Source organism: Populus trichocarpa, chromosome 1 (genome assembly GCF_000002775.5).
Source record: "Populus trichocarpa isolate Nisqually-1 chromosome 1, P.trichocarpa_v4.1, whole genome shotgun sequence".
NCBI lineage: Eukaryota > Viridiplantae > Streptophyta > Magnoliopsida > Malpighiales > Salicaceae > Populus > Populus trichocarpa.
This window is the reverse complement of record NC_037285.2, coordinates 11,753,042-11,817,187: the sequence shown is the minus strand read 5'-3', so window position 1 is coordinate 11,817,187 and position 64,146 is coordinate 11,753,042. Positions and strand designations below refer to the sequence as shown.

At 32.4% G+C, this 64,146-nt stretch overlaps 4 protein-coding genes across 5 annotated transcripts; 2 read left to right on the top strand and 2 right to left on the bottom strand.

Moving 5' to 3' along the window:
• Positions 1-3,432: 3,432 nt before the first annotated feature.
• LOC18094179 (AT-hook motif nuclear-localized protein 8) lies at positions 3,433-8,651 on the top strand. Its single transcript, XM_006368353.3, has 5 exons — positions 3,433-4,217; positions 4,299-4,354; positions 5,093-5,224; positions 7,673-7,834; positions 8,023-8,651. The coding sequence occupies exons 1-5, from the start codon at positions 3,704-3,706 to the stop codon at positions 8,290-8,292; spliced, it is 1,134 nt and encodes a 377-aa protein (XP_006368415.2). The 5' UTR covers positions 3,433-3,703; the 3' UTR covers positions 8,293-8,651.
• A 3,114-nt stretch (positions 8,652-11,765) lies between these two features.
• Positions 11,766-15,533, top strand: LOC18094177 (uncharacterized). Of its 2 annotated transcripts, XM_006368350.3 has the most exons (9): positions 11,767-12,282; positions 12,374-12,525; positions 12,769-12,864; positions 13,716-13,778; positions 14,024-14,092; positions 14,173-14,275; positions 14,356-14,427; positions 14,955-15,043; positions 15,143-15,533. In XM_006368350.3, exons 1-9 carry the CDS (start codon positions 11,931-11,933, stop codon positions 15,293-15,295), a joined length of 1,149 nt encoding a protein of 382 aa, XP_006368412.1. In that variant the 5' UTR covers positions 11,767-11,930; the 3' UTR covers positions 15,296-15,533. The 2 variants fall into 2 exon arrangements, with proteins under 2 accessions (XP_006368413.2, XP_006368412.1); XM_006368351.3 differs by lacking the exon at positions 15,143-15,533 and having other exon boundaries at positions 11,766-12,282; positions 14,830-15,043.
• A 1,151-nt stretch (positions 15,534-16,684) lies between these two features.
• Positions 16,685-24,323, bottom strand: LOC18094176 (acetylornithine deacetylase). The gene is made up of 10 exons (XM_006368349.3): positions 23,926-24,323; positions 23,160-23,404; positions 22,874-22,982; positions 21,453-21,591; positions 21,315-21,372; positions 21,211-21,228; positions 20,927-21,049; positions 20,619-20,772; positions 20,504-20,537; positions 16,685-17,132 (listed from the first exon to the last, which is right to left on the bottom strand). The coding sequence occupies exons 1-10, from the start codon at positions 24,247-24,249 to the stop codon at positions 17,029-17,031; spliced, it is 1,308 nt and encodes a 435-aa protein (XP_006368411.1). The 5' UTR covers positions 24,250-24,323; the 3' UTR covers positions 16,685-17,028.
• Positions 24,324-36,023: 11,700 nt separating this feature from the next.
• On the bottom strand, positions 36,024-37,061 carry LOC18094173 (transcriptional regulator SUPERMAN). The gene has a single exon (XM_006368346.3). The coding sequence runs from the start codon at positions 37,011-37,013 to the stop codon at positions 36,276-36,278; it is 738 nt and encodes a 245-aa protein (XP_006368408.1). The 5' UTR covers positions 37,014-37,061; the 3' UTR covers positions 36,024-36,275.
• Positions 37,062-64,146: the final 27,085 nt, after the last annotated feature.

Genomic DNA, 64,146 nt, shown 5'->3' with positions numbered 1-64,146 from the left:
ATGCTTTACAAGCCTAACAATACATAAATACTGATAACCAAAAGGAAACCTGTATACTGAAATAAAAGAAACACAACATCATAATGAATATATATATAAAAAAGTAGACAATAAAAAAACATATGAAAAAACATAACAATTAAAAAGAAGAAGAATGAAATAAAAGGCACACTAGCCGTTATAGTTGAAAATAAATAAACCAAGAAAAAACATAGCAAAAGGAGTGAAGAGAAAGAGAGACAAATAAAACCCATGAGAGAAGTCCAAAAACAAATCTACCATATACCCTCCTATAAAAACCAATATGAAATAGATAAAAAGTCCAAGGCTAAAATTGACCAAACCCACCCAAACCAAATCGAGTTTGAAATGACATGAAAGAAGAAGAAGTGACCCCACTAAAGATATAAACAAAAAGCAAATAAAATCAGAATAACTACAAAGAATTATTTAGTTCCATGCAAATGAAAACAAAACAGGATCAAGATAGACACAACAAGAGGTAATAAAAAAAGATTGTCACAAACCAATTCCATATTGAATCCCACTTAAAACCCAATATCTCTCCCAACACAAAGAATTGATTGAAGACCTGCCAAGTAGATTATGCATTTAATGAATAATGATGGCATTGCACCAATTTTACAAAGACATAATCCAACCATATCGGCAAATAGAAAGGAAGATAAAACTTAGGAAATCTTAATGAAGCCACCTACCAGCTACCATAAACCAAATAAAATTGGAACAAAAAAATCCAAGCTAAACCACTGATTAGGGATGCCAAATGAATTGATAAGTAAGGTATGAAATAGAATAAAATAACTTCATTCCATAACTCCCTCTCTCTAGGATCAACAATGACTACAACAACAGAAATAATATTTTCAACTTTTTATCAAACTCTCATGTAGCTAAATAGCAATGATAAAAAAATCATCAAACAAATAAGCCTGGTTGAACAAAGAGAAGTCGGTTTGTCAAGAAAACGAGCTTCACGCTCAAGATCAAGCACCTTTTGTTATGAGGTAAGTCTAAGTTGGCTTCCATCGTATTGTTGAACTTCTTTTCTTGTTAATGCCTTTTAAGACATAACAACTTCTTATTTTGCGAAGAGCCCCAACAATACATAGCAGATGAGAATTTTCTAAGACTAACTTGTTTTTCTTGATTTGCCTTACTATTTTGTCTGATAAAGCAACTTGAACAAATAAAGTGAGAAGAGCAAAAGTTAGGCTACTTGATATGGTTACTTGTGATCAAGTTTGGTGATGAAGTTATGTTTGGCATAATTACTCTTATTAGAGAAAAAACAAATTTATCCCTTGTATGCCCTTCGCTCTTCTATTTTATGATGTCCCCCCCTTTAATGTTGTCACATTCTTTATATATATATGATCCTTTCATTCAGGAATTCCTTATGCATTAATGGTTTTAAAGTTTCCAATAAGCTAGTGCTATATTTATTTTCATTAGGAATTAATGATCTTTTAACAATACCTTTGAATTGATGGCTAGTTGATGCAGACACCTTTTAAGATATGATAAAATCAGATTTGAATGGTTTGCAACTTGACCCAACAAGAATTTACCTTGAAGAACCAAAGTTATATATAATGATCACTCTCACCCTACGTCTATAAAGAGATGTGAACGAGTAGTATAAAATCACAAAGAAATTTATCAATCATTCAGAGAGCTTGTAAGTTCAATCAAGAACTTGGTATGGAAATTTACCTTGGAGAACTAAAGTTATATACAATGATCACTCTTACCCTACGCCTATAAAAAGATGTGAACGAGTAGTATAAAATCACAAAGAAATTTATCAATCATTCAAAGAGCTTGTAAGTTCAATCAAGAACTTGGTATGGAAATCACTCAACTACACAAAAATAGTAAGAATATTGATTTTTTTTATTAAAAAATAGTCTTCTCTAAAAAAATCTCTACAAAAGAATATATATACTAAAATAAATCCTAAGTCTATAGGATATCCTTAATGAATACGGATAAACCTAAATAATAATAATAATAATAATAATAATAATCCAATTAATCCAAATTTAAATAAAGACCCTAATATCTCTAATGCCTAATAATAACTAAAAAATAAATAAAAGAATATTTCAACTAATTTAAATAAGACTAATGTCCTTGTCGTAATTTATTGGTAAAATCGAAGTCTAACTTCAAACATAAGGTTGTCTCTTGTATTAATGAATTAGAAGACATGCCATGTATTATTTGAAAGCTATAGATGTATACTTTTCATTACAATTGGATCACATTAAAATCATTTTTGTAGCTTTATTTATGACCAAAACAATAATGAAATGTTAAAATTAGAAGATTTGAATCTTTTTATTCTAATCTTTTTGTAATGTCTAAATGCCCACCTATAAGCTCTTCTTGAACATATTTAATATCTTCTTGGAGTCTATCTTAGTATATGTATCTTAAAAAAATCAATTGAAAGCCTCTTTGAATCTCTTAACGCCCCAAGTCTTGTCACTAATTCATCTAGAACTTTAACGGATCTCTTAGTATTGATTGGATCGCAATACTTTTCCAAGATGCTGAACAATTAGCTTATACATGTAGAGAAATCACACAAACAACAAAACTAGCTCGTGAGATAAATAGACAATAAACATTGCTCCAATCTACATTGTATTCTCCGATTGCATAATGTTTTTACCAACTTTTTTTAGATTTCTTTGTAATATATGAATCTTGTTGTTGAACAAAAAGAAAAACATTTCATTTACCAAAATGACGTGTTAGTATCACATTCATAATCTACTAGAAAACCAAAACTTAGGCAGACTCCGTTTGGTATTGCGGCGTGGATGAGCATTTAAAAAAAATAATTTTTTTCCAGATTATTTTTCTTTGGTATTTTTTGATTATTTTGATTTGCTGATGTCAAAAATAAATTTTTTAAAATAAAAAATATATTATTTTGATGTATTTTCAAGTCAAAAAGCACTTTAAAAAACAACCGTTATCACAATGTCAAACACTACCTAAGGATAGGTTCTCGTGGAGACATTTCAAGTGATTTTTAGGTTTTAAGGTGTTTAAGGTAGTGTTTGACATTGTAATAATGATTGCTTTTCAAAGTGCTTTTCGCTTGAAAATACATTAGAATAATATTTTTTTATTTTTTAAAATTTATTTTTATCATCATCATATTAAAACAATTTAAAAATATAAAAAAATTAATTTTTAAAAAATATATATATTTTTAAAATACGATAGCACCAAAAAAAAAAAAAAACTTTCTTTTAATATCTATGCATGTACTTTGAAATTTGAAAAAAAAGACATAAAGAAAGATAGAAAGAAAAAAATGTCCTTTGAAAATTTGAAAAAACATAAAGAAAGAAAGAAAGAAATGTACCGATGGGCATCAAGTGAAGAGAGAAAGCACTTTAAAACCCTAAAATCCAAAACCCTACTTTTCCGCTTCACTCTAGTTTTTATTTCATCTCCATCTGTACACTCTGCGCACTCTCTCTCTCTCTCAACAAAGTGTGAGGTTCCATTTTCTAACTAGTACTTGGTTTGTGGTCGCTGCAGTAGATATCTCACACCCACCAGACCACCACACCTCTCTCAATTCCCTATTTTTTGTTCACATTTCCCACTGTCCAAGAAGAAAGAGAGAACCCACATTTTTTTCCAAAAAAAAAAAAATATGGACTCGAGAGAACCGCCACCGCCACAGCCACCACCACAACAACTACAGCCACCGCATGCACCACCACCACCACAATCACAATCAAACATGATTCCGGGCCCTATCTCCTATCCAGCAACCGCTTCTCCTCACCTGATCAACAACCGCAGTATATCTCCTCGGAATGCTGCTATTGGTGGTGGCTTCCCCTTCAATCAGATGTCAGCCCAGCGGCTGCAATCCAAGCCTGAAGGTGCTTTTGATGGATCGTCGCCCACATCTTCTTCAGGGATGAGGTTTAGTATAGAGCCCGCCAAGAAGAAGCGCGGGAGGCCCAGGAAGTACACACCTGACGGTAACATTGCCTTGGGTTTGTCACCCACCCCCATTCATTCAGGAATGTCGGCTGGTCAAGCCGATTCTAGTGGTGGAGCCGGAAGCGGTGTCATGCCTGATGTGGCATCTGAGCATCCCTCTAAAAAGCATAGAGGAAGGCCGCCAGGTTCTGGGAAGAAGCAGCTTGATGCCTTAGGTAATCGTGTGCAAATTTGTTGAATATTTGTTGAAATGTATGCTTGTGTTTTGAAAGAATTTTTGTTTTCTTGTTGGACAGGTGGGACTGGAGGCGTAGGGTTTACACCGCATGTCATTACGGTGAAAGCAGGAGAGGTATGTATCTGTGCAGCTTTTTAATTTATGTTTTGGATGCAATGCTTTTTTATCTTGTTTGTTAGAATAAAAATGCAGCAAGTGTGAAAAATATAGTCTTTTGTGTCTTGTCCTTGATTAGTTAGATTATATTTTATAGCTCAGGATCAAAGCATTTTAGTTTGGGGACAGTTCAAGACTCCCGTGCTTTTAAATTCAACTGTGTTTAAAACTATCAATCAACAGATAAGGTTACTTTATTCTCTGGTGCCTATTTTTGGTTATCACACCACATCCAAAGTACTTGCCTTCTGCTGAAAGGAGAGCTTTGAACAGCATATTTTAAATTACTTGCAAGCAAGATAAAGCACTGGACGTGGGTTTATTTCCCATGGGAGTTGCTCAAATTTCAGTATGTTCATCCTCAAATTTTCATTGTCATTCTGGTTCTTTTTTTTTTGGTGAAAATAAGTGCACCTTAATGTAGTTTGATGACTTGCAATTACAATTCCTGTAGCTAAATGAAATATTGTTTAAATTAGCACCACATTATCTTTTTTTTATTCAATTGTTGACATGCTTCATAGATCTCAATGAATAACTGTTTTCCCCACCTTTCTTATTCTTTTTTTTTCCTGAAAATAAAAGTGAGGATGTGTTGGTGGAGAGGTGGTTATGAAGGTTCTGTTATCCCTCTTCAAATGGGAACCTATTGAAAGTATGTTGAGTCATCAAATAGTGTCCCCTTCATTGTTACAGGACATTGCATCAAAGATTATGGCTTTTTCACAGCAAGGGCCACGGACAGTTTGTATTCTCTCTGCAAATGGTGCCATCTGCAATGTTACACTTCGCCAACCAGCAATGTCTGGTGGTTCTGTGACATATGAGGTACTTTTGATGTCTGTAAAATCTCCTTTACTCTTGAGAAGAATTTGTTTCTAACAATATAGATAATTCAGGTATAATACGGCTGTCAAGTGCCCCTTTCCCTTGCTATAATTTAATCTCAAATACCCCTGACATCTTGTTCCTTATTAGAACCAGCTGTGTGCAGTATTGCTGTGTTATACTTTAGATGTCCTTGGCAGCCTTACTTGCACACCACCACACATCATTCATGTGGGACTAGCTACTGAGCTTGTTAGAGTTCATACAATGCCTCTTGTGTGCCTATGTGTGTGTGTTTGTCCTAAATAGATAGTATAATTAGGAGCTGGAAACCAAGGTTTGGACAGTCTTTTGGTCAAAGTTTGCAGGGGCTCCTCGATTGCAAATTTATTTACGAAATAGTACACAAGTATTAGTCTCAGTGAAGTTGAACTTGGGCTATGAATAGCGTTGCTCTTAATTTATGGGAAATATCAAAAATCTTTTCTTGCAAAAAAAAAGTGTAAGCATTGAACTTGTATAAACATCCTGCTTCATTTTTGCCATGGGTCATGTTCTTAAAATATGTCAAGGTTATAGCCATTTCTAGGTTACCTTTCATGGATCCATTTTTGCCAAGGCAGTAATGGGCATACCATATTTTTGAAATGAGCTTCCCCAAGAAATCTTCCAAAAATGACATCTTTGAACTTGGACTTTTGAATGGTGCTGTTCTTGTTTTATGGGAAATACTAAAAGTCTTTTCATGCAGGAAAGAGTGTATGCCTTGAACTTGTGTAATCGTTCTACTTCATATTTTGGCACAGGTCATTTTGTGAAATATGTCAAGGTTATGGCCTTTTCTCAGTCATCATTCTACATCTGTTTATATTATTGAGCTTGACTTCCCCAAGAAATCTTCCGAGAACGAAATCGATTCTGTAGCTTTGAGACCATATGTCCCATTCCTACCACATTTTAGCCAAACAGATTATTTCCTCATTCACCAGCATCAAGGAGTAGAATCAGAACTAGGAAAATCTGTAACCTGGGTCTTGAATTGAATTTTTTTTCAAGAAATTCTAGTGTTTTAAAAATACTGTTGTTGATGATGGGGGAATACACCAAACATTTGCATTGGGCTAATGTTGTGCTTTCTAGACATGCAATAACTTTGCATTTTATATGCTTCAGTAAGATGCAAATCATTTTCTCCATGTAAATGTGTCATTCCCCTCCTTGTGGAATGCTTGGAGGGTGTGGCTGCAACAGATAAAGTCTACCTCAAAATAAATCAAAACTTAGCTGAAGGGAAGCTGAATCAGTTAGGGCATGGATACTTTCCACCCTTAGATGTGCTTGTTATTCTGAGAATTAGAATTCTGTGGCTGTGTTTACGGATGCCTTTTCTTTTCTCAAGTTAATAAAAACTGTGGTATTAAGTCAAGAAGCAAGAAGATGGTGTTGATCCAAATTCTTGAGAAGTACATGCTTACTAATCGTGGTTGTGCATGTGAATGACATTTGTTAGGCTAGATGAGCGTGCCTAGTTGCTAGTTGATTTACATAATATTGATGTGCCAAAAGTTACTTTCATCATCTATGGAATTTAAGCAACTTAGCTGCATTCTTCATGGAAACTAGGTAGAAATTGGAAGCTATTACCAGGTCAACAGGTTTAGGGTTTTCGAGTTTTTTAATATGACATGATTCCTCATCTAAGAGGTTACTGCCACTACCTATTTGGTTTACTTGTAAATTTCTTTTGTGGTAACACGCTGAAATCATTTTACCTTTGTATACCAAATGGTTCGTTGAACTAAAAGTTGATTGCATAAGTCCTTCACCATAAATTCAAGGAGGTCAAGGACCTTTGGTAAATATGCACTTCTGGCATGTGTTTAGAAAGATCTAATGACAAATATTGCATCCTCAAAGTTATGAACTGCAAGAAAACTTCTCCTTATTAAATCTATGCTCCTAAATGATTATTTTTTTGACCTCATCTTCTGTTTTTCTGACTATTAGCTCCTGATGAGTCATAGTAAAGGACATACGTCAAAGACCATTCTTTAGCATGAAAAATTGAGCGATGCGCCATTTTTCAGAAGTACATGCTCGAAACCCTGATTTGAAGTTTCATCTTATAAGCAGTCTATATTGTGAAAACACGAGATTCTGAGATTTAATTGACTGCTCAATCCCTTTACTACTTCACCACCTAGTTAATTGGGAATTCTGGATCTGATTTAGATGTCAAATCCTGTCTTTTTACTGCTATTATCAGTAATTGCATCTTCTTTCTAGATTTGTGTTTGTCTGAATATGCAATTGGAGGTGGGTGGGGGTGTGGACGTTTTATGCTTTTAATCAATTTCTCCTTCCCCCAAATTTATTTTTTCATGATTTCAATATTTCCCTCTTGTGGTAATGCTGACTTTTCTGTGCCTTGTGACATTTTCTTTTCAGGGCCGCTTTGAAATCATTTCTCTATCAGGCTCCTTCTTGCTTTCTGAAAGTAATGGTAGTCGGAGCAGAACTGGTGGTTTGAGTGTGTCGCTGGCTGGATCAGATGGTCGGGTTTTGGGCGGGGGAGTTGCTGGAATGCTAACGGCAGCTTCTGCTGTACAGGTATTCACCCTGCCAACATCTGTCTTTATTCACACTGCCATCATTTGTCTTTTCAGGTGGCTGTAATACACTGTTAGATGGTCATCAGTTACCATTTGAGCATCAGGGAACCTTTGATATGCTAAAGCTTGACAGAAATATTGTTGTGTTTGATCTATAATTCAACTGGATTCCTTGTTTCTTGCTAGGTAATTTTGGGCAGCTTCATTGCAGATGGGAAAAAATCAAATTCAAAATCATTAAAATCTGGACCTTCCTCAACACCCCCACCCCAGATGTTGAATTTTGGTGCTCCATTAACCACAGCTAGCCCTCCCTCTCGAGGGGGCTCTAGCGAGTCTTCGGATGAGAATGGTGGCAGTCCTGTTAATCGGACTCCTGGAATTTATGGTAACCCTAGTCAACCCATTCATAATATGCAGATGTACCAACTATGGGGTGGCCAAAATCCAGAGTGAAAATGCTTCCCACTCAACAATACTGTGCTTAGGACCACTGACCTGGCAGTCCTTGCATGGTATATTCAAGTCAAATCCTAATCCTAACACGTGCGATTGAATACAAAGCATGGATGAGCTCCTCTTTAGTGTAGTTCAGATTATTTTTTTCTTGAGTAGTTTTTATTAATTTCTTCCCAGTTTCTCACTGATTTAGACACAGCCATGGCTGCCCTAGGAACGTCTTAGTTCCGCTTGTTGTCTAGTTGTGTTACTTTTGCTGTATTTCTCTAGTTGTAAAAGTTATGATTATAACGGATGTCTTCAAAAAGATTTGATTGGGAATTTTGTTGTCTATGTTCATTTTGATGGTTTACGCATGCGGACCACCTCACATTTATCTTTCTTTTTTACACTCTAACAAGGCGAAGGCGAAGGCGGCGGCGGCGTATGTATATGTAGAGCTGCTAGATCGGCCTGAAAGGCCAGAGTGTAATGGATGATCATTTACACCTTACTCGTAATTAACTATGTAATACAACAGGCTACATTCAGCACCTGTTTGTTTACTTCATCTAGATAAAATAATATACATAAAACAACTTAAGTAAAACAACTTAAGTTTAGTGTCAGGAATGAACTGGGATCTGAATTTTGAGGATGAAATTTTTCAAGGAGAGAATGTAAACCCTCACGTAAAGAATGTAAACCATCTTGTAAATGTTGGATCAAAGGTAGAAATAACCCTGCTAGTAATAGAAATTTGGGATGAAAAGAAAAAATGAGTAAATGATATAAATAATAGAGAATATGATGTAAAATAAAAAAATTAATAAGTCATATAAATAATAGAGAATATGATGTAAAATGGAGAGAATGGTTTCCATGATAAAATATAAAAGTATGGATGAGGTTTTTACATGAATTATAATTTTAGTTTAAAATTTATGACGATGACGAAACTAGTAATGTGTTTCGATGAATAAAAAAAAAATAAAAAAAAATCTCAAAGAATTAGTGAGATAATAATAATAATAAAAACTATAATAAAGGACAAAACAACAAAAAGTCAAGAGTGAAGTTAAAGTATCAGTTAAAAAATCAGTAACGTTACTATAAAATAATAATAAATCGATAAATAAATAAAAATAAAAAACAAGATACAAGATAAATATATTTGAAGTAAAAAAAAAAATGATCTGAACGGTTTAGAGGAACAATTAACATGATTTACATAAGGATTGAACAATAAAATGTGTTTTTTTTTTTTATAAAAAATCACAAACCGATCAATTTTACGCTATTGTATATAATTTTCAATACGATTGTTGGATCAGACTGAAATTTTATACGAAATCTCCTGAAATATTAACCTATATTGGTTAGAATTTCAAGTGAATTAAAATTTAAAAAGGTTTCACAACTTTGTCCGCAACTAATAATTTACATGAAAAATACATAAAAAGCACAAGCAGGTGACAAAACTATAAATAAGTATAAAATGAACTTTTAGCGCTCCAAAGAGTAAGGAAAACTTTGTACCATGAACATAGTTCCGACCTTGTAAACAATAACCTCACTACTATTCTCATAAGACTTCATCTCAGAAACCACCAAACCAAACAACAACAACAACAACAATAACAAAAATAATAATCAAAACCCATCACACAACTTTCTTAAAAACAGATAAGAAAAACACGTAATTGTACTGGAGGCCTCGGTTATATGGTTCTGGTATAAAAGATATTTTTTTTTTCTTAAGAACAAACATAAGATATACGCCCGTGCGTGGTAGAGGAAGATCTCAAGTTCTTTTGTTAGTTTTTCACATGTTGAGTCTTTAAAAAAAAAAAACAGTCCATCTTCTCATATCATGATATATTTTCTTTTGAACAAATCACGACAATCAATGTTAAGTTAAACATAACTATCTTTTTTTAGATTAATATGGATGTCCAGGCCAGCTTGCGTACATTTCGATTAATCCCACGGGCATTAAAGTTAACGACCATGTAAGTTTTTAGTGATTTCGAGGTTAGTGAAACTTGAACTGGTGACCTCTAGAGAGTAAATCTAGGACCTAATCACTCCTCAGAATTCACATAACCAAATCTTAATCGATTTTTTGGTTGTGTATTTCAATTTCAATGCTATTGTTCGTCCACTCTCATGAAAAAAAAAAAAAAGTTTTGTGCTCTAGCTGTTTCGTTTACTTGAAGACTTGAATTCGATTTCCTTTGCAATATTTTCTTAAAAAGAGAAAACTTAATCGTGAGCACGATGCAAAAGGTGTAACCTCAAAAACTTATAGTATTAAGAAAGCGGTAGACATAAAAATAAAAAGGAGAAAGAATTAATTACTAGATTATTTATCTGCACTATCCTGCTACTTAGATTAATTTTTATTTAAATATTAAAAAAATATAAAAGAACCCTAATAACTATGTTAACTACTGTTCATGAATTTTAAAACAATCACTAATTTTAATAACAATTGTGTTTAAATTCTATTATTTTTTAATTTTTTTAACATATATTATTTTTTTTTAATTTTTTATTAAATTGTGTTGGAATGAAAAAAGATGGACCTAGCGGCAAAAGTTTCTCTTCTCATTGTTAATTCTCTCATACACCAAATGAAAAAAAAAAGTATTACAAATCCTAGTTTTAAAATCCGGTCCGGCCCGGCAGGTCAATCCGGGATCTAGAACTAGAACCGGGCCGGGTTGAAAAAAAAATAAAAAAAGGAAAAACCTTGTGTGACCTGGCAAACCAGGTCAAAAACTCGGTTGCAACCTGTTGAATTTTTTTTTTACTAAAACAACATCGTTTTGATTTTTTTTTAAAAATTGACTTGAACAACCTGGTTAAAACTCAAAACCCGGATCTTGAACCAAACCGGGTCTAAAAACTATGCTACAAACAGTTTTGTATATAAAATTCCTAATTCTGAAGAAGGCCGAACTAATACGAAGGAATTGAATTTCTCTTTCAGCAAAGTCAACAGGGTGAGGCTGTTCCACGAGGAATCCGATTTTATGATATGCATAGATGTATATTGTTTTAGATTTTCCATCAAATATATTCTTAAAATAAATTTCTTATTAATTATATATAGAAGTCATCTTAAAATATAATAGCTGTATGGAATTAATCTTTATTTTTGCATTATATATCAACTGATAAAAAAGAGACGAAGGTAGCATTGCCATTAATATCTAAGGTCACTAAGGTAAATTCCCTATAAAGCATGCGTGGTACATAAACAAACACCACCACCACAAATATAGAAATAATAATACTAATGGTTCACATTAATCAACAGAAATTTGATAAATCCGGCGTAACATTATCTCCATGTGGCGTTCTTTCATTGGCAGGTTCGATATTCACGAACATCCTCTCACTCCTTCGACCAATCAAAATCCAAGGATCACAAAAATATCAAAATCATAAATAATAGGAATAAGAATACAGAGAACTTCCCCATCACGAAATCCAACGCCCCAAAACCACCCATTGACCTCTCAAATCCTTTAAACACAAATATCACAGCAGCCTGTGCGTGTCAGAGAGAGAGAGAGAGAGAGAGAGAGATGGGGGGAGAGACAGACCGCCATGCTTCGTGACGGAAACGGAGACCGAAATACCGGCTAATGGAGCTGCCGTTACTTTTCCGAACACCGAGCCACTCATCAACTGCAACTGCAACTGCAACCACGTCGTTTAGAGTCGGTGCTTGGTTTTCTAAAACCAGTGACCTTCCGGCTAGTAGAAGGAGATTGAACTTGAGAGAAAATGGAGTCAATAGGATTCAAATACGGTGCAGCAAAGCATCTACAGAGAGAACGGGTGCTGGTAGTGAAGGAATCGAGGAGAGAGAAAGGAGGAGATTCACTGGAAGTGCTATGGAAGTGACTACATTTGATCAGAGCTTTGGCGATGCTGCTTCTGACTTTCCTTTGTGGGAGAAAATCGGTGCTGTTGTTAGACTCTGTTATGGGATCGGTCAGTTTTATTTATTTATATTCACCTGTTTTTCAATTTTTTTATGACCCGTTGCGCCTGTTTTTAGTTTAATTCGAATTGGGAATTGCAGGTATATATGGAGGAATGGCGTTGGCAGGACGGTTTATATGTTCAATAACTGGAATTGATAGCCTGGGAGGTTTTAATCCATCTTTGGATGCATTTCTTGAAGGGCTTGGATATGCAGCTCCACCAGTCATGGCCCTTCTTTTTATACTAGATGTATGCTTTTACTACTCCAATTAATTTCTTCCTCAAAAATAAATATACTATTTAGTTTGTTCATCATTCTTTCTTGTTTTTGCTGAACTTGAGCTGGTAATTGAATAAACTTTTGAATGTTTTTATTTGACGGGCAGAAAATTGACAAGTGGAATCCTGTTATTTGTTGGTTTTAGTTAAGTAATGAACCCTTTTGTAGTTTTCGAATGTTGTTTGTTTGTTTATTTTTTGAAATGGCTACAGGATGAAGTCGTGAAGTTGTCGCCTCATGCTCGTGCCATTAGAGATGTGGAGGACGAGGAACTTCGGAATTTCTTTTATGGGATGTCGCCTTGGCAGGTAAACCTTTTCTGTTTGTTTGCTGTAAGTTTTTTTTTTTGAAAAATAGTTTTTATGGAAAATATTTTTTCTTAAAAGTGAATTATTTTATGATGTTTGTAGTGTTATAAAAAATGAGTTAGAATTTGATTTTGTCGCGAAAAATAAACCGAAAAATAATTTATTAATATTTTATTTTTTCTAAGTTTATTAAAAGAACAAGGATTGAGTCTACCAGATAAAAAAGTTGAAGGATGTGAAATTAAAAAAAAATTTTAATTTTATAAATTATTTCAAATAAAATAAATAGTAATAAAAATAAAGAAGATCAAATATGAGAGATAAAAAAGTTGAGAGATGATGAAAAAAAAAAAATTCAATTTCATAAATCATTTCAAATAAAATAAATAACAATTAAAAGAATGAGAATCAAATCTGATAGATAATAAACTTCAATTAAAAAAATGATAAGAGAAAATAAAATAACAATAAAAAAAATGAGAACCAAAGTTGGTATAAAAATTAAATTCTAAGGGATGAAATTGAAAAAAAAAATTTCAAAACAAAATATACACAAATAATAAGATATTTTTGAATTTTTTATAATTTCTGAAAAGTGTTTTCCGTTTAAAATAAAAGGAAAACATTTTTCTAGAAACCAAGATAAATTCTGTTGATCAACTTTTCTAATAACAAACGAATACAGAAAATTTAGAAAGTAGTTTTTAGGAAACTATTTTCTATAAAACAAATGGGGCCTTAGAAAATGTTGACAATTATTATATATATATATATATATATATATATATATATTTTATCACTGTCTTTATGAGGTAAGATGAATTTGATTCAATTTTGGACCCAATTTGCAGTTTATTTTAATTGTTGCTGCAAGTTCCGTGGGAGAGGAGCTTTTCTATCGAGCTGCTGTTCAGGTATATTCTCCTACTCATGCTGATTAGTGAATTAAAGAAAATCCCCAAATCCCCTGTGGGTTTAAGTCACTTCCTTTATCCAGGTTTAGGACCTGCAATTCCAGGCATAATTGAAAGTAAAATCCCCAAATCCCCTGTAGGTGGATTTGGTGGAAGATTTAAATAACAATAATAACAAGAAAACTTCTCTACTGGAAATACTTAATTATTCGTACTTTTTTCATCTTTTCTTAATTACTACACAGGGAGCACTGGCTGATATATTTCTAAGGGGAACCAATTTGATGGAAGATGCTCGAGGAATGGCATCGCTGGTATGTGGTTGAACTTATTCCCTGTCCTTGGTAATGAAATTTGCCTTGCAACTAAATTTTTTATGTTTCTACATTTGTAGACTGGTGTGCTGCCTCCTTTTGTCCCATTTGCCCAGGCATTTGCAGCTGTTTTAACAGCCGTTCTTACTGGATCCCTCTATTATGTGGCTACCTCCCCAAAAGGTTGATACTCTTCTCAAAGGAGTGTTTATTTTCATCTTTAAATTGCAGATTGATTCATAGGTCTGTTCTGTTTCTTACAGATCCTACTTATGTAGTTGCACCAGTTCTGCCATCTTACTCTGGGCGTGAAGATCTGAAAAAGCTATTTGCAGGTTTCACCTCTTGACTTGGCATAGAAGCTTAGTTCAGTACTAGTTCTTTGGAATTATGGCTTTTGAAATCCTAGTATATTTGGTCAGCTGGGAAATCACTTTATTTCTGCTATTCCTTTCATTTTTGAAAAAAAAGAAAAAAGAAATTATTAGAAAGTCTCTTGCAGTGACAAGTCTGTTTAACACGAGTGAAAATCGATATGTTTGGTTTACTTTGCCAAATATGTTTTGATAATCTCGTCCCATGGAAACCTCCAATTACTGACTGTCACTGCTCATTTTGATACATTGAAACATGCATAGTGCGCATATAAGTTTTAAATCCTTGTTTGGGTGGGTGAGGTCATTAGGAATCTTTCGCAAATAACTGGTGACTATTCTAGTCCTACATCTTCTTGACAGCTTAGAAGAGCATAATGACTTTCCATGTTGCTCGGAAGAAATGCTAAGAAGTCTGCATATTTTTGGTCTTACTGGTTGGTCAAACCAAATATGCATTAGCTCATGCTCTGTCATTTGCACCGCAGCCTGGTATGAGAGGAGGCAAATGAAAAAGATCTACTCTCCCCTCCTGGAAGGACTTTTGGCGCTCTATCTAGGTTTTGAATGGATCCAGGTGAAGTCTTGAACTAGGTACTTGATGCTATATTACCAATTTGTTTCAGAGGCTCAAACTGATAGATTTGTATGTACAATCTGTTGCATTGTTTGGCAGACAAATAATATTCTAGCCCCCATCATTACACATGGCATATACTCGGCTGTTGTATTGGGGCATGGCCTTTGGAAAATACACGAGCACCGGAGAAGACTACGCCGGAGAATCCAGCTTCTTAAATCAGAAGAAATGAATTCAAATAAAAGATGAAGTAGCTGCTTATGAAAACCCAGATAAAAATGCCTGGGAAGGAAAGATAAATGGTGGGGGAGGAAACTTGTAGAATACATAGAGCCGATTATTAGGTATGAATAGTACAACTAGAGATGCTGTATACAATAGAAAGCGCATTGTGTATTAACAGTGAATAAACTGAAGAAAGTCACAGTTAGAATACAAGGCATGGTACTGATTGGAGATGGCGAGTTTCTAGCACAAGTTGATAGTATTTGCCTGTGTTATTTATTTATTTAATTTTTTTTTTAACATGAAATGCTTCCATGTATGATTCTTTTCTACGCCTTGGTTTTCTCTACCCTGGCTTCTGTTATTTGGACATCACATAACAGAGTCGGAATGCCATGGGGTCAGTTGTAGAGTCGAGGATTAACTCTTATTAGGGAGTTCGTATAATTTTTTTCATTGTCAACTGTAATTAAATAAAATATATAAATAAAAAAATAAAATATTTTACATTTATCAAATTAAATTAATTAAGATAATCTTAAATAAAACACACCATTTTATATATATATAGTTGATATTAGGGTTTTAGGATAAAAAAACTTGGACCACTCTTCTAACTGAAGCCAACTCCAGTGACTGGCAAATAAAAACAATAAATGACATATTGTCTATCTAGTCAGGTGACACGTAGTCTAATGGATTAGAAAACAAAACTTAGGTCATTACCCTGGGTTTCTAACTTTCTAGCCCATGATTGCTTTACCCTTCAATTTTTTTTCTCTTTTCATAAATTTTTTAATTTAATTCTTTTTAAATGAAATTATTTAAATAATTATCTAATTATACTGTTATTTTTAAATAATATTAGTGTCTTATAACATTAGCAATTTATAGGTGTACCTAATATACAACATTTTCTAAACGCATGTAAAATATTTATTTTTTTAAAAAATTATTGTAAATTAAATTATATAAATTTTCTCAATGTTAGCTTTGTTATATCCTTTTAATACACTTGCATCAAAATTATCAATTCATTATTTATTGCTTTATTTTATTAAAATTTTAACAAGTTTTAATTAAAGAAATACTGTTTTTTGACTTATTTTAAATTGTTAAAAAAATCTTACAGTTTTTATGCAGTAAACCACTCAGCTAAAGAAAAATAAATATAATTTTTTAAAAAAATATTGGTAAAAAAAGCGAATTTATACTAACAATTATATTTTTTTTATAATGAAAATCTATTTTTATTGTCATATAATTACATAAAAAAAACAAAAAACACCCAGTCATTTTCGTGATGCAAGAAAATACAGTCACAATACCAACACATTCTTCATTCTATTGTGTTAAAAAATATCTTGGAATCCCACAAGTAGCGTAGCACAGGTAATTAAATAGCTATAAATGTTTAAGCTCAAGTCTTTTCCATCCTTTTTATTTAAGAACCAAGTGAAAGCAGCCTGCCAGGGGAGCTGAATGCAAGGAAAGTTGTTTATGAGAATCATCAAATGACTGTCCAAGCGCCAAATCTACTACGAGGCAAGGAAAAACTATAAATGGAAATAATATCCAGATGAAAAACAGAAACATCATATTCCCAGCAGCAGACAACTCTTGCTGAAAAAGCATATTAGATGCCCTTCAAAACTTCAAATTAACAGAGTTTACATGACAATCATTTATTTCTATAACGTAACAAGCTACTCATCTGGAATCTGGTGGTGTTGTTATGTCATCCACTTCGCTGCGAGTCAATTTTCTAATTGAGAGATGATGCTGGTAAAAATCTGGTAGCCTTGGCACATATCAGAAAGCAGGCAGTACTCATTCTTGGCATGGTATGTGGCCATTAAACCTGCACACGGATGCAAAAGACAAGCTGTGAAAAAATAGAGCATGAGAATGGAAAAACAGTTAAACACAAGATATCACAAACCAAATACTAAAGGCTAATCTTTTCATGTAGAAATTATAAATGAGAGAAAATGTGATGAAGTAAGAATATTAATGCAGACATGAATTTCCAATCACAATAGGTCAAGCCATTGGTCACCCGCATTAAATCGCATCAGCATCTCTGCAGCTTGATACAACTATGCACATAGCTTGTGCCTTTCTGCAAATAACTGAACTGGCAAACTAAAAAGACAATGAAATGAATATATTAATTTAGAAGCAACTTCAGGCGTATTTCCAACAGTGTCGTTCGTTAACTCCATTGACCTATTCAGTTTCTTTTCCCCTGATCAACCCAGACTCCCATTCCTTGTTTCGCTTGTTTGGTAACATCTAAGAGCCACCAAAAGTTAAAAATCTTGTCTTGGACACTAGCACTTGAAACAACTACTCAGCTGGGTTGCAAAGATAAATTAAGTTGGTCCGTGTACAGTTCTGATGCAGAATGATGCAGAGGACCAAATGGTAGATAGTGGTATAAAAGAATCTTCAAAATGGAACTCCACAGTAGGTTTTGGAAAATGATACTACAAGTATATTTTACCTCCACAGGTAATGTATGGAATTCCTGGGGACATTAATGAGGGTAAGAGCTCTTTTGCTTCAATCCTCTATTCCCACCCTTCTATTGAATTGAAGCTGCACATGGAGTCCTCAAATACCATGGGCTGGTTGAGTATTTAAGGTCCATGTAGCAGATAGCCCTTTCACCATCTTTCTGGTAAAGCCCCCCATGGTGATAAATTTTAATTTTTTGAGCAACCACTCAGACTCAAAAGGAAACCGGATAATCTAGAACCCCCCCATTGTCGTCCAAGGGATAATTTCACCTTATGTTGGATACTTGACCTTTCTCAAGGTATGATGACAAGCTTTCTCTAGACTTCAATAAATGCTCACGTGAAGGCTAAATCATCAGAAAAAAAGTAGTGCAAGTATGACACGTAGAAAATGATTGTAGTAGATCTAAGTTTCCATCGTTGCTCAATCCCTAGCCTATACAGTGAGTTGATGTTCTATTTTGTTTCTTGTTTCTCTATGCAACACCAAGCACAACTTCAAAGCAGCACCAAGTAAACTCTCAGTATAAGCTACTTTCAGCTCCATACATGAAAAAAAAAAAAAAAAAATCAAATCGAAGCTGTAAAATTTAAGATGTTACCAAAATGCTCGTTTTAGCCTTTCAGCTAATCAACTACTAATACATAATAATGTGTATTTGCCTAATGGATACCCCCTGTATATTTTCCTAGTGACTACCACAAGACACAAAAATGAGTCAATGGACATCCATCTTTGTGCATTTCTATCATTCTTTCTGAATTCACCACATGCTTAACCACATTCACGGTCAATTTTCAAGCCCTTCCAATGAGCTACAAAGAGATTGAAAGCAAAAAGGACAAAACATGGAAAAGGGATATGAAAGAAAGTATGGACTGGAAAGTGTGGATTGATTCAAAGTTTTAAACATTTTCTGAAATAAGTATATATGGGTAAATTAGCCCTATAAAATGCCTTTGATAGATAACGACAATCTTAACTACAGTGTCATAACTTTTTGAGCCCTGTTTTTTTTTTAAAAAATGTTTTTAATAAAGTTCAATCAATTTTTGTTATTTTCTGAGTTTTCATGAATAAAAAGAGGTCAGGGAGTAAAATAGAGAGAGAGGGGGGGAGAACAAGGGACCACGAAGAATGGAGACTAAAATAATAACATAGGAGATTATGCAAAACATAAAAAGAAAAATAAATAGGAGGATTAAATAAAATTAAAAAATTATTGAAAAAAATCCTACACATTAAGAAGAGAAAATTTAATTAATTAGAAATCCATAGTCAAGAAAAAAACAATATCAATGCCTAACATTATTTTTTCAGTTTAATTTTTTCTATTTTGCAGGGGATCTTAAACAATACAAATAGGAGACATTCAAACAAAAAAGGCACACACAAAGATAAAAAAAAAAGGAGATACTCTAGTAAAAAAAATAGCAAAAAACCCTAGCGCAAGAGAAAAAAAAAGAAGCAATCCAATTTGTTTCAGCAGCAGCAGTCATCTTTACATCATCGGAGTAGGAAGGAAAAAAAAGAGGAGCAACATGGAGACATGTTCGCATGCCTCCCTGCCCCGACGATGTGTGAAACGAAGCCTTGAAAGCCAAACTGTTGATCCAAGCATACTGTACATGCACCAACACCTTTTTTTTCAGCACTCTTTCTCCTCGTTCTAGCCTTTCTAGTCCAGTTCCAACCAACTTCAACAACTAACTTCAACAGCTCGTAAAAGATTAATCCATAAAGGTAACCCATGATAAATGGACCATTATTGGACGTTGTTCAAGATCATTAAGATGTCGATTAAAAATTGTTTGTTGAGGATTTGATTGTGCCATATTAAAGTTTTTTTGTTTAATGATTTTCATTGGCATCTCTTTGTTTAATGTGAGTTTGTTGAATAACATTGATTTCTAATATTCATAAAGTCAACCCGAGTTAAATGAACCATCACTAGGTGTTGTCCATGAATGTTAGACAATTGGATGAAAAATTGTTTGCTGCGTAGTTTGATTTTTACCATATTCATCAAACAAAAAAAATATAATCTCTCATTTTCTTTGATTTTTCACAGTTTTGTTGCATGATAATAATTTTATTATTTATAAAGTCAATCCAGGATAAATGAATCGTTTGATCTTTGTTCAAAGATGTTGACAAGCGAATACTAGAAGTTATTAATATGTGACTCCTCATTATTTTTATCTTTTTAAATAATAATAATAATAATAACAAAAAAATACGATAATTTGTATGTGTAATTATATTTTTTGGTGTAGGGATGTTCTTTCTTGATGAGATGTGAGCATTAGACCTTGTTGTTGGGTCTGGATCCTGAATTACTATTCTTAGTCCTAGTATACTTTTGCCTTATAAACAACACAAGCATTCAGTTTAGACAAAAAATTTTGCATCTAAGCACAATAGGCATCCTTCATCATTAAAAACAAATAAAAAATCAGTTTACCCTAGGTAGGATAATTTTAATCTTTTCTTTAGTATAACCAACTCCTTACTTAGAAACTCTAAAAACTAGTTAGGGTTTCTAATTACCATAAAACTAGGTTACAACTCATTTTTCTTCTTCTATTTTTACATATTTACTAAACGAGATGACCCATGCGACATACACTAGCATCTATAAGGCTTGACTTTCTACTGTGAGATTAAAAATAAATAGCAAAATCCCAAAAATAAGCAATATCATCATACCATAGCCTGCAGTTTGAACATCGAAACCTTCATCCTACAAAATCCAAAAATATTAAATAAAGGATGAGAACTTAGAAAAACATTATGAAAAGGGAAAAAAGGAGATATATCTTACTTTCAGCTCTCGAATTAGTGGCAGAGTCCCTGTGATTGAATACGGTTTTACATGCCCAACTATCTTTTCAGTTGCTTTACACAACACTTCAAAGCCACGTGATTTTAGATTACAGGCAACTCCTGACGATGCCTCATCAAAGGTCACAGCAAGACTGTTGGAAAACAAACCCATATATAACTACTTTTGGGAAAAAGGTTGTAATGATGAGTGAGAATAACACAGAAAAAGTAATTTTTAAGAACAAAAATAATTGCATCCCTGAAATAGGGAAGATCCAAGGTGACAGAGCAAGAAAGAAGACGCACCTCCCCCTTAGGTTTTCTTCTGGTAATACATATTTTGAAACCGGGCCCCTTGTGCCAAGCTTCTCAATGTTCTCATTTATGTCATCCACATGCTTTTGTAGTTTGCTCATCACATCTTCGACACTACAGTAAAGAGTAAAATATTGGAAATCAGAAACCTGAAAAATTATTGAGAAAAGCAAATGTTTATATAGTCCAGAACAAAATAGACCCAAATCATAATTTGAAAGACATATGCTTAATAAGTGCTAAGATTCTGTTATTAACATGAGGCAGACTGCTACCTGTAGAAGGGAGTTAACCTGAAACAGAAGAAAAGGAACTGATGGTGAGACTTCATTTTCATATCAGTTGCATGTGTTAAGAACTTCTTTACAAGATTATAAACCTGACATCTCCCGAAATTGTACACTCAGCAGGAATTTGATTGATCCCACCTCCTGGATCTGAGACAATGAAGATGGGTTTCAGAAATTAAAGCATTTGCTTTCCACAATATATCATTACTTATTGCTGCAAAACTTACAACTCCATTGAGTTGGCTTCATAGTTGATGGTGTTGCAAATCCATATACTTGCTCTTCCTTATGAGGTGGAAAGTCCCTGTAAAATCGTGACTGTATCTCTTTAAGAGCCTCCATGCCCAGCTCCAAAGGATTTATAGCCTGCAGATAATACAAACTTTGAAATTAATAAATAAGAAGAAACCGGAGAAGTGACTCCATCTATTCTATGTAACACATCATTCAGAAGCTAGAATGGAATATGTAGCCCAATTTGAACATATGAAACTAGAAAGTCTTTCATTAGACTAATTTTCACGAGCAATCATCTATATAAAACAAAGCTTGATGTGTCTTGCACCATCTACAGCTTTAAAATACTGTCAAACAGCCATAAAATTGTGTCTGTTTAGCATACTCTCAAAACTGGGCAAGTAAAGTGTAGTGGGCCAGAAGTAGGTTTTTCATACCTGTTCTTCATTTTTATCCAAAATGTTTTAACCTGGCTACCTTCCTTTCTACTTCTATTTATGCATGCATAATCTAAGGTTGAATTGAAAAGGGGATAAAGGTATTTTATACATACATGCCAGTACTATACAAATAAATATTTGCTTGCATAGATGTGCATACAGGCCACACTATAAAAGGAAAGGGAAAATAATAATTGCTTTGGAAAAGGTAAGAACCCATGTCATGTAAGCTACTTTTGAAATTTGTAATATTTCAGTTATAACAATCCAAATTGTGGTCATTGTCATTTACACCTTGCTTTTCCAAGATAGGCCTATGGATTCACAGATACAGAGTGATTAGAATAAAATAGTAGGGGTAGAGAAGTGGAGACTCTGACTAAAATCATGTGGGATGAAGTGGTAAAAGTGATTTAAAATCACAGCAACTCAGAGATAATTTGGTCCAAAAAAGAGAGATGAAAGCGCAAAGAGGAAAGATATAAGCTGACCCCACCAAACCAGGACAGGAATGCTGTGTGGAATTGAGTTTTATGTTAATTCATTTTTTGTTAATTTACCATTATTTGCATAAAGAGAAAAAAAAAAGTACTCCATCACTTTTTCAAGTTTCTAATCACACAAACCACTTTTACAACATAAATTTCTGCTTCATGTATTTTATCATCTTCATAGTGCAAGCCAATCTAAAGTCAGCAGATTTCTCTTCTTATTATTGTACTAGAAAAGGCCAAAATGTTATGCACTAATATAATTCATTAGTTTTTGACTTCTTTGCAATTTACACATTGGTTTACATATCATGTTATACTGTTCATCTGAAAAGTAGAACCAGAAAACCATCATAAAATTTTAGGTTTCACAAATTTAATACCAGAAAAGTGACAATAGTTTTCCCGTATAAATAAATGCATGAAAAAGTTCACGCGTTGAATTAATGATCTAAGACAGTAGAGATTGTAATGGTATACCTTATGCGGTAAACCACTATGAAAAAGTTTCCCAGTGACATGAAGTTTCCAAGGAATCATACCACCAGTGCCAATGCAAGGTTGTTTATCTGCTGTGTCAATCCAATATCTACAAACACAAAATCACATCAATTAATCAAATTTGTATCTCAGCAAAAAACATAGAATATGAAACAAAATTTTCATTAAAGCTTCAGACCAAAAAAAAAATAATCTAAAAGACCATAAAGATGCTTTATATATAACAAGTCCTTTTCTTTTCCTACAGAAATTGTGGGTTGCTTACAGAGGACCTCCCTTCAGCTTATTGAGCAGACCATCTTTTACAAGTGCATCCACGCCAACCCCTGTTATGGCAGAATTCTCCTCATTAGCTATAAAGACTGCAACTACTGTTGACTTCAATTTTGGCTTTGTCTCCCCCAACTTCTTCATCAGTTCAGTCACAAGGGCAACATGTCCCAAACAATCAGTGGTTCCACGGCCACGAAGTTTTTCCCCATCGATGCTCAATGAAAATGGATCAAACTCCTGCAAGTTTGGTCATCATAGCATGAATAACAATCACTATCATATCAAATTCACTGTTACACGTGACTGAGCAAAAACATCGAATCTTTACTCGTATATATTTTCCTGACATAGAAAGTTCAATTAATAACTTTTGATACATCCAACACCTTAATAGCAATCAGCATAATGAGCCATAATTTTTCAATTCGTAGAAACTCGAAATTACCTTTGTTGACGATAATTACTTAATCAACCCAAAATAAATCAAATCCTGAGGAACATTTCAACCACTAACTTTCCGAACAACAAACTCAATCCAACAGAAACCCAGTTCAATTGTAATTAATAACTCAAAAGGAGTAAACTTTAAACTGAAAATCTCAAGCCTGAGTGCGATTGAAACCTTAACTTCGTCACATAAACATAAAAACCAGTAATAGCTTCATAAGGAAAAAGTGAAACTCCCATAAACAATCAAAATCAATCAAACCCCGCTTCACCGAGGAACAACAAAAGATGAAAGAAAGAAATGAACAAACCCAGTCATTGGGATTGGCAGTGACAACATCCATGTGCATGCCAACAAAAGACAAGATCTTTCCTTGTTCGGTACCAGGGTACTCCACAATAAGATTGCCTCTTTGAGGGAAATAAGAGACATGATTCACAATCAGTGGACCTCCTCCAGTGGTGGTGCTGTAAGGAAGAAGAGAATTCAACACATGCTTGACAACCCTGTCTTCTTCTGGGATCAGCTCTGGGGGGTTGTTTTGGACATATTTGGACTCTCCAATGAGGTTTGTCAAGAGTGAGACAAAGGAATCCTTGTTCAGGTCTCCTAGGACTTGTTCAATATCAGCCATTAGGGTGTTGTGTCTGTGCGTGAGAAAGAGAGAGTGTTAAGTTGCGAAAGTCCTTTTTTTTTAATTTAAGGCAATTAGATGCCAAAAAATAAAAAACTAAAACTCAAGGCATTAGTCATTTCCACCGTATACATAATTCACTATGCATTATTATATAATATTTTTATCCTTATAGAAAAAACTAATGTTGTTGATGTTAACCGTATTTTTATCTTTTTATACGGATTATTAGTTATTAAAACATTAACTTGAAATATAAATGTTTTTTCAATTTATTTTAGAACAGTAAAGTAAAATGATTTTATTACTTTTCAAATAAAAATTTTAAAACCAGTTAAGAGGAATATTTTTATCTTTTTATTTTAAAATATAATAAAATAATATGTTTTTCATTGAAATCAAAAAATTAAACCATGGAATCTTTTAATCTTTTCAATCTGATTTTTTTTTTCTTATTGGTTTATTATTAAGAGTAGTTTGATCTTTCTCTCAAAACTAATAAATTAATATTAAAATAGAAATAATTGTTGTAGCGTGATAGACACCCGTGCACTCTTTCTAATAAACAAAAAAATTCTTTTATGTCGTGTTTTTAGAAGAGCCGTTGTGTTCCTTTTCTGTTAGCACAACACGTTGATGCGGTTTATTGCTAGTGGAATTTTTTTTTCTTTTCTCTCCCTCTAAAAATTATAGGTTGATCTTTTTAATATTTCAACTTCAGTTCTTCTTTTTTTCTTAGTCTTTTTATAAAAAAAATATTTGTTTTCAATTTCATCATTCAATCCTAATTTATCATATATTATTTTTTTTTCTCATTTGGTCTTTAGTATTTTGATTTTTCTTCTTTGATTTTTTTTGTAAAAGTTATAGTGGTTTTTAATTTCATCATTCAATCCAAATTTATTATATATTATTATTTTTTAATTTGGTCATTATTCTTTTGGTTTTTTTGTCCATTTGTTGAAGTTGTTTTTCTTTTCAATTTAACTTTTAATTGAAAATTTGTAGTTTCCATCTAATTTGTTTTTTCATTTCAATTTTAATCGTCATTCTTGTAATTTATTTTTTTCATTTTGGATCATTTTGTGTAAATGATTTTTTTCTTAATTTTATCATTCAGTGTTTGATTTTTTTAGTAATTGGTCTTCACGGCTTATCCATGTATGGTGTTTTTGGTCTAATGACCTGAGTAACGAGTTTGAAAAGTTATTATAAGTTGATATTTTATTTGACATATTTTCTTTTCTAATTTCATTGTTCGAAATTATTTTTTTATAAAAGAATTAGCTTTGTGTTTTCTTCCATTTCTTTTCCATAAAATTATCTCAACCATGTATAATTCATTAAAATTAAGTATACACTCGACCTTCTGGCAGCTGCTAAAAGTAGAGTTCCAACACATAGGTGTTAAGTACATTGATACTGATTTAATTAGAAATAGTAGATTTATAATCAAGTTGAACCGAGAAAAAAAATTAACCTAAAAAAACTGAATAATTCAAAAAGAAAAAAAATCAGTTAATTCAGTTTCAGTTTAAAAAATTTAAAACCTGTTAAACTAGAACAAACTAAACCAGCTAAACCAATATTTAACCTTATTATAAAAAAAAACTAGCAAATATAAAAGAAAAACCCTAAAATTAACCCTCACAAACCATCAACCGTCTCCTTCTCTCCCAAATCACATTCACATATGCCCTCCTTTCTCAATACTCCCTCGTTCTCTGATTTTATTATGATCTCCACCTAAAATCCAACGAAAACACAGGTTCTCTTTGCTTGACATGTTCATGCTGGAATTATTGGCTAGCAAACTATGGTTTTCAAGCTATTGCATCTCTCTTTCTTTTGTAACTAAACAGTTCTTTCATATGAACCTAGAAACCATGAAGGTGGAGGCTTTTGTTCATGGTTTTCTTTTTTCTTTGTTTTGTTTTTGGAGTGGAGGCTTTGATAAGTATAAGGGAAGCTTTACATCTTTCCCAACATTCTCCTTTCATTGCACTAGCTTCGTTACTAATAATTGATGAAATTTTAAAATTACAGAAGCATTTAGACTATCTAAACCATATTTGGAAAGCTGCTGCTTCTAATTAATATGTTATGCTTTAAAATTATGCTTAATTGGTATATTGAACATATCTGGTTGGCGAGGCCACCATCCATTGTTGTTAATCTCATATGTACTTTATTTTCTTAGTGATCTTGTAATGCTATGGTCTCCCACTGTTTATGTTCCAGTTTATATATTGGAGACGATACCACTTGAAATAAAAGGGTTGTTGGATGCCCTTTCTCAGTTTACTGGCCGATCTTGTGGAGTGTTTCTCTCATATTGCATGGTGTTTGGAATGTCCTTGATGGAGGCTACTTGGAGATTGATGTTTGGAATTTCTACGGCTTCGCTTCTCGATGAAAATATGAATTCGGCTATAAAAGCCCATAAAGATCAAATTTAAACAACCCAAAAGCCCACACAAATTAAGCATCTCAATTTGGTCATGAAATCACCAAAAAAAAACCTAAAAAAAATAATAGGTTTTGTCGGTTTTTCATTTTAAAAACTAAACCAAATAAAAATTGGTAGTTTAAACTAGTTTTTATTCGGTTCTATTTTGAATATATAATAAAATTTGGTTTGGTTATTTTTTTTTAAATAAAAAACTAACCAAAAACCTCACCCCTACATATATTTATGTAATAACAACTCAAGGATTTTTGCAGACATATATAATACCTATGTTTGAACATTTGTAATGACACCTACCATCCTCACATTAGTATATATACACTTTCCTGTAATGAAAAAAAATCTATTTATATATATAACCATCAAGGAAGAAAAGAAAAAGAAAAAGAAATTTATGCAAAAAGCTTGTCATCTACAATATTGTTTAGAAGAATTCTTGTGTGTTTGGTATTATGTTATATGGTTCTTTTCAAAAGTGTTTTTTCCTTAAAAATACATTAATATTTTTTTTTATTTTTGACATTTACATATCATAACCATTAAAACACACTAAAAAAAGTATTAATTTGATGTTTTTTTCAAGTAAAACATACTCTTAAAACACATCCAAAAAACAAAAGTTATTGTACTCTTAAACACTTATTTGTTGTCATTATATTTACAATGATTGTTAAGTGAGGTGAGGGAAAAGAGATAAGGTTTCAGTTTTTTTTCTTTTGAAAAATGACATAGTTTTAGTTTTGGAAAAATGACTCAAGTAAGAAAAATATTTAAAAAATAACATAGTTTAAATACAACCTCGATTTTGAATATTAATTTTGTAACAAATGCTATTGGGGAATAAGGTTATTTACTTAGAAATCAAATGTGTATGTCTTATGTAAATTAATTAATATGTACAAAAGTCAACATAAAAATTTATGAAGATCTAATGGCTAAGATAGGGGTGTTCACGGTTCGGTTCGGTTCGGTTTAGACCTAAAAAACCAACTGAACCGAATTACAATATTCTTGTTAAAAATTAACCGAACCGGACTGGAAATGGTTTAAACCGAACCGATCCGGTTCGGTTAAATCCGGTTTTTTAAGGAAAAAACCGGGAAAAAATCCGGTTTAGAAGTTCGTTTTTTTTAAATTGGCTTAGCCTTCTTTAAAATTTAAAGCAAACTATAATTTGCAGTTAGCCTTCTTTCATAACTTTCACAGTTCAAAGATGAAGGCGAGTCAGAAATTTAGTTAAATTCACTCGGTCTGCTTTCAATGTGCTCCCTTTCTGGGTGGATCCAAATTGTACCAGTCCTTGTGATTCCACGGAGATTACTGCAACTGTCTGCAAATGAGAATTAATAGTCAATACAAATGATCAGGGTGTTAGATGAAGAAAAGGAAATTTTTAGGCAAGCAGAAACTAGTCAGCTAACATTCAAGAATTTGGGGCAATTTAAAAAAGAAAGAAAAGAAAAGAAAAACAAAAAAAAATATTTTCAATGACAACTAGCACAGGAGTGAATGGTAAAGAAGAAGCAAAGGACGAAGTACCTGGAATATATCCTGACCTCCAATAGAGGCAGCAGAATTCCAGCCTCCATCACTAGAATCTGAAAAAATCCACTGGTGCTTTCCAGTGGAAGCAGCCTGGCCAACAATTCTGAATTAAACCATGACAACAACATTAACCCTATTAAAGTTTCTTTTAAAGCTTGGAATAGAAATCATTGAAAAAATGGTCGAAAGGTTGTCTTCTGGAAATTTACAAAGAACAATTGAGGAAAAATCACTGTATATCTGAAACAGAATATTACATAAAGCTTACCCTTCACGTAGCATGTGGGCCTCTGAAAGCATATTGTTAACTACAACTCCCATTTCCTCTTCATAGTACGCATCTTCCATGGTTAACAACCTGGTCACATCTCAAAGAGACAGATGAAGAGGGCAAGAGGTGTGAGTTGTTTACTTATTGATCGGCTAGAGAAGAGACATATGAAGGAGGCAAGAGGCAGAGAGGATGAAAATTGAAGGGGAAAGGAAGAAGAACTGGTCTGATGTGGGCAGCGGCTTCAGAAGTAAATTGTAATGTCATTTAGGTTTAGGTTTACAGTTTACTATACTATTTATACTAGGTCGTTTTTAAGTTTATTTTATAGGTGGACCGGTTCGGTTCACCGGCTTCAGTGGCAAAACCGAAACCAAACCGAACCGGAAAGATTTCTGGTTTTAGTAATCGATTTAATCGGTTTTTCATCTCGGTTCGGTTTTTTCGGTTAATTTTCCATCGGTTTTCTCGGTTTTTTCGGTTACTCGGTTTTTTTGAACACCCCTAGGCTAAGATATGAGATTCAAGATTTAATGGTCAATAAATAAAAAGAGAGATAAGCTAGTGTGGCATGAAAGAGAAAGGAAGGAAAGAAAGAATGAGTCATTGGGGACTCACTGGAGCTCTATTTTTTACACATCCAGTGTCGTTAGAAAGATCTTGATGAAATGATTCTAACCACATCATGAAAGATTACCAAACGAGGTCGTAATTGGTTAGTAATTTTGGGTTAAAGTACTTTAGGGTTCGGTTAACCCCAAACAAAACCAATAACAAAATACAAAATTGTTTAGCGATTTTTATTGTGTGATTAGAATTATATATTTTGTTTAGATCTTTTTAATGGTACTAGGTGTGTAAAAAAGGAGTCCTGGTATGTCCTCGATGACTCATTCTTTCTTTCTCTTCTCCATTTCTCTCTCATGAAACATCAATTTCTCTTCGCTCTTATTTTTTGACTATTAGATCTTCAATTTCATATCTTGGCTATTAGATATTCGTAGAATTTCATGTTGATTTCTATATATGTTAATTAATTTCACTTTTAATTTATGAGTGAATATCTACTATTTTCAAAGTGATCATTATAAAATTAATATTCAGAATCATAGTTATGTTTAAATTATATTATTTTTCAAATATTTTTCTAACTTTTATATATTTTTTAATTTTTTTTAATCAAATTAGAAAATACCTTGGGTTCTATGGAGACAACGATAAGGAAAACGGCAATGATCACTGCTTTTTGGGTAACACTAGGGAATATGAGCCCCATGCGCTTGACCACGACTATACCTCAAAACCCTTTACACGCATTTCATTCATTTCATAATTGCCTCACTTTTACACTACTGCTCATTGCTTCTTCTTCTTCTTCTTCTTCTCTTTTTTTTTATCAAAAGATACCCCACGTTAAGCCCTCTCTGTATCTAACTTCTTAACCATCCGAATCTTGGTCGATATAATTGCTCTGTCTGTATCTGGTCAAAGGAAAAATAGAAATCGCAAAATCCATGCACTATAGGGTTTGTCTCTTTTATACATGCAAATACATGCAAGAAGCTTAATTTATATATATTAATAAGCAGTGGACACTGAATTCATGGTTGCTAGATGTCTTTCAATCTACTTCTATATCATTCACAAAATGGAGAGGGAGAGGGAGAGAGAGAGGGTAGAAGGCAGAGCTGGGCACAAGAGAAGAGAGAGGAGGAAGGTTGGGGACCGTGCAGAGTGTGTGCCGACAAGCACTTAAAATTTATTCAGGCCTGTAAATGAGTTCAGTCCACCTAAGGATTTTTGGGTGGGTCTACGACAGGGAAAAGTTAAAAAGGATACAAGAAGCGGAAGAAACAAATATTACATGTTTTTTCGTTTAAATAATATTTAAAATATATTAAAATAATATTTTTTTAATTTTTTAAAATTGATTTTTAATTCCAGCATATTAAACAATTTAAAAATATTAAAAAAAAATTAAAATTAAAAAAAAACTAATTCAACCGCAGCACCAAAAGTAACTGCTATACCTTACTTGGTATTGTTTTTAAACTGAGAGTTGGGGAGGGAAGTAGTGATCCGGCACTGACATTTTCAAGATTTTAAGAAAAAATGTTAAACCTCGTCGCTTAAATAAGTTCATAAAAAATAATTCAAAATAACATTATTTTAAATCAAGTTTTTAATAGATTTTAATTGAGTTAATCAGGTATGTATTGATTGACTCAACAAGTTAATCCATTCAACTCCTAATTAACAGCTTTTTCTTTGCAACCAAGGTTGGGTCAGGGCGGCAATCCTAATTAAATTGAGTTCAGTTGCCAAGCTCGTTACGAATCAAACCACCAGCACCTGCTACTCCGGGATTGCCCAATCGATATTGAGCCTTGCCGGCCCATCCATGAGGAGGAGCATGCAAATTAACCAGTAAGCTTTTCCTCTCTAACTGGATTTGTCTTGAGGGTACCACAAACAGAATCAGCCAGCTGAACTTCCTCCTTATAGCGATTAATCTCCCAAATTGCTTGATCTGTACCAATCGGAATATTTCGGGAATAGCATTATTTCTCCATAACCAAATTTTCTAAACAGTAAGACCAAAAGTTTGAGACCAATCATAGTCACCTTCAAGATTGGACCTGAGCCAACGAACTAAATCCTGCTGAAAGAAACAATTCCTACCTGGCACTGGAACAAGCTGAATCCAAATCCTTTTAGCACGGGAACAATCACGCCGGACATGAAGAGTAGATTCAGAAACACTTGGACAAAAGTGGCAGTCTAAACCGCAACTCATTGGTGAGAATACGATTATGCATGGCTAGCCGAAGAAAAGCTTGGATTTGATAGGGTACTCTATGTAATGATTTAATTTTTTACCCTCTCAAATATCCAAAAATATTTCTAACTCATTGGTGAGAATACGATTATGCATGCATGGCAGTCATTAATATTCATTACTATAGTGAAAATTCAAGCACTTTTAGATTGTATTCGGAAATACGGTTTAAACCGTGTTTTTTTAAAATTTAAAATTTTATTTATGTTTTTAGATTATTTTGATGTATTAGTGTCAAAAATAATTTATAAAAATAAAAAAAATATTATTTTGATGTATTTTTGAGTGAAAAACACTTTAAAGTTTGAAATACAACCGCTGCTACATTTTTAAACACACCCTTAGATATATATATATTGATTGTCTAGATTGTTTTTTTTTTCTAAAACTATATCTTGTATTTAGTTTATTTGATTGTGCATCGCTATTTGTTTTCCTTTCTTGTTGAGGTTTTTTTTTAATAAAAATCTAGAAGTTTTTTTAGCTAGATGGAGGAGATTGATACAGATAAATAAATGATTTTGAATTTTTCATTCACGGGGTCTGGTAGTACGACCTCTTCCCCTATTGTTTTAAGATGACTTAAGCTCATCCACGTGAGTAGGACACAATCAATCCTACATAGATAGTCCAAAATTTGATATTTTATAGAGTTTTCTTTGTAGTCCGAATTATTGAAAGGATTAGGTATTGCTTGAAAAAACTATTTTATAATGCTGGTGTAATATGGAGAAGACCAGAAATCTAATTTATGAGCATGATATGGACGCAAAAAGGGGAAGCAAAGACACCCAAAAGTACGTAGGAAGTTATAATCAGGAGTGCGATGAAACAGACACTCAAACAGTGATGTATTTTGGAGAACAAGAGTAGGCATGTGATTAATAAGGTATATCAATGATTCAAAAGCATAGTTCCAAAATCGCAATGGGGCACTACACTGGCCTAAAAGGGTTAGGCTAGTTTCGACAATATATCGATGGCGATGTTCAACAGTGCCATTTTGTTCATGAGTATGAGGACAAATTAACTGATGATGAATACCAATGGTCTGAAAAAATTTATTTAATTTACGATATTCACCACCCCAATCAGTTTGAACATATTTAATTTTAAGTGAAAACTGATGCTCAACAAGTGTTTGAAAACGTTGAAAAGTGAAAAAGACATCAGATTTCGCAATAAGCGGATAATACCATATATGTTTGGTATGCGCATCGACAAAAATAACAAAATAACTGAAGCCATCATAAGAAAATATAGGAGTAGGACCCCAAACATCATTAAAAATTAAATCAAGTGGGGCAGAAGTTTTGTGACCCGTAGGTCGCAATGACAAACAGGACGACTTGCCTAAAGGACAAGCTTGACACTGGGTAAGAGAACATCTAGAAGTACATATGATTTTATTTTCAGAAACTAACAAATTTAAAATGCAAGGGGTTGGATGACCCAAATGACAATGCCACAGGTCGGCAGTCGCAGAGATACAAGGAGACCAAAAAGCTTGAGGAACTGACGTGGCAGAATACTCGGAGAGGACATAAAGACCATCATGACTCTGAACGGAAAGGAGAACTTCCTTGGTGATGAGATCTTTCACATAAAACATAAAAGCGTGAAATTCAAAATAAACATGATTATCACGGCAGAATTTTCGAACAGATAACAACGGTTTGGTAATGTGAGGTACATGGAGAACATTAGATAATGTAAACATGCATTTTGGGGAATGTAATGTAGTATGTCCAATATAGGATATGTCAAAGCCCTTACCGTCACCAACATGCAAATAATCATTACCAAGATAGGGTGCAGAATCGGTCAGAGATCAAAGATCAGGTGTGACGTGTTGATTTGCGCCAGTGTCAGGGAACCAAGTCGCAGCAGAAACATTCCCAACAACAAGGTGAGCAGAGGGCTGTTGAGTGCTGCTGTGAAATTGGGAACAATAAGGAGCTGTGTGACCGAAACTAGAGCACAATTGGCAGCGTATATGCTGTTGTCTAGACCATTGCCCAGCGCCGGAGTTGCGCTTGGTCTGCTGCTAGTGGTTTGGCCGCCAATCTGTAGCAGATTGGCCCCTATTTTAGGGAGTGTAGCGGTTGCTGTTGGGACTCCAATTACTCTAGAGTGATCCTTGTTGCGGCTGAAGTTGGGGCTGTGATGAGACATATCATGGTGAGCAGAAAACTGTGGTGTTGGCAGCAGTGGTGGCTGCTGCGGCAGAGAAGAAGAATACAGCAAAAAGGGAGCGGCAACCATGGAATGGAAGGAGTTCTTGTGCAGAAATTCATAGGTAAGAATGTGGCTGTGAAGATCAGCATATGGCAGCGGCTCTTCCTTGGTTATGAGACTTGTTACCAAGTCTTTGAACTCGCCACGAAGGCCACGAAACACATATAGATTAAAGTCTTCAAGAGACATTGGGCGACTAACAGCTGCCAATTCATCAAATAACAATTTTGCTTGCTGCATATATATATACTAACCGATGGGTCACCTTGATGAAGGTCTTGAAAGGAGCCATGAAGTTGCATGATGCGAGAATTAGACGGAGAGGCAAGCGTTTTCTCAAGAGTGCGCCAAACACAATGCGAGGTAGAACAATCTACCACGAGATGCAACACATCCACGAAGAGAGAGGAGAGTAAAGCACTCAAAATAAGTTGATCCTGTTGCTTCTAACGAAAAAAAGAAAGGCTGATGGTAGAGGAAGAACTAGTAGAACTGTAAAAAATATGAGATGGAGGACACGACACTGAGCCGTCAACGAAGTGAAAAGCACATTGACCAAAGAGATATGGCTTCATTTGCATTCGCTAGTAGAGATAATTTGTTTGTAAGTTTTAACGAAACAACTTGGTGGGTGTTTGATAAAGGAACAATGACTGGAGTGTGTGTTCCCATGAGAGGTAAAGGAACGGCAGAGACTTGTGAAGAAGAATCAGAGACATGCTCTGCAAGTGAAGGCTGCTGTTGGGGAGAAAAGACACCACCGGCAGCAACTGGGGGATGGCTGGCCGGCTGTGCTGCACCACCGATGGAGAGAGAGAAGTCAGCAACAGTAGTAGAATCCATGGAGGAAAAATAGAGAGAGAGCCGACTGCAAAGGGAGGGAGGGAGAAAGGAGTTCTGACGACAGAAAGCTCTGATACCAAGTTGAGAATAATTAGAAGGCTTAACCTAATGATTAATAGCCAACCCTTTCTATATATATGTGTAGGGTAATATACAATAGCAATGATGGAGGTTACCACACAAGAGTATGTCTACAATATTTTCTATATACAATATTTTATATATAAGTACATTCTATAATAATCAACAATTATTGAGCATTGATTGGCTGACAAATAATACAACTAAGGATACTTTTCTTTCAAAATACTTTGACGAAACCATTGATCTGACTAGAAATGAATAATCCTTCCATTCCCAACTTTAAATTGAATAACACTCTTTATTGTAAGTTGAGATTCATCATTACAATTAATAATTAAGTTAATACATTGCCATGTATTTGATAGGAAAAGGCAAAAACCTAGATACCATTTTACACCCTCATATGTACATGAAATTGTTAGCTATTATTAAACAAAAATATTCTTGATCATGGAGAATAGAATATTTTCAACTTCAATAATACACACGGGGTTTGTTATGATTACTTCAAGTTACTATAATTATAGTGTCTTTAAAGTTATGAAATAATAAAATAGTATTTAGAATGCAATAAATGTAAATACTTATTAATTCGTAATTACTTACAAATGATTTCTTTATAAATTAAACAATATCTTTTCTTTTCTTTTCCAAGGTAACAAGGAACCTCTTTTTTTTTTTATTACAATTATACTTAATTATTTTCAGCTATCACAATTACAAAAAAATTAACTAAATTATGGAAAGTTAAGATAAGTTTATACTATTTATTTAATGAATTTATTTAACGGTTCATAATCACTTACTCGTTACCAAAATGAATAGTATTTTTTATTTATTTTTGAAGTGTAATTGTATAATAATATTAGTGACTAGCATTATTACAAGATAATTAGTTAAATTAATGATTGATAAGATAAGTTACTACGATACAATAAATAAAAATACTAAATTGTATGTAATTTGAAGGCACTAACTTGTAATTATAGATCCTTGAAATAACTATAGCAAGCATTGCATAAGGTTCACTCGGCAAGATTCATAGCCTTGTTAAAAAATAAAATAAAAAAAGAAAAATCCACAATCAAAGAAAGAGTAATTAAAAAGAAAAGAATAAAAATCTCGGTTACCTTTTTGTTTTTTGTACTCCGATCAAGGGAAATCTGAGAGCACAAATAATCTTGTGGTAGAAACATGAATAAATTAATATCTGAAACTACAGGGTACGGCTTTCTAAGGAAAATCAATGCATTGGCTTTGATTTGAACTCCTCCTAGAATTGTTTAAATGCCTCTTCGAAGATGCACTTTCTGTAATCGAAATGCTAAAACATGGCAGTTCTGTATTTTTGGAAAAAGAGGTGTGAATCCGTCTTAGATATTAATACAAATAGTGCCCACGGAAATGTCTTCCAGACATACTTTATACATAGATCCGTAATAGAAAATGACAGTGCATTGCCAACTTTACCAGTGGAGCAATCAAGCCCTAATATTGTGTCCTTTATTTGTCAATGAATACATCATTAATTTTCTCTCTTCGAATTTACATGGCGCTTTTCTTTTGCTTTCCTCTTTCAAGTTCCACAGCACCTTGCATTTCACACTCTCTGATGAGCTAATTTTGTTTAAATATTGGAGAAAAACAAAGAAAAAAAAAAGAAAGAGAAAATCTCACTTCAACACACATAGCACTAAAACAAATAACACTCGAACATACTGAAGCTTTCTTATATGTTATGATGATGGTGGTGGTGTTGTCGATCTGTGCCCTAGCCGGAGCTCTAGATCAAGTTCTTCGTGTGCCAACTCCTTAAAGTTGTTGTCGCTGTTGATATTATTGCTATTATCAATGGATGCCGAGGGCTCGGCTTTGATTGAGTAACAATGAGAAGTATTTATCTCAGGTGGAGCTACTAGAAAATTAAGAGATTTCTCTATCAAGTTGTTATGGGGATATGGTGTGATAGAGAGAAGAGTAGAAGGTGAATCAGTAGCACATGCATTCATAGTTGCGGGAGTGAAGACTCCATTAGGGTTTGGTAGTTGGTAAAGTAAGCATAACCCAGCATTTGGGGGAAATTCTTGAGTTGGGATTATAAAAGTAGACGAGGAAGAACTGGAAGTTGATGAGTTGGGGTTGATTGAACCAGGCTGTGTTTGGTGAAGCCTAGCACGGTCACGGCGGTGAACATTCATGTGACCCCCTAGGGCTTGAGCTGAGCGGAATTCCCTTCTACAAAAGGTGCAAGTATAAGACCTCGGTGGCCAAGTGGTGCCGTTGATGTTGCCGGTATCCTCTGCGAAGGCTCTAACCTCCCATGAATCATCCTCTTCTTGAGTTTGCTTAGGGTTCCACATCCAGACACTAGGGGTCTCATTCGGGTTCAGTTGATGCAGTTGATACTGATTTTGTTGAGATTGAGGTAATTTTTGGAGTTGGGTCAAGGAGAGAAGGCCAATCTCTGCAGCCATAGTACTTGTAACATATGAGATCGGTGATAGAGGTGATGTGGAAACAAATGGAGAGAAGAGTTAAATAGGGGATGGGCTAGCTTAGGTGAGAGATCGAGACAAAAGGAACCCTAATACCGAGGATACCACCAAAATCTTGTACCAAGCAATTGGAATTTAGCATAATTTACATTACAATAATTTTCCCTCCCAACTAGCTATCCTCACATGCAAGGACAACATTTCTAATTACTTTGGCTTCAACGCCCCACTGTTTACTGCTTCAATTGCATGCCTCGGGCATTTTTCTCTTCATTCAATAGTGCAAAACTGCAAATTAGTGCATAAGGAACAGTATCATTCGAAAGTTTAATTAATTATAAGAAAGAATGAGGCTTCCATTGATTTCAGCCTTCTTGGAAGGTGCTATTGACATGCTATCTAGCACGCTCACTGGGACTACTGTTAATGGAGTTTCTTGGCCTTCCCAGGATAGCGACATAATATACATGGTGTATGTCCTTTATTTCAAAACTTTATGATGTGACTCGTTCAAGATTCACCCAAGTCCCATAAATTAAGTCTGGTTAATTATTATAAACTAATAAAAAAATCATACAAACAGATATAGTAAAGTAATTAAAATGAAGGCTAATAAATGAACGTTTGGAGATAATATGTCTGTACTTTATGCCTGCGTCTAAGTCACGCTATTATATTTCACTGTAGATTTATTGCGGCAATTTTTTTTTGTCCTCAAATATTTTTTATTGCATGGTCAAATTGAAGTGCAATTGCTTATATTTGTTGAGTAATGGTAAAATTAAAAGAAAAGTAATCAATATAAAAAAAAAAACTGAAAATAATTGGTGTATTAAGAAAAGAGATCTTATATATGTAAATACTTTATATAGGAATAGTTATCATGAGTATAGGACATTCCACCATTGTATTGTATACAACCCTGAATGTATAAATAAAAAGGGATGATTGCCCTTATTGACAACCATCACAATTATACAAAAGACTATCTCAAAAATCTTAACATGGTATCAGAGCAACAAATTGTCCAGCAACCTTCTCCCTCACATCCGGTTCTCTTCCTCCTACATCTGTTATAACCAACAACCTTCTTTCATCTATTTGCAACAATCTCTGCTCTGTTGCTGCCTTCTTTCTCCCATCTTCATCCTTTATTCATCTTCCTTCTATGGACAATCAAGAACTTCAATACTCTGCTGCCGCTGCATCAACACTTCAGTCTTCTTTCTCCCCTGTGGCGTCAACAACCACCTATGGTGTGTCCATTCCTGCTGCTACCATCATACCTCTTCCTAACACACAACAAGTAATTTCTTTAAAGCTCTCCAACACCAATTTTCTATATTGGAGGATGCAGATGAAACCATTTCTTTTGGGCCAAGATGTGTACCCCTTTATTGATGGAACATCACCATGTCCTCCTTCTCATCTGGCATCTACTGCGACATCTTCACTCTCTGTCAATCTTGTATATTTTTCATGGAAGCAGCAATATCATTTAATCATGAGTGCCCTCTTATCCTCTCTCTCGGTGGAAGTTTCGTATTTGGTTGTGGATTGTAACACCTCCTATGATATCTGAAGAACGCTGGAAACAACTCTTTCCTCTCCTTCAAACTTAAGGATTATGCAACTTCACAGTTCTTTCCAAGATTTATGTCAGAATGATGATTCTGCCAGCACCTACTTGCAGAAGGCAAATGCCTTGTTTGATGAACTTGTTGCGGCTGGCAGACCGATCTCCTTGGTAGAATTCAACTTATATGTGTTTCGGGGGTTACATAATGACTTTAAGGATCTTGTCACCAAATTTTCTACTAAGGCTGATCCCATCTCCTACACTGATCTTCATAACAGTCTTCTTACACATGAATTTCTCCACAAAGCTGCTCTCCAACCTGCTGTAACAGCTCCTCTATTACCAACTTCAACGCAGCAACCAGTTGCGTTCTTTGTACAGCATCACTCTGGTTTCAGTACTGGCAGACAGGGTCATTTTCTTGGGGCCTGGAGAAATAACAGTCGTATCAATTTTTATCGAGGAAATGGTAACGGCTTAGCCCAAAACTTCTGCACTCACAGTTATACCTCAGGTCAATAATTTGGATAACAGGGACACCGATTCTCCTCTGGTTCTCCCTCTCGAACAATTTGAGCAGCAAGGTAACCATTTTAGTGGGTATAATCACAATGTAAAGTGTCAAGTGTGTTATGAATATGGGCATACTGCCCAATAGTGTTCTTAGTTGGCTAATCATCCTCTCCAAGCCAATGCCAATCTCGTGTTTAATAATGCCTCTACAACTACTCCTGTTACTTGGTTTCCTGATACGAGTGCAAATAATCATGTAATGCCAGATCTTGCCAGTATGACGAGTTCAAAACTTTACTTTGGTAATGATCATCTGCATGTTGGTGATGGTAAGGTCCTTATTATTTCCAATATTGCTCACTCTAAAATTCATTCACTGAAACACACCTTTACTTTATCCAATATTTTACATGTTCCTGCCATTAAAAAAACCTCTGCTATCTGTTTAAAAGTTTTGTCTTGAGAATAACGTGTTCTTCAAATTCCATTCCTTTCTATTTTATGTTAAGGACCTCATGATAAAGAAAGTGCTTCTTTTCGGTTGGAGTAGAGATGATCTATATGTTTTGTCCAAGTCGTTTGCAACATCGTTGCCTAAGGTTTTCTCATCTACATGTCTCTCTACTTCCGCTAATATTTGGCATCGTCGACTTGGGCATCCCAGTCCACACCTTCTGCATTTTTTGGTGAAAAATAAAAAGGTGTCATACACGTCAAATCAATTTAATTTTAATTATCCTGCGTGTCTTCTAGGCAAGTCGTCTCATCCGAGTCTAAAAACTACAGGTCATCAAACTCGAGCTCCTCTTGACTTAATTTTTAGTGATGTTTGGGGTCCCTTCCCTATGTTGTCATCTGACAATTTTTGCTATTTTGTTATCTTTGTGGATGCTTATACAAAGTTTATCTGGTTTTATCCTTTGGTTGCTAAGTCTAATGTTTTTAATATTTTCATTAGTTTCAGGTGCTCATTGAGTCTCAATTTTCTTTAAAAATAAAATCTATTCAAACAGATTGGGGTGGTGAATATAAAAAACTCAATACATATTTTAAAACGATTAGTATTCATCATCGTGTGATCTGCCCACACACTCATGAACAAAATGACATGGTTGAACGTCGTCATAGACATATTGTTAAAACTAGGCTTAATCTTCTTGGGCAATGTTACGCTCTCGTTAAATATTAGAGTTGTGCTTTTGAAAGTTTTGTTTATTTGATTAATCGCATGCCACCTCCGGTTCTTAATCATAAAACCCCTTTCGAATGTCTTTTAAAATCGTCTCCTGATTATGCTTTTCTTCTTACTTTCGGGTGTCTTTGTTTTCCATTCCTTCATCCAAACAATGCTCATAAGTTAGATTTTGTTCGCCTGCTTATGTTTTTCTAGGATATAGTAACTCTTATTTAGGTTATCGATGTTTTCCATTCTTATTTATGTTTAAATATTAGGGTTTATATATATAATTTACTTACTAAATAAAAGATATTAATTCATCACACGTAAATAACATATAATTATGTGTTTGTCTAAATTTAATATTTATCAAATATCTTCCCCTCAATGCATTCTTCAATAATGGTCATTTGGGATGACCAAATATTGATAAATTTCCAGTCAAAAGTAGTTCACCGCCACCATCATTTCTTGGAATGTGGTTACTTCTTGTTTTTAAGTGAAACTCAAAATAATATGAGGTAAATGTTGAAATTTTTTCAATAATATAAGTCTCGCATATCAAAGTCTTAACATATATTTTTTAACTTTTTTTTAAGGTTGAATAAGTATCTACATGAAGTAATTAGAGATGAATAACTGAATGTTATTTTTTTAAAGAAGATGGATAATTACTTAGGATACATGTAAACACTAACCTCTCAAATAGATACATCTATCTATATCAAGACCTCTAACTTTTGCCTTATAGGCTAAATGAATGGGCAGATGCTCTATGAAATTAAAGAAGAAGGTAAAGAAGATTATTTCAAGTCGATCCTATGTGTTAGGTATGCAACTTGCTCGAATAAATATCTCTAAAAAAATTACTAATCTCTATCAATGTATCTAATATCTCTTTTGGCACTAAATCCCTATAAGCAATTGGAATGAGTTTTTGCGTAAACACATGATAGTCATGACTCTTCATTCCATACAATCTGCATTCCCTTAAATTCACTAGTTTATCTATGTTTGAAGCGTGTTCATTAAGAAATCATAGACTCTTAAGCCATTTGTACATAATAAGTTGCGCATCTTTGGATGATTTCAGCTATATATGAAGGCTGATGGACGAGCTAGGGGGGATGAGAGTGAGCTTCGGATGATGGTACTATCTGGGTGAAGGTAGTGTTTAGATTAATGTTTCATACAGGCACATTATCAAACAAGTTGTGGGCAAAACCAGAAAACCATTTTTTTGACAACATTGTTCTTTACCAAACTCCAATTAGAAACATAATCAACCAAGAAATAAAAGAAACACTTTAAGAAAACAAGCACAATGAGAGTATGAGTTTCTCCAACACATCCGAGTTTGAGACTTCTTCATCTATCTGAGTATGGTGTATGTCATCCGGTGGAGTCGCTCCTTTAGATGGTGGGTTTGGTGGACTCTGAGGACTAGGTGGTGGGGGTAGCTTGGGTGGTGTTGATGGTGGTGGAGTCGTGGGGTTTGTATTATATGAGTTATCCATGGTTTAGTAATCGGTTTTTATTACATGGGTTTTTATTACATGGTTTAGTGTGAGTTCAGTAACGTGGTTGAAACCATATTTTCTAAAAATTTATTTTTTTTTGTTTTAAATATTCTTTTTAGTTTTTAAATTATTTTGATGTACTAATATTAAAAATAATTTTTTAATAATAATAATATAAATTTGATGTATTTCTGAGCAAAAAACATTTTAAAAAGTAATAACTATCATATTCCCAAACACCCTATCATCTATGTCTATGAATGAATAGTGTTTTTCCAAGGCTAATAGCTTTGGTTAATTTTTCATGTTTCTACAATATAATTCTACTTAGTTCATTAATTTGTTGAGCGCAAAGTTATTTCTCATGTATAAAATCTTGAAATGTTCTTGATATTGGTACTCTTCCGCTAAGACGTCTTGTTATGATCCATGAAATTAAAACAACCCGTGTGTAATTTGTCATGATATGAGTGTTATTGTACCAAAAAAAATAAAATTGAGATAATAATTACTCTCCTGTTGCCATGATATTGATCTACTTGAGTACCACTTATTAATTAATCTGTCACTTTACCCATGTGTGATTTGTCACATTTTTCAATATTTTCGTCATAAATAAATATTTACTTTGAAGAAACCACTTGTCGATTCTCTGAAGAAGGATATATATATATATATGGTCTAATTTCAAGGAATTAATAAGTTTTGAAAAATATTGTGCATATACCAACATGATACATGGTTGACTCAAATAATTTCTAAAAATAAATAAAAATTATATGCTATTATAAATTTCCTAAAAAATTTGTAAGTCTGGAAGTTATTCAAATCTCAACTCATTTTTTAAAAAACAAATATTGGTGATTTTTTACTGAAATGAAAACAAATAATTCATTACACAAAAAATATTATAAACTATGCATCAAGGAATTAATACACCAGTATGCTGATAGAGAATTTGAACTCATTTATCGAACAAGATAGTTGTTTTTTAGAGGGGCCTAGCATCATTGATGCATAGTTTATAAGGCGCAAATCTACTCCTATAATTGAAAAATTACAGGAAACTTGTATAGTTTGTCTCTCTCTAGTTTTCCTACCCACTTACAATAGGAAGATTAAAAATCCTAGTAAGCGTGTTCATGATTGGATGTGACTGTCAATGACAACTAACCTTAATTCACTTCCCTCCTTGGTTCCAATGTTCTCGCTCTTGTTCCTTCCTTCTTGTCACGTAAGCAAAAAGACATGTTAAATCGAAAGAAGAAATATATATATATATATATATATATATATATATATATATATATATATATATATAATATGAGTCTAATGCTGTCGGAGATAGTCACAAGTGATTGCATCTGTGTCTTGAAGCTCTAAGAAAAAAGAATTTAATAAAATAAGAAATCGTCTACCCGCATAGCTTTTTTCACCATCGACTAAAACGAGAAACATAGGCCTTACTTTTTTTTCCTTTTTTTTTTTGCCACAATCATAGGTTACATCGTCTACGTTACATGCCTTGAATTATAAATAGATTTGTTTTAGTATTATGATTTTTTTAAGAGTTTTTAGTTTAGAAATGTATTGAAATAATATTTTTTTTATTTTTTAAAATTTATTTTTGATATTACCATATTAAAACAATTTAAAAACATAAAAATAAAAAAATTTAATTTTTTTAAAATAAAAAAACACAGCAGCTACCAAACATGAATACTGTTACAAGTTATGACCTGCCTTTCGGTTTCCATGCTTTAATATTGCTAGCTATATACTACAGCATATTTTGTCTCGATCCGTTGTTCGCTACATTTAAGTGGATGGCATAATTTAAATCAAGGGTCTTGACTTGAAGAAGTTAATATATATAAAGGGTTTTTATTGAAAGAAATTTATATATATATATATATATATATATATATATATATATATATATATATATAATTATATATATATATATTGACAGCAAATTAAGTAGTTAATTATTGAATTGCATGACAATTCCCAAATAATTTATTTGATTTTTTTGTAATTACCTCCATTCTAGTGAGTAACGAGTTGAAAACATACTTCCCAGATAATGTGACAATTTGACCACAAATCTTTAATTGATATTATCGTCTGATAGGATATTCGTGATTAATTAATATCATAAATTCCCTTTTCCTCGCCAGTGCAAATACAAATCATAGAGAACAAAAAAAAAAAAAACTCCGTCCAGACAAACACAACAGCCACTTGAAAAAAATTAAGGAATGTATAACAATTACTTTAAGAAGTTAATTATATCCATCTTATAGCTAGTAACTAGTAATGCTGAGATAAGTCAATAAGTCCTTGTCGCATTTTGTTTTTTTTTTTTTAAAGTGATTTGGGATCTATCTTATTATTAGTATCTTAAGAATATCTTCATTCCTTATCTCTATCACATTAAACAAGGGATAAATTTACATTATACTTAATAAAGCAATTACGTGCTGAGAAAATAATGAAAAGGAAATACTTTTTAAAGTTACACAGTAACACGACCAAAAGATTGATGTCTTCTCCCAAGTGTAGGAGTGTCGAAGTAATAAATAACTCGGCAAGACCGGAGTCGAACCACATGGAGGTTAACTATAATAATAATAATAATAATAATAATAATAATAATAAGTTGAAGAGAGCTTTGAGATGTGATATTGATATAAAGATTAAACAATGATAAAAATAATTGTCAAGGTTAGAGGATCCACTAATGGTATTTCAAACAAGTATAGTATAAATTCTTATTACTCAACTGGAAACCACACACAAAGGAGGTTCTAATCTGATTATAAATTGTTAACATGATTACATTAGTTATCTTATTCGAATAATGCTAATACTTTTAAATGTTGTCAGGTATTCATAATTATAACTTATGTTAACAACAAATCAAGTTCCTTTCATAGCATAGGTGTCGGTTATACTATACGGTTTGGGCTATGAAAGTGCCAAGTATTTGTTGCACCAAGGTTATATAACATAAATCTAGATTAATCATTTAACAAGTAAAGTATTAAGAGTGAACAAGATAACAAATACAAAACATGTTAGTATCAAACATTAAAGTCCATGTTGAGTTTATACTATACTTATTCTTACACCATTAGTGTAACCTTTTCACTTTGACATAATAAACTTAGCTAAACATAATGAAGAAGAGAAACATAAATAAACAAGATAAAAACATAAATAAGATATAAGTTAACTAAGTAAAGGAAATGAAATGAAAAATATAAACAAGAGATTAATATAAACAAAACTTAAGCATTACAAAAATATAGAGAGAAAGCAAGAACATGATCTTGATCTGAAAACCAAGATGCCTAAATGCATGGCAAATGCCTCCTTTTATAGGCCAAAATTTGAAACTATTGATTTGATGACTAATTGTTGAGTGGGTGGCCACATCTTGACTTGGTGACAATCTTTATCTTCTTGTCTGAACAAAACATCATTGATAATGTCAGAATTTGAATAGATTTTTGTCATGAAAGTTCTAGGAAATTGTCTCAGCTTTCCAACAAAAAAAGAATTGGTGCGTTTGGACTTCTATAACTCGAGATATGGGCTGAACACTGAACAGTGTCTGGGCTGCATGACAGATTCCGACTTCTCCATTGTTGCTAAGATGTGGACTTTCAAACAGCAGAATTGAGTCTTGCATTCCTCATGAATATTTTAGGCCTATGTCTTAGCTTTCTATCCATATAAACCAAATTGAAATCCAAGATCTACAACTCCAGATATGACCCAATGACTGAACAGTGTTCCAGTTTGGACTGAACCAATATCTCTTTTCTAAGCTTAGCCCTTTCTTTTCTAAGCTTAGCCCTCTCTTTGTCTTCTCAATTTTAGTAGTTAAACTCATCAATCAATCTCTTCATTTATATGATAGGCCTGCATTTAAGATGAACATTTACCATAAATTTAAGGTATCTTATAGTATCAGACTTGTTATTATAAAACATGCTTTAGTTAAAGAGTTATTCATGCTTTATGTGCAAAATGATGATATAAAACCTTGATAAAAATCCACTTTTTAATTACTAATCACACAGCACGTCAAGGAATTTGATTGAGGAATGTAAATAAAATTTGATATTCAACCTTCAAATGGGCATTTCACATACTGAACGAAAAGAAAAGGATCGGTTTTGTAAAGTATAATTAATTATATATAAAAATAATTAATAATACCTTTTTAAAGAAGGCTTTCGCAACACAACAGGTTATTTTGTACTTATTGAATCATAAATAATACTTTTTTTACTTTATTATTGATAATGGTAGTTATAAAAATATTATTAGCAAATAAACCATTAAAAATTTAAAATTCCCTTTAGAACTATATTCTAAACCATATAAGATGGATTAGAGTGGTAGGTAAAACAAGGATAACACAATGCTGTAAAATACATTTTTCCATACAAAAATTATAGGGTAAGATTTATTGTTATGTAGTAGATATAAATGCATGTAATTTGATATTTGGTGGGCCTTGGAATTATGATGTAGATGTAAGGTATTTGGGTAGGGATAATTTGTATAAGATCAATAAGGATGGTGTGAATTATATCTTTGTTCATTTGAAATGAAAACTCAAACCTAAAGCTTTTATAGTAGATAAGAATGCTTAACATGACATACAAGAAGATATAAGGGAGACTAGATAGGTTGATACATTGATTATGAAGGTGGTGGTGGATGAGAGAGAAGAGAAAGTGATAGACATTCTTGAAGTAATTAAACATTTGCTCGTTGAGTTTGAAGAGATCCTACCAGATGAATTGTTGGATGAATTGTAATTGGCTAAGAGACTTTGAACATTAGATTGATTTGGTGTCAAGAGTTAGCATTTCAAATCTGCCATATTATTAAACGAGTCCTAAGAAGAATGAGATGTTGAAGGAGAATGCACCGGAGTTGTTGAGAAAGGGAAAGTTTTTAGAGATTCTAAGTCTTTGTATAGTTCTAGATTTATTATCTTCAAAAAAATGATGACAATTGACATAAATATATGGACAGTCATGCCATTAATAAAATAACAATGGATATAATTTTGATGAAGAAGAAAACATATATGTTGATGAAGAAGAAAAAGTTTAATTGAGGAGAAGAGGTATAAATGAGTTTCATTTTAATCAAAGAAAAAATAAACACTACTTTAATTTTAGCACTTTTAAATTTTGATAAACTATTTGACACAAAATGTGATGCTCTTGTAGTGTAAGAATTGGAGGTGTATAATCCTAAGAGGAGAGATTTATAGAATTTTTTTAGTGAGGAGTTGAGGAATGCTTCATTGAAGCAGTCCATGTATGATAAAGAGTGTTATGTTATTTTTTAAGCTATGGAAAAATAAAAGCATTACTTAATATGCAAGGAATTTGTGTTGTATTATGATTATGTGTTGAAATTTCTACAGAACTAGAAAATCAATAATGATGTACATGCAAGATGGGTAACTTACTTGTAGTAGTTTTCAATCATAATTATGTATAAGGCTAGAGTCTAGAATAAAATTATTGATGCTTTGAGTAGAAGGGCAACCTTGTTAGTTACCTTTAAAGGAAAGATTATTAGGTTTGATTGTTTGAAATAGTTATATGAGCATTATATGGATTTTAGTGAGATATAAGAGAAGTGTTAAAAACTATTTGTTGATGATTTTCACTTTATGATTGGTTCTCGATAAAAAGGTAATCAATTTTGCATTCATTATTCTTTATTATAAGAGAATGTGATTTAGGATGTTCATGGAGAAGGCTTAGCTGGTCATTTAGGATGATAGAAAACTATTAATATTGTTATTGAGAGGTATTGTTGACCTAATTTGAGATGAGATGTTGGTTAGTTTGTATAAAAATTCTATACTTGTCAAACTATCAAAGGAAAATCACAGAATACAAGTTTATATATGCTTTTGCCAATTATTAAAAATATATGAGAAGACTTGTCTATAGATTTTATACCAAGATTACCATGTACACAAAGAAAAATGGATTTTGTATATGATATGTTTTCAAAGATGGTGCATTTTATCTCTTGCAAAAAGATAAATTATGCTTAATAAATTGCTTGACTTTGCTTTCAAGAAATAATTTGATTGTATGGGATGTCAAAGGCCATTACTTTTGATTGAGACAGCAAATTCCTAAGTCATTTTTGTCAAACTTCAGAAAACATGCATGATTCATATTTACAATTTAGTACACGACACATATACAAACAAATGTTCAAATAGAATCGTTGAATTCAACGAATACTTAGTATTTTGATTAGGAGCATTTTGATTAGGAGCATATGTGAAGACAAACCAAGATAGTGGATAATTGGTAATTTGATTTGGATCATCTGTGGAGACAAACCAAAATAGTGGGATTATATGTTGGTACCAACATGATTTGCATACAGCTATGTTAAACACAATGCCAAAGACAAATCCTTATTTAAAATTATGTATATGCAGTGCCCTTGGCATGTACTTGGTCTTATCCCAATTTAGAAAGGTGCTGGATATAGTATGGCTGTTAAAAAGATAGTTATGGAAGCATAAACTATATATGTTGATATGAGGCAGAAGTTACAACAAACCAATGTCAAATACAATAATGTTGATGATAAACATCTTCAAGCTAATATGTTTAAAGATAGTGATAAAATGATAGCATTTTAATGCAAGGAGAGATTTGTGGTAAAGACATCTAGGAAGTTGCAGCAAAAGAAGTACGATCCATCTAACATAAAGAGAGATTAATGATAATGCTTATATTATTGATCTATCAGAAAATATAGGCATTTCTAAGACTTTCAATGTTTTTGTTATTTATCCTTATTATGCTAATGAACTATTATATCCAAATTTAAGCATTCACTTGAGGTCGAGTTTTTCACAAATAGAGGGAACTAATATGCAATGTTTAGCAGATTCAATTATGGACTAGATCGACAAAGAAAAACCTAAGAAGAAGTCTAGTCGTGTCAAGGTTTTCTTTTGATAATCGATTATGATCAACCGTCAATCATTATCGAACATGATCAACTGACCATAATCAAAATCAACCACGATCAATCAATTATAATCTTCTAATAGAAGATGTTTGAATTTTATTTTTTTCCTAGTTATATTTGAATTTCTTTCCTAGTTAAGTTATAGAGTTTTAATTTTAATTTTTTAGTTAGGAGTTAAATTTTTATTTGATTTAGGTTTTTCTGTTTAGATTTTTATGATTATAAATTGTCATTTTTAAGTTATGATATGATTATAAATTATAAAATAAAAACCTTTTAAAATTATATTAGAGTTTTTTCTATAATTTTCTTTTTAGTTAAGGGTTATAACCTTAAACTTAAAAATATTAATTTATTTATCTACAACTTAAATTGTAATTTTCATAGATTGGGAAACTCTAATGCTATACAATGCTTCAATAATTGCTTTAAGGAATTGGTTAAGTAATAAAAGAAGATCCATTCAATTCGAATTTTAATTTAAGTCTTGTTATTAACTACTTTGTAAGGTGTCATATAATTACTCCACTCGTAAAATATCCCAAGTTTAAATCTTAACATAAATGTGGTAAAGTTCTTTTAAATATACTTCACATAGCAACAGAAGTAACAGAAGTTTTTCAGCTAGAACTTATAATTATGGTAAATAAAAATAATCCCGAGTGAGATCATTTGAAATAATTGATTAAATGTCAACTTGTGTTTCATTTTGAAGCAAATTAATGCCCGATGAGTCCCCTCTCCGAGATAGGCTTAGCCCCTAATTGCAGAGCCCATAACCAAATGACACGTCCTGCCTAATGTATTTTTATTCAAAGGCTAATAGTTTTCTCAGAGCCCATGGGCACATAGGCCTTCTGTTATCTATCGAGTGCCGTTTACCTTTAATTGGGCCTGACCGCCCGGTCCAACGAGCTTTGCTGGTGTGATTTGCCCGCCATGCATCTGAACTCTAAGGCACGCCTGTTTGTTCTGCAAAAACTAATATCAAGTGGATGCCTTTCTTTTTTTTGTTGGGTGCTAATGAATGCATAATTGTTTCAGTTTAAATTTGTCCAATGCACGTAATTTTCAAAGCATGATCAACTTAGCAACCTCGAGATATAAAAAGACAAGGTTTCTTACGATGAACTTCTTGAAGCAGTGGGTTTTGTCTGTCTTGATCACTTGACTTTCTTATGTATTACTCAACCTGGGCAAGCTCAACATCTATCCAAAAAACGAAAACTTAAACAAGCTCGGCACAAGATTTCTTCATATTGTTAGGATGTTAGATGAGCTTGAGATTTGAGAATCAACTTATGAACGATGATGATCTGAGTGTTAATTTGTGATTTGTCAATAAGAGAGGGTCACAGGCTTACTCCTCCGCCGCTAGCTAGGAATATGTAGACATGAAGAATCAACTCACCAGAGGAGCGTTTGTAATGGTATCGTCACTCTTTACCCACTCAAATGGCACTACACAGCCACTTGCATGTTCCCTTCCTTGTCAAATAAAAAGAGACATTGCAATAATAATAAAAATAAAAAAGAAAAAAGAAACATCTTCTCCTTTTGGACTCTTTCGGCTCCATCAACTATGCTTTATCTCTATTTAATTATTAAGCAAAGCAATGTAGCTATTAGTGAATAGGATTCCAGTTTTTAGGCCTTTTAAGTTTTAGTTATTGCATCATCGATGTTATATCTTGTTCCACTCAATCTAATTTCTTAGTCATACGTATATATTTTCGGCAAAATCCACAATTAAGGAGGAATTATCAAGTAGGAGAGTGTGTGTGTGTGTGTCTGTCTATATATATATATATATATATATATATATATAAGGAGATAAAAACGAGATATAAATGTAAGATATTTGGTTAAATTAAATAGACAAGACTCCATTTTATTTTTGTCTCGGAAACAAAAATTAAATAGACAAGGTCCGGCAGCACAAGACCTTTTCACAGTTCTTTTCAAATGTGCCCTCAATATTTTAAGCTAATTACAACCCTGTCCACGTAGGAATCCAAATTACCAAAGCTTACGGAAACGAGCATAAGAAATAAGGAAAAACGTTATGGAAAGGGTGCCTTGATTATATATAATAATAATAAAAAAAAAAACTTGAAGAAAGCACTCTCTCGCTCCAAGTTGCTTTTGGATGGAAATAGCTAGGTTTTTTTCTAAGAGAAAAATAGTAGTTTCATTAATATTGAATTAAGAATAAATGAATTAGTATTAATTAGTCCAAACCGCTAATCCACATTAACAAAATCTAATAGTCCTTGGAAAAACATTATCAATACAATAAAAAAAACATTGTTTCGTACAGACTTAGAAGTAGTATTTAATAAAATAATATAATGATAATTTTGTCGTAACTATAAAAAATTATTGAACTAATTATTAAGGATAATAAAGTTTTTTCATAAGATTAATTAGTCATTATCATATTAAATAGAGATAAATAAATCTTTTTTTTTATTTTAAAAATATAATGAAATAACCAAACTACTATTGAAAGCAAAAAATTACAAATTAGTATTCAAAAGCTTTTTTGTATTTTCATACTCATTTTTTTTGTTATTATTATGTTGATTGAAAGGCAATTTGGTGTTTTACAAATATAAAATATACTTTAAAAATAAAAAATAAGTGATACGTGGAATGAACATACCAACTTTTGGGAGATACCCGTGCTATTCGAACGGCACATATAATACTTTTTGATAGTAAAAAACCAGCTTTTGTAATAGCAATGAAAGCAACGTTGCATTATAGTAGAGGAGTGACAGTGCAACACCGTTAGTCTTTTTTTTTTTTCTTCTCCTTCCACTTTTATCTCTTCTCCCCTCAAGAATTGTGTTGACCATTCAAGATTTCAGAGTTGTTCTTTTATTTATTGAGATGTTAACTTCAGTTTTTTTTTTTAATTTTTATTCTTGACTCTTTTATAAAATTTCATTTTATTTTCACTTCCATCCTTCAATTCTAATTTGTGGTATGTTATTTTTTTTAATTTAGTACTCATTCTTTTTATTTTGTTTTTCTATCCTTTTGTTAAATTGATTTTTCTTTAAAATTTTACCTATCAATCAAAAATTTGTAGTTGTTTTCTATATTAGTTTAGTTAATGTCGGTTAATATTACTTTCTTTTGTTTTTTTTACTTATTTTTTTTTCTTGTTTCATCATTTGACATAGATTTGTTTTTAATAAGTTTGTGATTTTTTTCAGTTATCCAGAATTTATAACTTAATCAATAATGAGTTTAATGAGTTAGTTTGGATTGAATTTCCCCAGTTTTTGGGATTACTTGTTATATATATATATAAATTTTTTTTTTCAAACATATTCACTGACTCTTAACATAGCGCACGGCCGCGGCAAGTTTCCTGTGAAGAAAAGTTTTCCTGTCACTAAATAAATTATTTATGGATTTTTCACTTGATAGGGTGACTGGAAAGATGTCCACTGACGCCCTTATTGTTTGTCCCTATATATGCATGTGTCAAGCAGGACTTTTTTCCATTATATTCCAAGAGTAAGGCTGTTTTCTTTTGTTTTTTGACAGAGAAATCTTAGTATTTTTGTTTTCCATGATACGATTTCAAGAAAAAGAAGAAATTTATGCAGGACTAAGATTTCAAGAATAGAGCTTTTGCAGCTTAATTAATCACAACAACTATATGCATGTTAATCCATGAAAAAACTATGTTTGTTTCGCCTTTTTTTCCTCTCCCTCTTTTCCCTTGTGTTATCAGCACTCTTGGCAAAGATATCCGTCGCATATTTCTGTCAAAGATTTAAGAGAGATGATCTCTTTGTGCAATTTGGGATGGGGAGAAAATTGCTGATGACTGTATTTTCGTATATACTACAACCAAAAAAGTTTTGACCATCATTTTATCTCTCTTATTAATATGATTAATTAAGTTTCTGGTTACATCTCTTAATTATATATAGTTTAATTGTTCAAATTGATAAAGCAATGTGTTGAGAGTTTATAGATACGTACAGGTGGAGAAGATAAAGCCTTCCCCATATGCTTAACAGAATATAAAAACTCATGAGGTCCTTATCATCCACATGGTCTGCTCATAAAATATAGTAGTGCAGTGCCCATGATTTTTCTATCTAACATTTTCTTTTGGATTAATTAACATATAAAACACTGGAGAATCTATGCGATAATGGGTGTGTTTATGCATAACTCCCTCCTTTTTTTTAGTTTTTAATAATGTAGGACCGTTCTTGAAAGAAACGAGGAACATTTTAGTATCATTGATTGGATGAATATTATAAGAATATGGGCAAGTTGGCTTTATTAATGAAGCATTTTTTCAAAAGCTGGATTGGACTTGTCTGTGAATGTGATCATGCTGGGAGCTCTCGAAAAGTAGTGGTAGTGCTGCTGCTGCTTGACACGATGTACTGAAGTGGGCTTGTTATAGCCCAGCTTGTGTTGTTTTTGTTGGCCCTTTCGGTTCTTTTACTATATATATATGACCTTAAAATTTAATGCAGGAATTTAATCCTTAAACTGAATTTTCGGCTCAAACTATTGAAATAATTTCTTCGTGATATATATTGACAATAAGACACATGCTTATTACGCTACAAGAATTCTTCGAAATACCAAAGAACTTTAAGAGAACTAGTGCATGCCTCGAACTTTAAGGACCAAAAGTAAGCATCAAGATTTGTATATATCACGACTTTATGGGAGCTTTGGTAAAACTCAAGGTTGTCTATTGAAGTGACATATAGTAGAAAGTTAGATCAAATAAGATCTCATAAAGTATATCAAAGGTGCGAGTTAACTCAACACTATATGTCTATTGAAAAGAATTCCTTTCAAATTAAACTAATAAAGCAAAGAGATTTAATTAAATAAAAAGGTGACTTGTTTATTTGACATCAAACGGCATCCAAATCTTAGGTCTAGCTAGAGGCACCCTTCTGTTAAATATTTTCGGTGTTAAATTGCACTACCATTTTCAATAATGATAATTTCTATGGTTATTTGAAGTAACCATAACAGGCCCTTTCGACAACCCCATCGCATCGACCTTCAAGCTAAACCATTCAAGTTGAACTTTTGAAAATATCATCTTTCAACCCTCTCTAGAAACATGCATCGAAAATGACCTTCATTATTTTATTTAAAAAAAAAAGAAAAGAAAAGTGTGCAGATCGAATCCAAATTCTCAACCACCACCACAATCTGTTTGGAATTAAAAAAAACATCGGAGGGTGTTAAGCCAACCAATATATATCCCTCCAAAAACATCATGCATATCTTCTCAAATCCAATCACACACGAAACCATTACCCAACTCAAATTAAGGGTATTTGTGTTTTGTTTTTTTCTATCAGTGTCCCATAGTTAGCGAGGCAAATCAAACCCTATAAAAGAGAGGTTTTAATGAGGACACCATCTTTGGAAAAACACCTCACGGGTCTTGTTGTGATGAACTAGTTTTTGTTCCACCCAATATTTTGACCGGAATCTATTGTTCATCAGTGGACCACATATTCATTGAGCAAGTTATTTCAAAAACAAGAAGCATTTCGTAGTACAGCATGTAGAGCAGTACTAAAAGAGTCTAGAAGGAATCATGTAATTAAAAAGAAAATAAAAACCCAGAACGATGGAACTGGTTTTATAACTAATTAATTAATAATCAATATCCGTTACCAAATATCATTAAATATACGCTATTTTTCTCCTGTAGAGAAAATTCTTTCAACCATGGAAGAAAAGTTACACTGACAGAAACAAAATGACTTGGTTTCTCTCGACGCATGATCACAACCAAAGCAGGTCTGTGATTCCCTAAGACTCTTTATACTTCGTTATCAAACTCTTAAGATACCTACACTTGTGAAGATACTTTTCTTTAATGTTTGTTCCTTCTTCTTCTTCTTCTTCTTTCTTATGTTTTTCATGAATTAAAACTATTAACAACAAGGGAGTATATATATATTTTACAATATCCACTTAAGATTTACCGAGGTCTAATTAGATCTTATTGCTTGTTTATAATGATAAGCATCGCAGTCCTTCATTTTCAATCTGATAATAATAATAATTACTATTATTATTCGTAAAAACCACCTTTTGAAACCAATCACATAGTTTAGTATTTGACCTTGTAAATTGTGATCAATTAATTATGTATAAGGCCAGAAATGCGGCTGTTCTTTCTGTTAAAGTACGTGGTGAATTATTCTATGCCTTAGTTATGTTATTTTATAATGGAAGAATATATATTATAAATTAACTGCATAGCAATTTGGTTATTAATAAAAAAAAAGCACATTAAAAATAATAAAAGGAGAATATTACTTATCATGTTACCTTGCTGTGGAAAGATCCAATTAAGTAGCCAGGCCGGAAGATTTTTATTTTTATTATATTACATAAATTGATACTTGCTTCTATCAAAACTTGAGGCAGTGCTCATTACATAATGATTGGCTGGAAAAATAATTATCCGAGGTTCAGGCATTTTCATTATCCCAAACTTTATTAGTCAATAGAGAAGGGACATGCAATAATATAAAGAAAGTAGCCTTTAATTTTTTAATCCTTGAAAACAACTACAAATTAACAAACACCGATGTAAACAGTCTCCATATTATAAATTAATTACTGAGATTGGTGACTTTTGAGCTTATGAATATTTAAATGAAGGTTGTTGGCTAAGTTTTGAAATTGGTGGAGTAAATAGTTGTTCACAAGTCATTCCTAAAAGAAAAGGCTTTTTGTTCAATAATACCATCGAAGTATAGGGACCGAGCTGATTTTTTTCAAAGATTATTATACGTACGCCCATAGAAAATGACTGGCTTTACTTGTGAATTCTAAACGCAAGGCAATGTTTACACTTAAGAAGTGACATGCATTATTTTATGCTAGTGGATTGGAAACGCAAGGTGGCTAGTGGGGACCTTGGACTTAAGCATGCATTAGAGGGATGCTAATTGCTTGTTTGGTGTCCGACGATGCGATGCCATTGGTCGATGACAACGTTATCATCTAGATTATGAAAAGATATTGCTAATTTGTTTTTATCGAAATATATACGACAAATTAGCACATGTACTTAGACTCGTTGGCAGCTCTTGCTTGGAAAGAATCACATGGAGCCTATGTAGTCTTTAATAATTTGAGATAGCTATCATTCTTTCTTCATATCACAATTAACACCTCGATGCTTACCATAAGCATAGATCAATAAATTTAAAAGACGGTGAGATCCAAATACTGAAAATGTCAAAGCACTGATTATTGACATATTATAATACACTAAGCAACAAGATTATCGTTTCCTTATACATTATTTATTATAAAATCAAAGTTGGGGTTTACGATGCGGTTCTGCCTTGTCCTATATTTAACTAAGGCTGTTTCTCATATTGAAGTCATGGCCATTAGCTAGGGTTAGGTTTTGGATGTGAAAACTTTTATTTCAACTAATTAGGACCGCTCGAGTGGAGATGGCTCTACTTGAGCAACCAAATAGAGTCCCATATATATATATATATATATAAAAGCACCCCACAACTATATATGCTGCGCAAAATCAAATTCCATTGATAAATAATAGGAAGAACCTGCCAAACTTGCTATATATACGAGTTGTCTTACTTAAATGTTGCTAGACATCAGACCGATTGGCATCAACCACAGTAACACAATCATATATATATATGTACAAATATATATTGTTGTTACTGTGATGAGCACGTAAATTTATCTTGTTTGAGTAGAAGGCTCAAGACATGCCTTCCGGGCTAGACACCGCAACCAAGGGACGGTGTTGTGTGGTGGGCAATACCAGTCAGGCAGGGAGTAAAGTAGTGTTGCGACCCCACAAGGTATTTGACATTTTCTCGAGGGGTGAGGGGTTGACGTTTGATAGAGACAAGCAGGGATTTGGAGTAGAGATGGTGGATCTTACAAGGACGGATCGGGTCTAATCAATCAAGTAAAGTCAAAAGGCCTTGGTTCTCTTGTTTCCTCTCTCTGCCTCTTTGTTTGGTTTGAAGGTTACACTCGTGGGTTTGGCTTTTTATGGCATTAAATTCATATTTACACGCTACTGTGTGTTCATGTAAGATAAAGAGATCAGAGCACGATCGATGTCTCCGAGACTGTACGTACGTACTCCCTGTTTTGGAAGAAAAAAACTGATACCTGAACTTCCCTGGTTACCTAGAACTCGGGGTTTTTTTTTTAAATAATCCAGGATTGGAAATGGCTATTGCACAGCCTTAATTACTCTTTTTTTATTCTATAGTAAATACATAAATTACTCTCCCATCCCAGAAGCTGAAGAATAGTTTAAGGTACCCCACTTGGATTCACTTTCTTCTCTCCCAACGTGCAAAAATAATTAAACATTAATCTGGTGTTATTATAAATTAAAAAGTTGGAGGACACATTAATTTATGTATCCCCTCATGCTCTCTTCACGCTACACATATTGTAATAATATTGCTTCACTTACTTACCAAAAAAAAAAAAATATTGCTTCACTTGTTAAGTGAAGCGCTGCACCAACAAGAGATCAGCTAATGGCCTTTTCCTTACCGCTCTCACCTGCAAATCCATGCATATATTACTTGAAATCAGCAAGCTTAAGATTATTACTGGATCAAATTCTTCAACACCATTGTTTAATTTCTTAACAACAACAAATCCTCTATCATCAAAAGAAATCTATTTTATCATTATTGATACCATGAACGAATTTGATGGGAGTACTGTGCAGCGGTTGGATTTGGGATTTTCACCGCGGTGGAGCTGAATTTATTGAGATCTGATTTTTCTTTTTTACTTTCAAATTTCCCATAAAAATTATGATATTTTGTAGCTCTTTGTGATGAAAGAGAGTGACTTAAATTTATCGATGGTCAAGATAGTTTTCTTTATATATATATATATATATATATATATATATATATATATATATATATATATATATATATATCTGATTTAATTAGGTGGTGGTGTTGGGCCTGGGTGTCTTGGTTTTAATTTTGACTTAATTATCATATTAATTAATGGCAATAATGAGAACTGTGGGTCCTATTATCGTTCCATCACAGAATTAGAAAAGTTCATTAAAAAATAATGATAACAAGAGTGTGTCGATAGACTGGAAGGTGTGCCAATAGCAACTCCCATAACACTAAACCAGGCATGTCATCCGCCACGCGCTACAACCAAGAACCATCCAATCACAATCTTCAATCAACTCACAAATCCATGTAGTCCTACCATCTAAAAATAAAAATTATATTAATAGCCTCACGAAATACACACGCGCACACACCTTTATATTATTTGGAACTATTTTTTGGACACTACGAAATGAATATATTTTTATTGTGCAGAAATTATGAAAAGAATTCATTTAACTATTAACTCCATGTTTTTCTATGTAAAAGAATTCCTTCACTCCTAGTTTGGTTTTATGAATATGACCCCGTTTGTTTGTTGGAAAGTATTTTTTTAAAAAAAAAATAAATTTCAGAAAAATAAATTATTTTTCAATGTTTGGTAGTGTAATAAAAAATAAATTGAAAAACACTTTCCAGTATTTAGTTATGTCATGAAAAATTAATGAGCTGCAAAATAACTTATTAATGTTTTATTTTTTTCAAGTTTATTAAAATAATGAGAAACAAATCTTACAAATTAAAAAGTTGAATGAGAATGAAATTGAAAAAAATTATAATTTCATAAATTATCTCAAATAAAATAAATAATAAAAAAATAGAGATCAAATCTAAAAAATAAAAAAATTAAAAGATGAAGAAATTAAAATAATAATAATTAACATTTCATAAATTATTTCAAATAAAATAAGTAACAATCAAAAGAATGAGGACCAAATTCGATAGATAAAAAATTTCAATTAAAAAATGATAAGGGAAAAGCAAATAACAATTATAAAAATAAGGACCAAAATTAATATAAAAATTAAATTCTAAGGGATGAAATTGAAAAATAAATATTCAAAACAATATATATATATATATATATATATATATATATATATATATATATATATTAATCAAAAGTTTGAGGACCAAATTTGATATAATCAGCAAATAATATGATATTTCTAAATTTTTCACAACTTCTGGAAAGTGTTTTCCGCCCAAAATAAAAGGAAAACACTTTCCTGGAAACCAAACCAAATTTTCCTTTGACCAGAAAGTGTTTTCCGTTGACCAACTTTTCTATTAGCAAACAAACACAGGAAAATTTAGAAAGTGGTTTCCCGGAAACCAGTTTCCGGGAAACAAACGCATCAATATTGTTATCCAAAATTCACAAATAAAATTAGACAAGAAAAAAATGTTTAGTTAATAAACATACAATATAATTAGAATATGACAAATTACAATGATAACAAAAAGATTATATATAAAATTTTAGCAAGCATATTAAATATATAACAAATTTGCAATTGATATCAAAACAATGTACTTGTTAAAGCACTTTAAATTTAATCGAGCTTTGTTTTCATCAACGATCAATTAAGGTTATATTGCTCTTCCTTTGGGGTGAAATGACTTTCTTCAATAAAGCTCATAGGATTTCAACAACACCACCATGTATAGGTGTATTCCTAAACAACATTCAAGGAACCCAAAAAATAGTACTCAATTATTCATCTACAAACAAAACCCAAGCTCTAGATAAGAAGAAAAGTAACAAGAGTTTGAAACCATGATAGCGATGCTGAAAAATTAGGTGAAGAGTATTAAAATCTATCAAAATAGTGCAGAATTAACCAACCTTATGAACCCCCCACCCCCCCCCCCCTAATTTTTATTATACTATAAAAAGAATTTTAAGTTTGAACTACTTTTATTTAAATTATATGACTTTTGAGATGAAAATTTTGTTTAAGTGTTGTTGAAAGAGCTTTGGAAAAACTTTTTAAATTCTTTCTTTCATGGACTAGACAAACCAATAGACTGGAAGAAATAATTCTTAAAGAATTTTAAGTTTGAACTACTTTTATTTAAATTATGACTTTTGAGATGAAAATTTTGTTTAAGTACTATTGAAAGAGTTTTGGAAAAACTTTTTAAATTCTTTCTTTCATGGATTGGACAAACCAATAGACTGGAAGAAATAATTCTTCATGGACAGGCCAAAGTCGAAATCTCAATTTACAAAAAATAATATTTTGTAGCCTAAAATATTATTTTACAATAAACTCATACTCGGGTTCGAGCACGAGTCCACGCTCGCGCGTATGGGTGTTAAGCACAAAACTTATATTGTTTAGAACCTCTTATTTATAAAAGCTTGGGCACATTTTGAGACTAATTTTAACTTCACAACCTCCAACTTTATAAACACCAAGAAAGTTTTGTTTCTTTTTCTATATAGGATAAAGTTCTTTTAAGAGGTTTTGATTAAAAACATACTACCAAAAGTTCTTTAAAATCAATTTTTCATTCACCCATAATTTATTTAAAATATGTTAATGTTCCATGTTAAAGAGCTTATATTAGAGATTAAATTTAAACAAAATCTTAACCCTAAAAGAGAGTGGACTGTACTTGTAAATTGTTCTCAAATATGCCAATTAACCATGTCCTTAAACAATTAGTATTCCAACAAAGAAGGATAGATTGATAATCATTTGTTGTTGTCATTCCCTCTTATTTTAATCTATCCAAAATTAGATGGATTAAGAAAAACTAATTAAGCAAACTTCTTATAATTTTATAATCTTTCATCTAAACCCTTTTAAAAAACATAAAGATGATCAAATTAAATTAACGAATGCCCGCAATCAGCGGCGAATCAAGGATAACTTTTTTAAAGGGGGGCAAAACTAATATAACAAGACATAAATTTTTTTCTTCTAATCTACCATACATGAATTATAAACACAATAATGTTGCATGGTTTAGCTTTATGCAAATAAAAACATAAAAACGATAAAAAAATCTACTACAAATAAGATAAGTAATGTAAAAATTATTACAAAGATAGAACGACCTTTGTACGGGCTAAGAGGCTAAAAGTAATACTAAATTGAATAAAAGCTATGCAATTAATTTCATCTTCATAATGGATCCACCATTTTAATTTTGTTGGTCTTTATACCTATCAAATATAAACATGCAAAGTTTATAAGAAACATTAGCTAAAATGAAGCATTATTTTGTTTGGTAAATCTTTTTTGAAATAAAGTATATAAAAATAAAACAATAAACAAAGTTTTTTACATATTTATTTTAATTGTGCTCGTCATTTCTTTATATAATATAAATTATTGATTATGATATCTATTAAGACTATTTTAGCAATGTCTTTTTCTATATAAACAATCAAATAATCTGCAAGAAAATCATCATCCATTTGAATATGAAGTCTTGTTTTAACAATCTTTATTACTAAAAAAGCTCGTTTAGTGGTTATCATCGAACCAAGAAGAGTCAAAATAAGTCAAATCAATCTGTCAATTAATGGATAAATTATTGATTTTCTAGTTTCTACCAGTCCTTGGCATAAATCAACAATCAATAACAATTTTTTAACTCTAGATGATTGGGTACATCAAGCTCATAATGTTGCAACTAGAATCTCAATTGATTTTTGTCTTGGTCAAAAAAATCTCTAGGATAGAACTTATCAACAAGTCTGCATATATCTTCAACACTTAATAACGTGTAGGTATTTTTTGGATCCAAATTTGCACTCAACATAAGACACTACCAGAAAATTGATAAATACAAACGGAAATACCGACGGAATATTTTCGTCGGTAAATTTCCGAGGGATTTTACCGACAGAAATATTCCCTCGGTATATACCGACGGAATTACCGTGGGAAAAAAAATTAAAACAAAGCAAAAAAAAAAAGATGACGTGTCATTTTTACCAACGGAATTACCGATGGAATATTCCGTCGGTAAAGTCCCTCGGTAATTCCATCGGTAAACTGTGAACACTGTTCATCATGTCAATTACAAAGGGAATCACCGACGGAATTTTCCGTCGGTATTTTCCAGAGAGTGTTATTTGGCGGTTTTCTGAAAAAATTCAATTAATTTGAAATTTTCATTTAAATATTACAGACGGAATCACCGACGGATTGAAAAATCATTGGTAATTGTTGGCGGTTTCTGAAAAAATTTTACGAAATTGAAAATTTAAATTAAATATTACTGATGGAATTACCGACGGAATAATTAAAAAATATTAATATTCAATTATCCGTCGGTAAATCCATCGGTAACGCGCCCCAATAAAAAGCCTGAATCCCCTTATTTCACAAGAGACAGACTCATTTCTTCTCCTTATTATTCTTCTTGTTCTTGTTCTTCTTCTTCTTCTTCACTATATGTAAAAAACATCAATATATATTTCTTTCTCTTCTTTTCTTTCCTCATCTCCTTCTCTTTTCCTCCATGCTTGGGTATGTCTTCTTCTTCTTCTTTCTTCTTTTATCCTCTTAGTTTTTTTTTTAATTAATATGCTTAACGAAATTTTTTCTTTCTCCTTAGCTTCACTTGCAACTACATTAAGGTAAGATTTTTCTTTTTTCTTCTTTTTTCATGATTTTTTTCACTATATTTGTTTTTTATTTTATTTTTAATTGTTTTTGTTCTTAATAATTGTATAAATGTTGTTGTGAGATTTTTTTTTCATATGAGATCAATTTTTAGTTGATTTATTTATAGGATTTTTAAATTTTTAGCAATTGCAACTTTATTTTTTTCATATGAATTTTTTTAGTTGAATTTATTTTTTTGTTTTATTTATTTGTTGCAAATTTGTTTGAGTTGATTTTCTTATTCTTTTTTCCAAGCATTTTTGAGTATATATTATACAGTGTTAATTTATGCTAATTTAATTATTTTATAATTTTATAAAATGAATTTTTTTAAAAATGTTTTTAAATAATTACCGACGGAATTACCAACGAAAATTCCATCGGTAATTCCGTCGGTAATAAAAAAATATTATTACCGAGGGATATACCGACGAAATGGAGCAGATAAATTTATTTTTTTATTACCAACGGATTTACCGACGGAAAAAAAATTACCGACGAAAGATTCACCGACGGAACATTTCCGTCGGTGATTCCATCGGTAAATTAATTACCGACGGAATATGTGTCTTACACCGACGGAAAAATTCCGTCGGTAAAACTGTTAAATCTTGTAGTGAGAAGCTCGGTTGCCTGCTCACTAAATCTATTATTTAGCTCTTGAATTGTTGATCAATGGTAGCTGTAAATATATCAACTAAGTAGTAATGCTCAACTGTTACTGATTTTTTTTTATAAGATCATTTCATATTAGGAACTTCAATGTTTTGATGCTTAAAAAATTATGTCACTTCTTCTAAAAGAGTTTCCAACCATCATCTTTTAATTTTAGATCAATATTTTTATGATAGACATCAAATACATAACATTTAAAATATCTTGGGATTTTTGTTACAAGGCTTGACAAAGCATAGTAGTTATTCTCATAACATTCTTCATTACATGTAAGATGAATGCAAAATCAAATGACATTAGCAACTTAACTACAAAAACTGCATCACCACGTTGAGAGTAAATAGATCCATCTGAAGTATTTTTCTCAAGAACTAAGGAAGTTGCCCCATATATTTTTATCATACTAGAAATTGATTTGAAGTGTGAACTCCATCTAATATCTCTAGGTCGTTGTAAACCACCTACTTGATTAACTTCTTTACCCATTTCAATCTCACCAATAACAATTAAATGTTTAATTTGAGTTACTTGAAAAGCCTGCAATTCATCATTACACTCGCAAAAATCACAAATAATGTTGATAATAAAAATCAAATTAAAAAAAAAAGTGTGAAAATTGGATACTTTTTTAGCTTCAACAATTAGAGCCAATTATAATTAATAGGCTAAGCAATGTACGTAATATGCATACGAGCAATTTTTAATGAATAAAGCTTACAAGCCATTCCATTCTCCACATATATTATTAACACCGTCATACCTTTGACCTCTAATATTTTAAATATCAAGATTATGATGAGATAAAATAGAGGAAATCTCTTTCTCAAAAGTTAAAGCAGTTGTATCTTTAACATGCACTATATCAAAAAACAAAATTCTCGTATAAATTCATATCTATCAATAAACCTAATAATAAGGATCATTTTCTCTTATTTGGATTCATCTCGAGCTTCATCAATAATCAAACAAAATTTTTCATCACCCATCTCATGACGAATTAAAGACTGAACATT

What these genes read in the sequence shown, in the direction of transcription:
- LOC18094173 (XM_006368346.3), bottom strand. Translation starts at nt 37,013, where the DNA reads ATGGCTGCAGAGATTGGCCTTCTCTCCTTGACCCAACTCCAAAAATTA.
- LOC18094179 (XM_006368353.3), top strand. Translation starts at nt 3,704, where the DNA reads ATGGACTCGAGAGAACCGCCACCGCCACAGCCACCACCACAACAACTA. An exon ending in GTGGTTCTGTGACATATGAG is followed by an intron (nt 5,225 to 7,672) that starts GTACTTTTGATG and finishes TTTTCTTTTCAG; the next exon opens with GGCCGCTTTGAAATCATTTC. An exon ending in CGGCAGCTTCTGCTGTACAG is followed by an intron (nt 7,835 to 8,022) that starts GTATTCACCCTG and finishes GTTTCTTGCTAG; the next exon opens with GTAATTTTGGGCAGCTTCAT.
- LOC18094176 (XM_006368349.3), bottom strand. Translation starts at nt 24,249, where the DNA reads ATGGCTGATATTGAACAAGTCCTAGGAGACCTGAACAAGGATTCCTTT. An exon ending in AAGCTGAAGGGAGGTCCTCT is followed by an intron (nt 22,983 to 23,159) that starts GTAAGCAACCCA and finishes TTGTGTTTGTAG; the next exon opens with ATATTGGATTGACACAGCAG. An exon ending in ATAGTGGTTTACCGCATAAG is followed by an intron (nt 21,592 to 22,873) that starts GTATACCATTAC and finishes TATTATCTGCAG; the next exon opens with GCTATAAATCCTTTGGAGCT.
- LOC18094177 (XM_006368350.3), top strand. Translation starts at nt 11,931, where the DNA reads ATGGAGCTGCCGTTACTTTTCCGAACACCGAGCCACTCATCAACTGCA. An exon ending in TCTATCGAGCTGCTGTTCAG is followed by an intron (nt 13,779 to 14,023) that starts GTATATTCTCCT and finishes ATTACTACACAG; the next exon opens with GGAGCACTGGCTGATATATT. An exon ending in TAGGTTTTGAATGGATCCAG is followed by an intron (nt 15,044 to 15,142) that starts GTGAAGTCTTGA and finishes ATTGTTTGGCAG; the next exon opens with ACAAATAATATTCTAGCCCC.